This window comes from Lycorma delicatula, chromosome 6 (genome assembly GCF_047948215.1).
Source record: "Lycorma delicatula isolate Av1 chromosome 6, ASM4794821v1, whole genome shotgun sequence".
Classification (NCBI taxonomy): domain Eukaryota; kingdom Metazoa; phylum Arthropoda; class Insecta; order Hemiptera; family Fulgoridae; genus Lycorma; species Lycorma delicatula.
In genome coordinates this window covers 144,864,671-144,922,958 of record NC_134460.1, presented here as the reverse complement: position 1 = coordinate 144,922,958, position 58,288 = coordinate 144,864,671, and the positions used below count along the sequence as shown (strand labels likewise).

General features: G+C 28.6%; 1 protein-coding gene across 2 annotated transcripts; it reads left to right on the top strand.

Annotated features, from left to right (window-relative positions):
* The first annotated feature begins 5,980 nt into the window (after positions 1 to 5,980).
* Positions 5,981 to 57,600, top strand: Exo70 (exocyst complex component 7). 2 transcript variants are annotated; one of them, XM_075368748.1, is made up of 14 exons: positions 5,981 to 6,270; positions 12,096 to 12,234; positions 15,589 to 15,754; positions 18,530 to 18,723; positions 21,729 to 21,846; positions 24,055 to 24,287; positions 30,931 to 30,995; positions 39,066 to 39,169; positions 42,430 to 42,614; positions 45,865 to 46,306; positions 50,988 to 51,204; positions 53,014 to 53,116; positions 53,788 to 53,921; positions 54,884 to 57,600. In XM_075368748.1, exons 3-14 carry the CDS (start codon positions 15,652 to 15,654, stop codon positions 54,984 to 54,986), a joined length of 2,001 nt encoding a protein of 666 aa, XP_075224863.1. In that variant the 5' UTR covers positions 5,981 to 6,270; positions 12,096 to 12,234; positions 15,589 to 15,651; the 3' UTR covers positions 54,987 to 57,600. The 2 variants fall into 2 exon arrangements, with proteins under 2 accessions (XP_075224863.1, XP_075224862.1); XM_075368747.1 differs by lacking the exon at positions 12,096 to 12,234.
* Positions 57,601 to 58,288: the final 688 nt, after the last annotated feature.

Genomic DNA, 58,288 nt, shown 5'->3' with positions numbered 1-58,288 from the left:
AAAGTATCATAATATTCTATGTATTCAGAGTTCATATATATTCTACACATCTTAGGAAACCTACATTCCAGACATCCATTGTCCATGAGACATAAACTCCTATTGCATGTGTGCCAACTTCTGCTGGGTTCTCAGACATGTTAAGTATTTCTGGCAGTGAAAATAAGGATATTAGTGCTAAAGCAGTTTGTACTCAAGTAACATTTATATATAATATTGTTGCAGTTAATTTTATTGTCTTGTCTAAATGGCAGGATGATGGATAGTCATCATTGGCAGATATATAACATGGTCCTGTCATGGAATTACTTTCTATCCAACAAATATTACTTACAAATAAAATAAATTATTAAAAATGAAATAAATTTGTGAGAATTAATCTGAACTTGGAAATTAATGAAATTTTGTCATTAATTTTTAAAAATTTTTTATGTTAAAACATATTGCTATGTCATTTAAATAAATCTAACATAGCGTTTAGTGAGTTATAAAGATTTTTGAAAAAGAAATTCTGTGACAACATTGGTTTGATTTATACAGAATTTAGTTAAATGTTTAGACAACTGGGAAAAAAAAATTTTCAATGTTTTTTGATCTTAAGTGTTTGACTATGTAAACTTTGATAATAAGAGACAGTAGTTAAGAGCTGTTGGAATTACAAATTTGACATTTAATTGGTCTGAGGCTGACCTAAGTAGCAGAAACAATAAATTTAATATAAGGTTATAAAGTGAAATAGAATCCAAAGTTCAGTTTCTTAAAGTGGAACTGGTGTTCCACATATTTTATTGGCTTCAATTTATTCCTGACTTGCACAAATGAACTTTGGAGTGTTTAATTCAAGCACTGTTATCATAATGTATGCAGATGATCAGTTAAATGAATCATCTATTTTGATCTAAGTTTGTATTCCGACTCTGCAACTTGTCAGATAGATTTTTACCTGTCCAATGAATATTGTCTCTTATTTAAATAAAAAATATATATAATATATATAATAATGTAAATAAGGAAAAAACAATATTTTATTTATTTTCAAAATAAATTTAATGAACACAAACACTTATTAAACATGTATTCTCTAACGATCCATTTAATATTTATCACAGCTATTTTCAAAAGTGGCCTACGGTACCAAGTAAGTAGTGGTCACATACTGAATGATAGATTGTATTGAGGTAGAAAGAAGAAGCATTTAGTGAGCTTTATTCTTTATTGTTTTGTTTTTGAACAGTTATTTAAAAAGTACAGCACTTTTGAAAGCTGACAGTGAAAAATTAAATGGCCACCCCTTTGATTATAATCAATTATGGTTGTTATAGCCCAAAGTTTTTTACACCAATTTTTTTACTTTGGCTCTATAAAACGGTGTGTCAACCATTTACATTTAACATTTTTTAGTTCATTCCCTGTGTGCTTGAGATGGTGGTCTCGTACCAAAAAATATATAATTTCAAGGTTGCAGTAATTTCTAAATTTCATTTTTCTGTGTTTGGCTATTGAAAAATTGTTTAAGGATTGTCACACTTTCTTAATACTCTGTATACATTTATAAAATATAAAAATTTATAAAGCAACTTCTATGTATATACCTTAACAATAACTGCTAGATGAATGATAAAACATTAAATGTAGCCATTTATCTTGGTCACATATTAGATATGTAATTGTTTGTGAGGTATCTTTTCATGATCAGTTTCACAAAAACTTCTTATAATTAAAAAAACTGACAATACAACTCTCTTAAAAATGAAAACAATACAAGGTGGAACCCAAAAATAACATTGTGGTTGGGAAGGAAAGGTAGAGGAACATTGTGCTCCTGTAATGGAAGAGTCTAGATGGAACCCTTTATTGTCAGTACGCAGTGTGATGCCATCCTGAGAAGTATTACAAAGGCACAGAGGATTTTTAAAGCAGAGTTATTTCCCAATTTTGCCAAAATTGTGGTGCCTGAAAATCATAGCAATGTGCAGCCATCAAGTTTTGTTTCCTTTTGGGAAAAAGATGCAGTATTGACTCAGAAAGATACAAAGAATTTACAATGTGCAAAACTCATTTTTATAAATGGTTTTAAGCTTCAAACAAGGAAAGATGTTTATTGAAGATCATCAGCGATCTGGAAGTCCTACAAACATTCAAACCGCTGAAAATGTTGAAAAAATTTGTGACTTCATCAATGAAGATCGTCGACAAACCAACAATTTTACCTGGAAGTTTTCAAAAGATTGACTCTTTACAGTAAAAACAACTAGAATTGTGGCTTACAGTAACTGATTTTTTCATCACAACACCGCTCACGTTACGCTCACAGTGAGCAGTTTTAAACAAAATATGGAATGACTACTTTGCCCTGTAAATCACATTCTCTGATCTTTTTATTTCCAAGCATAAAACAGGACCTCAAGGGAAAACGATTTGGCACAGTATTGGAGGTGAAACAAAAAAAAACTGTGAAAGGCATAACAAATGAAGAGTTCAAAATTTGTTTTAAGCAACAGAAAAATGGTTTGGACAAGTGTGTTGGATGTAATGGAGAATACTTTGAAAGGTAATGAAATTTTCAAAATGTAAAAATAGATATTCAATTTAAAAAATAATTCCTGTTATTTTTGGGTATTCCCTAATAGTCATGTAGGTATTTTATATCTCTGCATCTACATATAGTTCCAAGTTTGTGTAGATGAAGCTGCTGCAAATATAAAATGTTTAGCCTTAAAAGGAAATGAAGATGTTCATTATCAAAGTTTCAAGGTGTAAGGATAGTTCTCAAATTAAAAAAAAACAACATAATTTTAAGTTATTTCAAAAGAACCCATCTCCCATCTTACCTACAGACTAAATTAATACAAATACTTAAAAGGAAAATATTTTAAGAGCTGAAAAATCATTCATTCAAAAGGTCATTAAGACATTTATCATTTATAATGAATTTTATTCAACTGAATTCCTTTCATCATGAAATTAGTTTTGCTATGTTAGAGTACATTATGTTTGGTATGATGTATATACTACATCTGATGCTTTTAGAATCTGATTAAAAAAAAAACATTGTCATTTACATATTCAATAGGCTTCATAACCATAAATAAAGATATGTGCTATTTTAATAGTTATCAGAAAGGAATTAGACAGTAACTGTGTAAATATATTTAGAAAGATATTTGTTCCTTAAAATTTTTTTATAAAATTAGCTACTCATCATACTGATTAATGAATATAAATTATATACTAGAGGGGTAAATGTAAACTGTAGTTCCAAAGATTACGGTGGTGAGACTTTTTTACTATCAGCAAGATAAAACATGAAAGTAGTTGTACTATTCTTAACATGTTTGAGTCAATTACAGTCATTTAAATAATTTAAAGAAAATATAAAAAGAATGAAACATAGTATTCAGTAGCAATTATTGTAATTAATAACTATGATTTCACATTTCTTAAATTTTTTAAATATTTTTAAAATATTAAGGTCATTTAGATCATATGTTTTGGATTTAAAGTGTGTACCATACATAAGTCTTGACATACTGGTTGATTGCTTATGAATATTTGCTACTTAAGTTAATATACTTGGTGTCCCAAACTTAATTCTGCACCTAAACAAAAGCATCTGAATCTCTATCAGTAAATAAAATTTAATTTGGGTTTTTTAATATTTTCAGCAGTGAAACTTTAACCCACCGGGTTGGTCTAGTGGTTAACGTGTCTTCCCAAACCAGCTGATTTGGAAGTCGAGAGTTACAGCGTTCCTAGTAAAGCCGGTTATTTTTACATGGATTTGAATACTAGATCGTGGATACCGGTGTTCTTTGGTGGTTGGGTTTCAATTAACCACACATCTCAGGAATGGTCGAACTGAGAATGTACATGACTACACTTCATTTACACTCATACATATCATCCTCATTCATCCTCTGAAGAATTATCTAAATGGTAGTTACCGGAGGCTAAACAGGAAAAAGGAGTTGGAGTTGTGAAACTAACAGCTGATTTCCATATTTCATTATTGACAAGACCTTTTATTTTGATAACTATTGAAGCTTTTGTTTACTCTAGTTTCCATTGGGATAATGGTTTGACTTAACTTGAAGTTTAAAATATGTTTCTTTGTGGTAGTAAGGACAAAAAACTCATGAAGGAAATATTTTATCAATGATCTCTAGATATTGATGTTCCACATTATTACAACACTATACAAAACTTTATCTATAAATTCTAAGAAACTGGATCTTAACAGATGTGTTAAACTGTATTAGATCATCTATTCTTACAGAGGAAAAGTTGAATAATATTTCTGATAGCATTCCTCAAAAACATTTATCAGAAAATTGGCACAAGCAGAAATATGGAGTATCACGCAGATATTGACTAAACCTTTAAAACTACACCTGTGCAAAATAACTGCAGTACACCAGTTAGTACTCATTTTCCTGAATGTTGCCGTTGTTTTTAGATTTTATGAAAAAATGAGAAAACATTCTGGATGCAACATTTTTTCAGAAAAAACATTCCATTTATCAGGCCATATCAACTGTAAAACAGTGAGTTAGCACGAATAATAATCCTCATATCTTAGAATAACCATCACTTGATGAAAAAATTGGGAATTGGGCGTCTTATGTTATATAAAAACAGAAAATTTGGTTTTCCTTACCACAGTAAACTCAAAATCAAAATGAAATCAATCTTCATTTGTCAACTAAATGAGCAAGAAATTACTGGTGTGCACTTCCAACTTGACAGAGCAACACACCACTGATGTTTAGAGGATAAGCTCATTTTCTTAAAGCACATCTGGCAATCAACTTACCCAGTTCTTACAACTACAAATTTTTATTTAAAACCCGATGTGATTCTGATATTCAAACTGTTTTTATGAAAAAAAAATATTTAGAAAAAATATATAACATATTGCTGATGTAGACTAAAAGCTCTTTCTACCACAATAAAATAACAGAACTTGTAGAGTTATTAAAGCTAAACTCATTTTATATTTTGCAAACAATTTTTTTTCTTTTTTTTTATTAAATTTCGTATTGTGTTAAATCGCTCCAAATTAATAAACTAACCTTTAACTACCAAAGTTTAAAGGTGGTTTAAAGTCTAAATTTAAATACATAGGAAAATACAAATTTAAATTTAAATACGAACACAGGTTTTAGTTTATTTTTTGAAATCAGCTTCTCTTTTCTAATTTAACTATCAAATTAAATAAATGCCTAGCCCGTACTACGGTACGACTGAACAAATAATGTAATTAGAAAAATAAACAAATGAAAATAAGAAGTGAAAAATTGTAAAAATAAAAATATTTTAAATATCAGTATATATTTTAATTTGTAGTTAGTTAATTCTTTCTTTTGAATCTTAATTATAATGACTTAAATTACAATGACTATTATTTTATAGTATTATATATGACTATTATAATCTTATTACTTTACTTTTACTTTGTGTTTTTTAAGATTGTAGACAATAGTTAGATTATGCGGTAAACGTATTATTCGGGGACGTTGAAAACACAAATCAGCAATTGCGACTCCTCCGGAAAAGGGGACGCATTGCTCCTCCATATAGTTAGTGCCCCGTTGTGGCGTATTCCTGCTAGCCTATAAGCGTTAGCACCGAAAGGACTTCAGTGGACGGTCTGAAGGGGAATTACGTAGGGAGGACAGGTTTCATAAGCCTAGCCTTCCGCGGTCGGCCCATAAAATGGGTTCGATAACGCTGGTTTAACAACGGATTGGAATGCAATTAAATCCGTCTTTAAAATACTAAATAATAATAAACAAAACTTGAAAAATTAGACCCGCCATTTAAAAATAAACCTTTTAAAAAAACACGCCCGATTAGAATCATCCAGCAGCAAGGGACTCTGTCCAGGTTCTGCGATTTGTAGGGAGAAATAAACTCCCGCCAACTTTGCATTTCATGCCATTCCGGACGTTGAAATTACGTTTTGTGACGTCACCAAGTCAATGTGTTGGTGCGACTAACCTGTTTACGTTAAAAATCCGTTAGTACTAATATTTTGTTAAAAATCATTCCGTTTAATAACACATTATGGTTATTCAATTTATGTTGTAACGTAAGCAACTAATTATTAGTGCTTTCTGTATTTTTCCGGTAAGAGCCGATGCGACAATACATAACCTAACGGTTGCTGTTTACTCGAAAAACCGATTGGGTTAACAGTTAAATATGACAGCTGACATTATTAATGACTCTAGTGAAAGAAAATTTGAAGTAGAAAGTAAATTACTGAAGGTAAGCTCAGTTAAAAATATCGTTAAATATTTAGATGACATAAAGAATATTAAGTGTTGTAATATAGTATTGTAATCTAATGGTTGCTTTTTCAAGTCTCATTTAGGTTAAAATCTGAAAATTTCTCATCCTGTGTATTTCTTGATTGGATGAAATCAATCAACTAAGCCATAATGGAGTCCTCATTAGTCCATAATGAGGAAGTTACTGGTTATCAAGTATTATTCTAATTGCAAAGTAATTTCCCATTTACTGTTGGCTGTAACATAAATAATGCTTATATATCTCTTTCGTGTGGCCCTCGACAAGCTTTTGATTCGAGTTAATGAGTTATCTAGTAAAATTTAAATTGTAAATTTTTGAGATACAATGGTTATAATTTTTTAACAAAATCAAAATGATATCGCAAATTGAAAAGTGATCATTATGGTATAAAAGTAAAACACTTGATATTCCTTAATTGTGAATCTACATTTCTGGTTTTATATATATTCTTTCGATTTCATTTGGTTTATGAATTTTATCATTTTGTTTTTGACACTAAGCGTCAAAGTTATAAAGACTATTAAACATAACCTATATGATACCTATAGCTTATGGCCTACATAGAACTAAACTGTAGCACATATGTAGTTGATATCTTGAAAAAATTCATCTGATCTTTATTTGTTTGAATAATCATTTTACTGTCATAATTATTTTCTGTCGGAAAAATTACCTTGTCTCTTTTATAGTACGTTGGTAGTGGTGCTAATAAAATTAATTTTATTGATAAAAACTTATTTGAAAACTACTTGTTCAAAAATGTTTCGTTAGGTATAAAATCAAATGTGGGTGTCTGTTTTTGATGAACATGATAAATAGTTTTAAACCCCTTTTTTGATAATTTAGCTAATTTTTCATCTTTCCTACAGCTAGCATGTATTCTGTACAGTGAAAAATATTTTTTTACCAACAGATCCTTTTTTTTCAGCAACAAAAGTTTGCTACAAGTTTTTGCTGTTGAATTTTTTTCAAGAGGCAGGGATGGCATACACAATTTGAATTATTTTTTAGGAATTTTTGAAAAGTAATTTTTTTTTAAATTCAAAATTTGGCTTCAAATAACTCAGATGGGGCTGGTGATAAAAATCTCAAATTTGCACAACTTGCAGTATTTTTGAAGATGTTATAAAAAATAAAAAGTTTCTTGTGTATTGTACTAATAAAAATTATGTAACCTCTAAAAAAACCTTAAAAACCTGTTAAAAGTGACCATTTTGACTCGCTAAATAAGTGCTCCTAGGGGGTTTCTTGTCTTTTTGACACTTTTAATATTTTTATACTTATTACTATAGTTGAAATAGACTTGTCTGAACCATTTAACTACAGTGTTAATGTTATAATAGGTGCTTGGATTCATTTCCAGTCATCAGGAAAATTCATGTTGCAACAAGTGCATTTATGCTTGTCACATCATTTAGCTTTGCACTTACAGACTGGTCAGCCTGACATTAGTCAGTGATCTGTTCACATCGTTACCAAGTTTCTCAAATTTCATCCCATCTTTGGAAGTGTTTCTTAAATAAATAAGTTTTACTTGATAATATTATAATTGCAAATTTTAAAATCAGTTAAATTTTCACATTATTTTCAAGTAATTTCACATAAAATAATAGAACAATGTTCCATAGGAATTAATGTGAATGAATAGAGTCATAAAACAGTGTATGGTACAGTTCCAAAAGAATTCATCAAAATTTGTGAATTTAGGAATGAAACCAAATATTTTTTTAACGTCTAGATTCAGATGTCACTAGTGTTTGTAAAAACATGAAAAACGTTTTTGTCAAAATTCAGTCACCTGTATGAACAGTTCTGTTGTGACCCTTTGAGAACTCATAAATTAACAAATTTTTTTTTATTTTTTAATGAACAAGACTTGTTTCTTCCGTATCTCAGATTACAGTTATCATTTAACGCCCTGGGCGGTTACTACGGTTACAATATTATCTGAATAGGAAAGCTGATAAAAATTAGGCCAATGAACAAGACCTGTTCTCCTCCGTATCTCAAATTACGGTTATCATGTAACGTCCTCACCGGTTACAACGGTATCAATATAATCAGAATGGGAAAGCCCATAAATATTAGAAATATGAATAAGATATTCCCTCTTCCGTATCTCAAATTAAGATATCATTTAACGCGCTTGCCTGTTACTATGGTAACAATATAATCAGAAGAGAATAGCTAATAAAAATTAAACCAATGAAGAAGACAATCCCATTTCCGTATCTCAGATTACAGTTATCATTTAACGCGTCTGCCTGTTACTACGGTAACAATATAATCTGAATATGAAAGCCGATAAATGTTAGTCAAATGATCAAGACTTTTTCTCTTCCGTATCTCAGATTACGGTTACCATGTAACGTTCTCACCAGTTACAACGGTATTAATATAATCAGAATAGGAAAGCCGACTTAAAATAGACCAATGAACAACATCTCAATTCCCCCCTGAGGGGAGAAGATCCCGCCTCGTAGCGTCGAATTTTCCCAATATGACAATGGTTGCATTTGAAAAAAATTTCCCATGATTAGCATACGATAAGCATCACCTTGTTAGAAGTCCAGCAACATTTTGAACATCACTTGCCGTATGGGCCGGTCATATCAAAAATTGTTTCAGACAAAAGTTATAGGTAATGTTTAGAGCACCTTTTTAATCTGATTAAATACTGTACCTATTAAAGGAGATATGATTATTTTGTCCTTTAAATCCCATTTTTCCAACCCCGTGGGCCAGTAGTTGGTGATATAAAAAAATTTTTACTTAGATAAGTTTTAGACCCTTATCCAAAGAATAGTAGGAACTTTAAACGAATTCGATATTTTACTTAATAAGAAAGTTATAGCGATATTTTTATTTTTTTTTTAAAAAGCCCCTACATTTTCTCCCCCATGGTTCGATTTTGGCCATTAGCAAACTGGACCAAAATTTTATGACGAGTTATTTTTAAAGAACAATTTGAAAGTGATTGGCACAAAAATTAAGGCAGTTATCATTTGTACAAGAAAGAGAGAAAAGATTATATATATATATATATATATATAAACATAAACATTTGAGCTGACAGTGGTTTTGGGATCTGGGGGATGTGAAATGCGAAGATATGTCTAAATTTTCCAGAAGTTGAATCATGGTACCCATTATAATAGGTAGCTTTCTTATGAAATCTTCCTACAGTTAAGAAAAACTTAAGAAAATTCATCACAGAATTAAGAAGAGATATCACAGTTGTTGGTTAACTACGCTAAATAATACATAATCTTTCATTGCTACAGAAACAGGCTATTTCATTGAAGAATAATTAAAATTTTGCTACAATTTGTTTTATCTTCTATAGTGTTTACAAAAATAAATCAATATAAAAATAAAAATTAATTCTTAAAAAAAGATGAAGGCTACTCATTGAAATCTTAGTTTGAGTAAGTTTTACAAGAAATTTTTAATCAAAATTGTATTAGGTTACTGATATTGGTAAGTTATCATTAAATTACGATCTGTCTGGTTCGAATAACTGTGCCTAAGTTCACCTTCCATTATTTATAACTTATGCTGTTGATTCATTAATAACTTTATAATAAAGTACTTGTTAGTGTGATCAATGTAAATTTTATTTATATTTAATTATAATACATTTAGATACACTTTCACGTATTTAAATATTATATTATTAATAACTTATCTCACACTGTTTAGTTTAAAAGTGGTGTACATGAACAATATTTATGTTTAAAGAATTAATTAATGTATTTATATTTAGTTGCACATTTTAAGTTAAACCTTTTACTGTTTGATTTACACTAACAATACTATTAAGAAGACAAAATATATAATATAAAATAGCTGTTGAACTCAACTAGATTAACAAATTTGTACGCTTTACATAACTAAGGAGAAAAGAGTTATAGTTTAACGTTCATTTGTAAGGAGGACATGAAACTGAACATAGCTACCCATCAAAAATCCCGAGGAGTTTTCTTTTAGAATACTGTAATGAAATATTACAAAAAATAACATGAAATCATATAAATAATCAAAACATGAAATAATATAAATAATCTGTGTTTGTAATGTCAATAAGTATAAAAATATAACTAAAAATATGTATTATACAAAGAAAGATAATCTAAGATGCTGTATAATAACATGATTATTGAAGAAAGTTACAGCTAATAATATAAAATAATAAATGATTATAAATGTATATTATATGTCAGAAAAAAAATAATCATACATATCGCTTATAGTTAAATTATTGAATCAATAGTTTCAAATTATGTTCACATCGGTTATACATAATACAATAATAAATAGTAATGAATAATAATAATAATAATAATCGTAGAGCTCGGATATATTATAAGTTGCTTTATCAGCAATATTTTCTTTGTAACAAGTAAGTGCATATATATCATAATAATTGTCTTTACTATTAAATCAGCACATGAGATTATAATATGAAATTACAATAGTAACATAAAGTATAAATATTAAATCAAATAATATTCCTTGAAAATAACATAATTTAAATTATCTAATTATTTATTTAAATAATACAATTTATGTTAATCTTTAAAAGTTGGTAAAAAACATAATTTATGTATAGGTCTCTTTAGTGAACTATTAGGTGTGTGTACATCCACAACTCTCAGAACCCGGATAAACTTGGGTTACCACACCATGCATCCAATGCATGGGTGAAGTATTTTTGTTTGTGATCAGAACTAGATCTCCAACTGAAGAGATCTCCACCTGTAAAGGGTGGGAAAACACCATTTGTTGCGTTGTTGAAGATAGTGCAGATAGTCCTTTGACCATCATTTCCAAATTGATTGTATAAATTTCTGGTGTAGTTGTCATCGACCTAATCATGTAATTTGAACTCTTTGATAATTGGGTTCAGGTAAAGATGTGAGAGGACATCCAATAAAAAATGTCCTGGTGAAAGTGGTACTGGGTCTCTGTGGTCTGTGGAAATAGCAAAAATAAGGTGAGAGTTAAGACAAGCCTTAATTTGTGTCAACACTGCATAAAATTCCTCAAAGTTGAGAATTGTTTTTCCTATTACACAATGTATATGATATTTGACACTTTTTATTGCAGTTTCCCATAAACCACCAAAGTGGAGAGATGAAGAAGGAATAAATTACCAAATAGTACCTTGTGATGTTGAAAAAGTTTGAATATTTGTTTTAAATTTGTCTGACTTTAAAAATGGTGCAAGTTCTATAAAATATTTCTAGCAAAATGAAAGTTAGCACGCTTATCAGAAAATATTTTAGCAGGTATAACTCTGCATGAAATGAATCTTTTGAAGGTGGAAATAAATGATAGTGAAGACCAATTAGAAACTAACTCTAAATGAATAGCCTTAGTGGCTAAACATATAAAAAGTGCTGTATAAGCTTTTCTGAATGTTTTAGATCTTTGCCTGCTATGGCAAATTATAATTCGGCCACTATAATCTACTGCACAAGAAGAGAATGTTTGGGAAGGAATCACCAACAGGTGGTAATTGACCAAGTTGTTGGGATTGAGTTTTGCATCAAACCTAAAGCGAGTTAAAACACTTATGAATGATTGACAAAATGATTTTTTTTTCGCTTTTATTATCCAGTATCTCTATTGCAACGAATGATTTGTTAATTGTACAGCAGAGTGTAAGAATCTTTAAATGTTCAGAGTTGATAATTAATTTTGTAATGTTTGCACTGGGGTGCAAAATGATAAGGTGTTTAATGTGATATTGATACATATGTTGTGTTCTTGTTTAGGTGGTATGGATAAATTATGATTAGACGAAGAAATTTTGTAATTATTAGAAAACCATGTGTGAAGTGAAAAACTATGCTGTTGTAATAATTTGGAGATATCGTCCTTTATTGAATAACTTTATTTAGGTTATTTGAACCGGTAATGAGATAGTCGACATAGAAATCATTTTTAATAGCTTTAGAAGCATGTGGAAAATTAATTCCGTTTTCAATTGATATTTGAATGAGACATCTTGTGGCTAAATATGGTACACAAGAGGAGGTTCCATAAGTTGTAGTTCATAGTCCATAATGTTTTATCATGTTTTGGAGAAATACGCCAGAAAATTCGTTGTAAATTAGAATCACTGGAATTAACTAGTACCTGTTGATACATCTTTTATACATAATTATGTATTCGGAATCTTAACAATATAAAAAATAAATCTTGTTGGACAACAGGTTCGACTTGTAGAGTATCATTGAAAGATAAACCATTAATGGTTTTAGATGAACCATCAAAGACCACTTGAAGTTTAGTAGTTAAACTGGTTGATTTAAATACCAGATGATGGGTAAATAACACACGTTTGATTTGTTTACTAACAAATCATCAGAGTTAAGTAATGACATGTTACCCAAGTATATTCTTGTACGAAAGTGGAATTGTTACATTTAAGATTGGGATCATTGTTTAACCTTCTTTTCAACGATAAAAATAGTTTCTTTGCATTTATGAAAGCATCGCCTAACCTTATGTTATTGGGTTTACGTGGTAATGTCATTACAAATCTGCCTTGATTGTTTTGAGTAAAATTAAGTTGAAAATGTTTTTCGCAAATAGAACTTTCCATTAAATGGATTATCAGTATTAATTTCTTCAATTTTCCAGAAGTTCTCAAGTGCAGTCAAAAGATTTGTAGAATCTTTTAGAGAATTAAAAGATGCAGTTGTACTATTGCTGTGAGAGTTAATAGGGAAGCAGTCGCCCAGAATATATCCCAATTTGGTTTCTTGGAGAACAGGATATTTAAAGTTTCGAATAATTTCCTAGGTAAAATAAAATTCAAGTAAAACTGTGCTCCAGTAAGGATGTCAGTTTTATTTGTTATGTTAAATTCAAGATCTGCAAAAAACAGATTATGAGGCAAATTAAAGTGCGAAATATCATCAAAGGTACATGTCTGTAGGCTATCTGTTATTTCTGTTAAAATATCACATTGCAATTGGAATGAAAAGTTCATATATAAAGAATGTAATGTCAATACAACACTATATTCAGAATGAGAAAGTGCATTAATTATTCCTAAAATAGGAATATCATTTTTTTATAAATGGGAGTTCTAACCTTCGTGCAAATTTATAAGTACAAAAATTCGCTTGACTGCCAGAGTCTAGTAAAATTCAACATGTATGAGTATTACAATGTAAATCATTGGTAACACATAATGCGGTAGATAGAATTATGTTTTTGTTTGATTGCAATTTAAATGACAAATGATTATTATTTTCAGACTTATCCCAAAACTATAACTGTTTGAAAAATATCTTTTAAAAGAGAACTGTGTAATACAAAGATATATTAAATAAGAATTTTATTGTAACAAACCAAGTTAATTGGTTAGTCAATGAATAAGTAGTGACTTTTTATGGGGGATTGATTGTATTTGAATTTTAATGATATTTTCCATCATATTTACTCAAAAATTTACTCGTTACTTCATTACTGGTACTTTACATTCTGCTCAACATTCTGAATAAAATGTCAATTCAGAATCACTTTCTTCTAGGATAATCTTCAAAAATTAGTTAAAAAAAAAAGCTAAGCTCCCATTCCTTTTCGATTATCTCTAGATCTATTAGATCATCTGGAGAAGAATCGCTATTCTTTTCCAGCCTTTCCTTTTTTTCACCTTCTATTGATCGTTGTAGCACTGTTTTAATCAATCCCACACTCATAAGGTGGTTCTTCAACGCCATCTTACTAAATGCACATAAATATCTCATAATAAATATTGCATAATAAATGTTTATTTCTGTTAAAATGCTTCTTTAGCCATTGATATTCATATTTTTACTTCATTTCTACTTTTTCAATCTTCTGTTTACATGTTATTGAAGGATCTGTGCTATTTTATTTCTTCCTTTTTTCATGTAGACATTCATTATTTTCTTATCCTCATGTACATTTTCTATATTCTGTCGCAATGTTTACTAATTTTATAATTCTTTGTTGAGTATCATTTCTTCCTCTAAAAAAAACCATACCATCTGTGAAAGTTATGCAGTTTATTTTCCTTCCTCCTTCCTGGATTCTATTACCTTTTTCAAGAGAATTTTTGATCACATCTTCAACGTACAGATTAAACAAAACTGGTAGGTTGGCAGCATCCTTACATTACTACTCTTCTGAGGTCAGACCATTCTCAGTTTCAGTGGCAGTTCTTAAATCACAACTCTCTTTCCAATCTCTTCTTTGACTTTTAATATTTTCATTAGTTCAGGTCATTTGACACAATTGAATTCTTTTCCCATGTTTATAAAACATAAAATGCATTTCTTTAAATCTTCTAAATACCTCTCACCAATAGTTTTTTTATTAAAACAACTGCATCTCTTGCCCCTTCTTGTTGGATTCATATTGTTCTTCTGTATCCACATACTTTTTTTTTTCAGTTTCTCTTCAGACTTTACAGATGAATCTTAGCTCAATGTGAAATTAAATTAATTATCCTATATTCTTGACACTTAACTGCACCATGTGCTTTAAAGGTTTTTTTAAGGAAGTCTTTTGGAAGCATCCTCCCACTATTGTAAATTGCATTATTTAGTTTCACTATTTCATGTAATCCTTTTTCATCATGAATCTAATCATTTATATTGGCATTTTCATTTATTCCTATGCTCTCCATTCTCCATATCTTTGACTGTTAGTATAATTTAAGATTGCTGCTCCTGCTTTGCTATATTCCATTCCAATCTGATCTTCTATAGGAAGATCATTATGGTTTTCTATTAGATTGGTAAATATCTTCTGTGTCTTCCTTTTTTATTTTAAATTATATCATCCTGTTTGTAAAAATAGTACTACATGTAATGATAAAAGTATTTTTTTAGTACATATAATATCATGACATTTCATTAGAAAAACTAAACAAAAACGATATCATTGTTGCTGGAAGCATGCCTTATTTAGTATTATAAAGGTAGATACATGGAACTCTGCTTTCTATTTCACCATAGCTATCTCTTTTTACAATTAAATAGTATCATGTTTCTTGTTTTACCAATTCTTGCTCTCTAATTATTTAGTTTCAGTTTAAGAAAACCAATGTATTAAAATGTTTTTCATCTAAAATGAATCAACAATTTTCATTAGTTTAAATAATATCAAGCAATTTTAGGGAGGTAAATTTATTTTTACATTGCTTAATTGTAGCTTATATAAAGTTCATTCAAACTATTGTTTTTAGGAAAATTGTAGAATTATATTATGAATTTTTTTTTTTTACAGGAAATCAATAATTTGAAAATATTAAAGGATCATGTTGATCGTAGTAGTCAGCTAACCAAAGGGATGGTTAGCATATTGTCTTCTTTTGAACACAGACTTGCAAGATTAGAGGAAACAATATTGCCTGTTTATAATGAGACTGGAAATCTTCAGAGATGTCAGCAGAGTATCCTTTTATTATTGTTTTTATTGTTATTATTGTTATGTATAGACTTAGCTTTTGTTCATGTTATTTAAAATTCACTGTTAATGAGAATCGTTAATTTTCATTTAAATTAGGACTTTTAAAATTAAAAGATCTTTGGCTTCGGTTGGATTTACACTCAGCTTCTAATGATTCAGCAGCTCCATACAGTTCCTTACAGATGCACTCAGCTCCTGTTGGCATTACTCAACTCTTTACATTTCACTCAGCTTCTTTCGGATGCACTTGGCTCCTAATGATTCAGCGGTTCTGTACAGTTCACACAGCTCCTTTCAGATGCACTTGGCTTCGGTCAGCATCACTCGGCTCTTTACAGTTCACACAGCTCCTTTCAGATGCACTAGGCTCCTGATGATTCAGCAGCTCCATACACAGTGTATAGTGAATCAAATAAAAAAAAAAAATTACAATAAAGAAAGAAAACTTGTATTATAAACACAATGTTTTTATAATTACATTTGGAAAAATAAAACATTACGTAAACATAATATTACTAAAAAATAAGATAAATTACATTATGTAAAGAAAACATACTGTAAACACAATGTTTTTATAACAAAAATTACGAAAACGTAAGTGTAAACTGAATAACAACATTGAATGACATGGCGGAAATCAGAATGACGGCAGCGTGGTAGGAGGAGTAGGCTATAGTAAAGGAATGTTCAAATCATCTGTTTCTCTTGGAAATTGTTACAGAAATTAGGCCTATGAGTAACATTTTATAGCCTAATTATACTATTACCCTATATTACTAAATAAATTGAGTGTAAGTCATTTTACACAGCAGCGGCTGATAGCAATACATGAAGCTTACTATTACAGCAAAATGCTGTGGGACTCACTTTTCACTGCCATAATTTAATGGCAAAATGCATCTAAAGGTTAATAATTGAGTTGTTAATATTTATTGCAGTTATAAAAATTCATTTTTATTAAATATTATAAAACTGTGTTGTAGATTTATACTTTACAACTTGTACATGTACAATGTATTTGAAAATTGAAAAAAAAAACAATATAGTTTCCTGGCTTTGCTGAAAACTATTCTGGAGCATTATTTACGTGGAAAATTATTAATTAAGAAGTCCCTAGTTTTAATAACTTTGTCAGTTTGCTTTCACATACTTTCAATTAATTTTATTACATCAAAATTTTTAAAGTTTTTGCTTTTAGAATCCCAAAAGCAAATTACTTAGTAATTTTTTTACAAAGAATGTTAATCAGTGTTGGTGCCAATCTTGGGGTACAGGATGCATGGTGACTGTTGTACCCCTTGCTCCTTTGATCCATTGAAACCAAAATTAAATGGATAAACGAACCATATTGAGAAGTGATCATACAAAATTTCATAAAGATCAGTTTAACCAGTCTGAAGATATCAAGCAAAATGATAATTGGAAAAAAGACCAGAAAAATTAGGTTTATTCCTCACCTTTGAATGAATTTCTAAAATATATGTTACCAAAGTAACAGTAATGAAATTGAATAATCAACTTAATACAAGAATGTGACTTTTATTCATAAACAGGAAAAATGGTGGGGGCACCACTACCTAAGTGGCACCTAACTAAGTGGTAACCTTACCTATCTAAGTGGCATTAAATAATGTGAAAAAATCCACCAACTCTTTGATAAAAATTTTGATATGGGATCCATGAGGTTTCTATCTTCCTGCCTCCTTGACTAAGTATGACCAAAATTGAATGGCATCATTTCTTCATACACAGAAATCATTGTACCATCAGTTTGTCCAGTTTGGAGATATCAAGCAATAAACAGGTCAACATACATATATCTCTGAGACCACATTTTCAATTTTTTAGAACAATTTAATTTGATGGAGAGAACAGAAAACAGAGCTAAATGTTTGCAAGGCAAAACTTGCCAATGAACCATTTTCTGACCTATGTATATAAACTTTTTTTGTATTTTTGGTTACACAATCATCTCCTGAGAGATTGCTGTACAATATGGAATCACTTATATATACAAGGTGTGATAAAATGTATGAAATATATATGTAAATTTGTGAGGTGTGATTTTTCACACCTTGCTATTATTTGTATATATATATCATTAGTTGTAGCATGTAGCATTATGTAGTGACTTCAAAAATTGTTTTCTTCATTCTCTGTTTTGATTCATACAAGATTGGAAGAATATAATTTTTAGATTATAAAGCATTTATGATCAACAATTGTTCAAAAAAAGTACAATATTATGAAGGGATGAAGAGAGAATTCTCTTAACATTGTTCATACTGTATGAAACAGATTGTTCTTTATATTAGTAGATGAATTTTTCAAGGTGAAATTTGTTAACATTTTTTATTCTATTTTTATATCTTATGTTACTGAAAACATCAGTCTAAATAAGCCTTAAAACATGTTTAACTCATTTTAGGATAAAAAAATATATATAAGTGAATAAACAATTACTCAAATGGGAGGTGTAATCAAATGCATGTGGAATTGTATCTAGAATAGGTTGCTTGCGCCTGTTCCCTAATGATTAATTAAAAAAATACTTATTTATGATATGAATGTGAATAGTTATTTATTCATTTATGAATTGTTTAAAATGTAGGCTTAGAAGTTAATTTGGTATAGATTTGTATTAAAATAGAAATCTAAAAATATAAAATTTTAATTTCAATTTATACCATATTATAAAGTGTTTTAAAATCAGTATCACAGTTATTTTCCTTAACCATTAATACTTTTTTCAAATCAGATATTGAAAAGACATTAAGTGCATTGGATCATGTGATTGCCTATTATAGTGTTGCACAAGAAGTAGAGAGCATTGTAAGAGGTGGCCCTTCTGTCTCTGGACTTGATGAGTTTCTTGCTGCTATTTTAAAGCTACAAAATGCTTTAAATTATTTTGAAAAAAACAATCCTCAGAGTGTAGAGTTGGAAAATGTTGTAAGTATGTAAAAGCATTTTTTTAAATATTTTCTATTTATTTCTCTCTCTTATATAAAACTCTCCTCTCTATTCATGTTTACTATGTTGCATCATCTCATTTTTATCTGCATTTTTTTATTGTTTATAATAACTTATTTTAAAAGCGTTTATATATATTATATACGTTTATATATATATTCATAGCTCAAAGGAAGTGGAATTGCTAACAACAAATTGAAAAAACTGAAAAGCAATTCAAATTTCAGTTAGTGGATTTAGAAACTGATGAAAAGATAACATGATTGGGACTTGGGTCCCTCCTTTCTATATTCCATCCTTTTTATATTCCATCATTATATTATTAAAATCTTTTTTTTCGGAGTAAGGACTCTATAATCATCAAGCAAATAATGTAATAAATAGCAAGTGATAATTAAGTAATAAAAAATGAAAAGTTTATCAATTCTTTTGTTTGTAAGCAAATAAAAGGTTCTGTTTGACCCTTTTTTGTCAGACTAATCTTAATGTTGAATTGTGATTTATTTTTATGTTGATATGGAATTTCTTTTTCTTTAGTACTAAATTTGTAGCCTTAAAATTGTGTCTTCATTTTGTCTAGAATCAGATTAAATTTTTCCTTATTGTCTTCAAATTTTTGTCATCTCCCTCTATGCTTTAATATAATATGAAATTCCAAGAATTTTTTGCTAAATAATCTTTCATGAAAAAGTCCAGGAGGTGATCATTGAACAGGATGTTACTCTGCATTGAAATAAATATTGTTAGTTAGATTTGGGCCATACTAAAGCAATAGTTTTTTAAAATCTATAACAATGAAATATGTCAGTGATATTCTTTAGATCTACAAATTTAGTCTAACAATCATGTAATTATTTTTGGTCCTTTGAAATCTAATGCAGACTCATTGTCAGTAGACATTCCGACAATTATCTTCATTTCATGTGCTCTGGTTTTGACTTGATATTTGCCATCTGGCATTAATTCAGGTTGCAGCTTTTATTTCTGAATTAGCATCTACTTTTGGCCACTACACTTAAATGTAACTATCCTCATTACTAAAATGTTTCAACTAATTGTCTAAAAGAAATATAACCTAGTAATAATTTTAATTCATTTCTTTGTTTGATATTATTCAGCTGTTGAGTACTACCCAATGTCATTGCCGTAATGCCATCTTTCATTCTGTAATATATGAGGATTGTTTAATCATTAAAGGGACAAAAAACAACAGCAGGAAAACTATTTAATATAATAAACTGAAACTGCCTGTTGTAAAGAATGTCAGCTGTTCAAAAATAATTTCCATCATTATAATCTTTTTTTTTTTTAAATGTATTCTGCTTGAAATGTGTTCAGTGGAAGAACAGTGTGCTATGATAAGATTTTTATTTTCTAAAGATGTAAAACTGGCTGAAATTTACTTGCGAATATTAAAACTATATGTTAATTGTATTAACCAAGCAAATTTTTATAAGTGGGTTGAAGAGTTTAATTTGGGCAGAACAAGTGTCACCAATTTTTATCAAAATGGAAGACCATTGGAAGTTTCAACTGACGCTTTGCAAAATTGCATTATTTGCAAGGACAGATGCATAAAAATTTGGGAAATTGCTGAAATTTTTAATGTTAGTACTGCTTCTATCCATTCCATTATCAATTATAAGCTAAATTACTGTAAAACATGTTCAAGGTGACTTCTAAGACAGTTTGGTCAAAATTACAAAGAAACCCAAATTCATATTTGTACAGAACTTAAATGATGGCTGTTAGTGAAAAGTAATGCTTTTTTAGATCGCATAACAGTTCATGAAGAAATTTTGATTCATCATTTTGAATTGGAATCCAAATGTTAAAGTATTGAATACAAACATCCAGTTCACCCACCAGGAAAAAGTTGAAAACTTACTGTGTCAGCCGGTAAAGTGATGCTGATGATGTTTTGGGGCTATAAAGGCCCAATTTATTAAGATTATTTGGCAGAAAAGTGTACAACAAATAGTGATTATTATTGTGATATGACAGAAAATAAAGTGAAATTTGCAGTGTGGAGGCTACATCATGATTCTCTCCCCAAGTGCATAATTCTCCATGACCTGTTGTCTCCATACTTGCACAATACCGCTCAAAATATAGAAACTATTCAAAAGTTGGTTCATGAGGTATTGCCGCATCCACCTTTTAGTCCTGATCTCACCCCATCTGATCACCCCATATTTTTGTTTGGTTCTCTCAAGAGTTTGTACATTGCACAGAGTTTAGCAACATTGAGTTCGTCAAGATTGGAGCAAAAGAATGGCTCAGAAACCGAGATGAACAATTCTTAACGTAGCCAGAATTATGTTGAAAAGTAACATTAATTGTCATTGAATTAATAATTTTTCTACAGTTATTTGCTCTTTAATTCCTGAGTGATCTTTATACATTCTAAAAGAATTTTTGTACAACCATTACATCTAGGATTTTCATTTAATTTAACCCGATCACTTGCAAAGATTTTACAGTAATTCAATAATCTAACTATTCTACATGTTTCTAAAAATAAGAAAATTTATGTCAGAAGTTTGTATTGAAACTACATTTAAAACTATTTTGTTCAAATGATACTTTTTGAAGGTTTATGTTACACACTTATTTGTAGGTTGAATGATGAATTTGTATTCATTAAATGATATTTATTACTTTATTATTTTGATAAATAATGTACAATGATATTTTCATTGAATTGTTTAATTTAGTATTAAGTTTGGAAAAGGTCAAACAGATGTTATAATAATTAACCTAAAAAAACATATTAATTTCAAACATTGTTAAATTCAAACTTTGCAAAATTGCTTTTGATGTAGAATGAATAAATTGCTTGACAAAAGAGAACAGTGGAAGGAACATTCAAGGATACAGCTATAAAATATCAACTATATCTAAATTTAATATTGTATGAAGCCATCATTTTGTAAAATATTTTCTGGTTTCATTAATATTTTTTTGCTTTCTTTTTTTTTCAGTCATCATTGTTTAGTGCCGGTGGTGATGCATTAAACAGAGAATTTAAAGAGTTGCTGCTAAAACATAGTCGTCCTATACCACCTATAACATTGTTGGATTTGGTTGCCAGTGATGAGGGTAATGTAATTACTATTATTTAATTTATATTATAATAATATTATTATATAATATTGTTGCATGATCACAGTTGGACAAGAATATTGAGAGACTAGCAAATTTCTTATAATACAATTTATTACTCTAGAGACATATAAAGAAAATAAATAATAATAATAATACTTGAATGAGTATTATAGTACTAGTACTAATACAAATATGTATATGTAACATACAAAAGAGTAATTCAAATAAAAAGGACAAGATTTGTTTAATGACAGTAAAATTAATAAATTCCAAAATACCCTTCACTTTCCTAAAAATGTTATAATGACCGCCGCTAGAAATTAATATTGCATTAACAACAAGATAACACCAGTCTAAAGTTTGTACAGTCTACTTTCTGCAAGTATTATTACTTTTACCATTTGCAATATAACTACCCTACACTTTATGAGTGATAGAATACTCCCACTTGCACTACTGTTTACCAATAACTCGCCAAACAACTTCCTGCATTCAACACTGTCCACACTGGAATACTTTTGGCATACTCTTCACTTGTTGTTACCACACGCTTAACTGAACACAATCACCGAACACAGCCTCACTACTACTTTTTTATCATGAATGTACTGAACATGGCCTCGTTGAACTCTTCTGACTCTCCACTAGTTCCTCACCAAATTACTGACTTCCGCTAGTTCCATTATTCATTTTCCCTGGTCTGTAGAAGTAATACACCTGCCTCATCCCTTTAATTGTTGAAATATGATAATTTTCATCGTCCGTACCCTTACGTTTTTTTTATAAATTCTTATTCTGGTCCGGTAACCTTTCTGGTCAAACAGCAGCCTTTGGAGGAATCATCAACTGTGTTACAAAGATCATATTGTTAATTGGACCCGTTAGTCTAAGAAAATGATCCCTTTTAGTTCCTTCTGGATTCTTCTTTTCATTAATATTTTCTTTTTCTTCTTAATTAGAAGAAATCTGTCACTCTGATCCATTACACTGGTCCTGTTGCTGTGTATATATATATTGTATATGTAACTCAACTTGATCTACCAAAGTACATAATTAAATAAAGTAAAATGACAGTCATCTTACTTTTCCATAATGTCTACAATAGTACTTTTGTAGCAACCCACATCCTCAGTTCTAATTCTTTATAAATTGTTTGTTACCAAATTATACACCTAACTCAAAATGATAATTCAAATATATAATATTAAGATTAAAAATTTAAAAATTATCAAATTTATATATTTTTTAAAAAGGAATAAAAAATGTTAAAAATTAATATTAATTAAAATTATTGAAATTAAAAGTTACGTATATAAAAACTTGACATCAATTATAATAAAATAAAATTAAATTAAATAGGATAAAAACAAAATGTACTACTTGTTTGGACAGCCAATACTATAATTCTTATTATAAATGTAATAATAACATTTCAGTAATTAGGCATAATGTACTGACAAATTTGAATAAATAAATGAAATAGATGTAAATAAGAAGAAATAAATGAAATAGACAGTATTGGCTGGCCAAGCAAGTAGCATATTTTGTTTTTGTCCTATTTAATTTTATTTTATTTTACTTGAAATCATATTTTTATATATTACTTTTAATTTCAGTAATTTTAATTAATATTAATTTTTAAAATTTTTATATTTCTTTTTTAAAAAAAAATTATAAATTTGATAATTTTTAAATTTTATATATTATATATTTGAATTGTCACTTTTAGTTTAATTTGTAATTTGGTAAAAAACAATTTATAAAGAAGAATTAGAACTGTGGATGTGGGTTGCCACAAAATTACTATGGTAGACATTATGAAAAAGTAAGGTGAATGTCAGTTTACTTTATTTAATTATGTACTTGGGTGTGTCAATTTGAGTTATATATTCAATAATTATTAATTCAGAGGTGATATGGGTCTTTAAAAGATAGATTTAAAAAAATTATTAATAATATATTATATTTTTTCATAAATTATAGAATTATTATGTTAATGTATTTGGATAATAAGATATATAACATTTTCACATTATTAAGCATTAGATATATTTTTTGTTACTCTTCTTATTGTTTAAATTTCTTTAAATTTTCTTTCTTAATAAAAAAAGAAAACAGTTACACATTGTTTTTATACACATTTTAATATATTTTATTGTTTATAAAATTATTATAAAATTATAATGTTTTTGTTATTTTTAGAGTTGGTGACAGATGATTCTTCTGTCAGTTCATATACACAGTTCCCAGAATCGGTTGGTGGCCAGTTGACTGCAATGGCTGATTGGTTGATAGCCCAATCAAGAGATGAATTTATGAATGTTTATGCTAGAATTCGGGCTACTGTTATGTTAAAGTCATTACAGTTATTAAAAGAGCAACAAAGAACTGGAAGTGGTGGCAGTGTCCAAGGAATGGCTTCTTCTCCAGTCACTGTCAGTACAATTCATATACTTCATATCAATTTCATTTATTTATTCACATTTGTCAGTACATTGTAATGCCTAATTACTGAAATTTTATTATTACATTTAATTTTTCATCAGAGAATTAATCAGGCTTTATTTTAGTTAGTGGTATTGTATACAGTATGTAACAAAAACATTTACCTGGCTATTCATTTTCAGATTATATATGTCAAAATGAGCAAAACATGTTTTTGAAAAGAAATAGTGGTTTCCATTTAATTTTCCTTCTGTCCACCATTTTATGTTCTGTAAAGAAAATTTTTTTCAAGATGCATCAAGGAATCTTAATAATAAACATGTTTATCATTGATTTTCTCATTTGGAAACACATCACAAATATTAAAATGGCAATCAGTTTCATAATCTTTTATATTTTGGTAATCAAAATACCTTTTTATTAACGAAAATGATAAATTTTCATTGTAAATAACATTGCTGCTTATTTTTGAAAATCTGTTGACTAACAACTGAGTTATTGCTAAAAACTGATAATATAATTTTCATCAGATTTCACTTCTTGGACTAAAATTAATTAATTTGATCTTGCTGATTTTTAATTCTTTTAATGATAAAATTAAGCTTGCTGTAATTAATCAAACTTGTGAAAAATTATTTATGTTTTGAGAAGATCTGAGCAGGTTTGGGATTAGGAAACATTACGAAGGAAAAAATAATAAAACACATCATCATTCAACTGGCGATACAAAGTTGTATACATTTTAACACTACACAGTTTTATGTTCAAACAAATAATACTAATAAACAATTCAAAATTGCAATCCAGTTTAGATTCATGTAAATGCAGTATAATCGTTGAAAATAATATTGAAGAAAGGCTGTTACCAGTCAATGACGAAAAGAGATAGTCCACAAAAAAAATAAATATGAAAAAGATTAAGAGATAATAACACCATAAACAATTTAACATCATTATAGCTGAGCACTATTTGCGATAAACAATATAAGAGCCACAACTGGAAGATAAAAACGTGTTCTTTGAAAAACAATCCAGATAACCTTGCCAATACAATAAATAAACATTAACAGTTCCAATTCAGTTTTTACATTTGTCTAAAACAAAAACATCAGCTGATACCAATCACTAAAAACAAAGATTTAATAGGCCTTGATTTTCAAACCAAAAACTGAATAGTTCACATTCCAAAATTCTTTTTATTTATTTAAAAGAAATTGAATAAATAACTATTAATAATGAACAATTTTCAGACATTTTTGCAGATCTCCCTTAACATTGGCTTATGTGAAGATTATATTTATCATTGTAGGAAAACAGTAGAATTTAATCAACTCTGTACAGTTACAAGCAGGCAGGAAATTAATTTAATTTTAACCAGAATTTAAATAGCATAACTATTAAACAGACGTAGATAATTGCATAAAATTTTTACTCAGTTTCCCTGTAGCAAATCTTTGAAGTGGCTTCCATTAAGTGCAATACACTGCAATAGTGGACAATGTAATGATTATTTTACTCATTCAAAAATCTGATGTAGCTTTGATACATTGAAAATCATCATTTCTCTTCACAACAACTAAGAGCAGTGAAATATTGTAAACCGTACTTTTTAAATGTTCCCAAAGATAAAAATCTACCTTCAGTTCACCTGGTCTCCAAAAGTATATGATTGGTTTATAAAATAAGGTGTCATTTTGTTTATAATGGAAAGATTAAATTTTATCCAGTAGAAAGTATTTTGATAAAATTAACAATTACTGAATTATAAAAGTTAAAAAAATTGATATGGTCATCATTTTGAAATTTGTTAACGTGTAATTTTTTATTATTATAAAAATTTTATGAAGATGGCTAAGTATGTTAATTTCTCAATTAGCTTTTGAGATATAAATTAAAATATAAATAAATAAAATGGCTAGTAGTAGGAAAATAAAGGGGAAATCACCATTTTGATACAAAAAATTTTCTGTAGGAAATTTTTTCACTCACTGAAGTAAACTTGATCCAGAATTTCAATACTGTTGTCATCAACAAGAGAACGAAACCAACAATACTGTAAACATTTTTCGCAGTCTACTTCTTTCAGTCTTGAACAACACCAATGCGATAAGCATACAACTGTAATTTTTTAGTAGCCTTGAAAGCTGTAGATAGTGAAAGCCCCACCTGAGAAGATAACTCTGTGAGTGATTTTCTGGACAAGAGAGTCAAATGTTCTTTTAACATCCATCAGAACTTCTGCTGTTAACAGTGACAGTTGACTTGTAATTTTACAATCATGTCCACTCCCAGTCTCACAAAATTTATTAATCAAGTGCGATATTGCCAACTTATTAAGAACTGAAGAATTGGGAAATTTTATATGAAAGTCGTCTTTTACTCGTTCATAAGATTTATACGCACAATAAGTCTCAATACTAAACGCACATTTGTCCTTGGAAAATGATTTGGTTAACACAATAGAGATGAATTTATACTGGTATAGCACTAATGCGCAAGAAGGTCATTTAAACTGTTACAAGCTGCTAACCATGAGTATAGTATTGCCAACTGAAATGTTGGGAGAAAAATAAAATGTACGTATGTGTGACTTCTACCTTCTTAATTTTAGGGTTGCATTCTTTTTGAAACACCCATTATTAATTACTTATTAACATGAAAGTGCTTCCATTATCTTAAACAAAATAAGTACACATTCTTTTATGATGAACTCAGATATCCTTTTGCATATGTTTTAATTAGGAAGATACAGTGGATGAAATAATGTAAAAAAAAAAAATAGATTTTCCAGAAACTGAACCAGTAAACTAGATTTTAGTGAATATAGAGTTTAGCATGATAATTACTACTTACACACTGTGGACTATATACTGTTGTGGAGGATTATGCAAAACTAATATACAGAACATTGGCTAAAGACCAATAATTTCTTATTATATGTATTAAAAAAGGATATAGTATAATGGGATTTTTTCAATTACTTAATTGGCACTGAATTTGGTTATGGTTATGTAGAACTAAAGAGTTCTGTAATTTATGTACATATATATTTTTTTTTATAGACTGCAGGATTTTGTAGGCCTTTTTTCCAGTTTGTGTTGTAACAGTTTTAAAAACTAATGAATCTTATGCATTATCCAGTTTTAAAGTTGTACAATCTATAACACAGTTATCTATTTTCATATACTATCGAACTCAAAGTTGTATAACGTATAAAACAATTTACCTGCTGCTGTAGTATAAAGTAAGTTAACTATGGATTATATTTGTGCTGTAAAAATGTATTAACTGTAGAAACAAGGTGTATGTTAATTGCTTAATATTTCTGTTATGTTTTAATAAAGATTATTTCTTTTAGTCAATTCAGGTGGCTGAACATGTTATGTAGAAATAATATATTGGTTAGCATGTTCTATACAGTTACTTAATAGTTAATAATTTGAATTTTGTGTTATGTTTAAATAAGTAAAATAGTATTTGAGGTTTGATAAAAAAATATATAGAATTTTTAAATTCCCCATGCTGTATAAGTCCATACAATAAGTCCACACAATTTTTTTTATTGTGATGATGCACTTGTCCCTAATGTATATTAACGTTGGTAGCCATATTGAATGCATAGTTTATTGTTGGCTTTCAAAAAGGCTACATGTGATTTTATATGGTTAGTGATTTTTAACTTGTTGAAAAAATTAAACCGAGAATTTGCAGTAAATTTTTTTTTAAGAATGGACTAAAGTGCAGCACTGAATTGGAAATGTTGAATTTGTTTTTGGTGATAATTCTATGAATAAAACAAGCATTTACAAGTGGTAAAACATTTCCAAGAGGGCCGTGAAAATATTGAAGATGTTGAGCACCCTGGATGTCCCAGCACATTAACAATTGATGACAACGTCAAAAAAGTGAAGAAAATGATTATGGACAATCACCGAGTCACGTCAGGGAGGTTGCTGATGATATTGGCATCATCAGTTTTTTTTTTGATGTTTTAGACGTGAAATGTGTGAAGCAAAATTTGTTCCAAAATTGTTGAATTTAAACCAAAAGCACTACAAATGAACATTGCTCAGGAGTTGTTGAATGAAGTGAACGATAATCCACAACTGCTCAAACAGGTCATAACTAGTGATGAAACATGGATGTACGGGTATGACATCAAAACTAAACCCCAATTATCCCAGTGGAAGCTTCCTGAAGGATCAAGACTGAAAAAAACTTGTCTAGTTCAATCAAATGTGAAGGTTCTGATCACTGTGTATCCTTCGACTTACAGCTTAGTATATCATAAATTCTTGCCACCTGATGTTTGGTCAGTAAGGAGTTCTACCTGGAAGTTCTATGCCATTTGAGTAAATCATTCCAAAGAAAAGGCCCAGATTTATGGCAAAACAATTCATTGCAACTGCACCACGATAATTGCACCTGCTCCCACTTCATTGCTTGTTTGTGAATTATTGGCCAAAAACATTACCGTTATGAGCTTCAACCTCTGTATTTGCCAGATATGGCTTTCTGTGACTTCTTTCTATTTCCCAAGCTGAAAATAATCGTGAAAGGATGATGTTTTGCCAATATTGAAGAGAGAGATAAAGGCGAATTGCTGAACAAGCTAAATGCTATACCGAAAATTGCATTCCAGAAGTGCTTCGAAGCACTGGCACAAATTTATTATATCTGAAGGGGAGTACATTAACTGTGACAAACTCAATATTGATTGATAAACAAAAATATTTTGAGAACTAAAATTCCACATATTTTTTATCAAACCTTGTATAAAAAAAAATGAGAAGAGCATATTCCAAAATATAATTCTAATTGGGTTTTGAAAATAAAAACCAGTTTCTCTTGTAACATGGTGCATGTACAGTACTTGAAAGTAATTTACAGCCTTAGCTTACCTGTAATCTACAATCTTGCATATCTGTTGCCTATTTTGTTCATTGCTTGTAAAGCAATGGTTGATAAAGTATGGAGTCTGTTGTTAACTGTCAGCGACATGGTATGATTGAATTTTTTTGTAAGTGAAAGGATGTATTCCTGCTGTAATCCACTAATGTTTGTATTTATGATAATATTGTTATGAGTGACAGCATTGTAAATGACTGGCCCAAAAGCCCAAAAAATTCAAGAATGTACTTTCAAATTGAAAATCATGATTTGTGTTTTGGGATCATAAAGGAATTCTCTTGACAGATTTCACAAAATCTGTAACTATGATAACATCAGAACCTCATATAAAACGTTGTTACAAGGATTGCATTACATTGTTACCAAATGACTCATTCTTTTCTTAAGTAAAGAGCTGGCTGACACTCAGAATTTTGAAACCGATGCATTTCAAATTTCACGTTTGTTATACCAGATGGAAACTTTGTTGGCAGAGTTCTTTGACATGCAATGTACAAAGCAAAATCGTGTGGTAGTAAGGTAAGTACCTGAGTATAGTAGTTAGCTAGATGGAGAAATATTATGGTTATGTAGGAAATTTATGTGTACAATAAATTTTTTTCTGTATGCAAGGGTAATCAGATATAAATTGGATTTTTATTTTTGACAATTAGTAGTACAGAATAAAAATTCAAAACATCTTTTTGCTTTTCTGTATATTTTTTCTGAAATTACACATTTTTCTGACCTTGTCAGGAGCTTGTGGATTCCTTCTTCATAAAGTTTGAGGATGTATCATGAGCAAGTTGCACGTGACCTCCTCTCTTCTTTGTCACTCTGGAATCAATGTCTTCCTACTGCCTCTATGGTCCAAACAAAAATAAATCACGGGGGGGTAAATCTCGAGTGTAAGGCAGATATCCTAGGGTTCACTATACATTTTGTCCAGTTTATCTTGAGATCTAATGTCTGTATGAGGACTGACATTGTTGTGAAGGAGAATCACATCTCTGATTGGCTGACTGTGCATTTGTTTCTGTAGGTGCTTTCACTTCTCCAAGAGCTGGCAGAAGTATGCAGCATTCACAGGGCAATTTTGAGAGAAAATTGACAGAAATTTGCCTTTCTAGTTTCAAAAGATGGTTTTGAGGACTTTTTCAGCTGGCAGGTGCATGTGTCTTACAGAGCTAGGCTCTATCCCTACACCACTTCATACTTGTTGATTTCAACTTGGAAACGTATTGATGGGATCATGTCTCATCACATGAAACTGCTTGATACAAAAAAGTTTTTCCGTCTGTCTGAAATTGATTCAAGAACTTTTGGCAGATTTTCTCGGCCTGTTTCTGATTTTGAATCAAAAGTCTTGGAACCCATCTCACACAGACTTTGTGAAACCCATGTTTGTTTGTGATATTGGACTGGATACTCCCATGACTGATACCTACTTTCTAAGCAGTTTCACCAGCCTGAAGGTACTGATCATCTTCATCTTCAATAAGATCATGAATCATTGGAATTTAGTCATCTGTCAATGACCCTCATATGTGTATTCCCACACCAATAATTTGGATGTTACTTTTGGATGAACCATTACATTATATCTAATGACAATTGATATTTTGTCTGTAAGTTTGGTATATTTTTTCTTGTTTGCTAATTGCATTACAAGAATCAGCATTGCTGATTAGGTTTAAAAGAAAAAGGTTAATATTTTGTTGATTATGTAAATGTTTGTTTTAGAGAACAAAGTTCCAGCACAAACATGAAACTCCTGGAAGACGGGCATCAAAGCGACTACAACAAGCGTAATTAACTTTTATGTTTATTTTTTATTATTCAATTGTTAATTTTTATATCTGTGGTTTTTTTATATTAATTTTATCAAAGACAAAAGTATGAAACATTTTACCACCAAGAATACAGAGTTCAATAATGCTTCTTACCTTATGCTTATAGTTATTTCATAAAAGCGCTTTCGAGGGTTTCCCTCATCATCAGTTAATAATTTTTTTTCTTTTGAAAAATAACATATTAAACTTAAAACATTAAAATTTTAACTTATAAAAATATGTAGTCATAAGAATTAATTTTTTTTATATGGCTAGGCCACACATACAGTACTGTACTGAAATAATTTGAATTTATTTAAATTATATAAATGTGCTGTTATGTATGGAGGTTTTGATAAGAAAGTCATTATCAGATTCTGTCTGTACATTAATCAAATTAAACCTTTGATCTGTTTTTTTATGCCGAAAATGAATATGAACTCAGAATCTTTCTATCACCCACCATTTTTGAAAAATTTTTAAATTTTAATTAAAGGATTTTTTCATTTTTCAATGTATAGTTAGCATTTTAAGCTCCTATATTGTATTTTATTAGCTCATTTTTTATTGTTTAACTTTGTTAGCATAATTTGTAAGCTATATAAATAAATAATACTAAACAAAGAATTACATCATATCTTAGTCGCATATTATGACATCATATTTAATACTGAAGGTGAGCCTTTATGGACAAGATTAATAATGTCTTTGCAGGTTAAAACATGCAGCTGAAAACACAACTGTGTTGTTTGTATTAAGCACTGGATTTAGGAATGAATTAATTTTGTTAAGTGTCATTGCTGTCTTAAGTTGGTTTACAGTGCAGTGTTATAATGCCTCAAAATTGTGTAAACGATGTGGATGCCTTTTGTTATGTATGTAGTGATTTTACCGTAAAATCAGATAAAAATAACATTACATCTCTAATTAAAAAAAACATATCATTTGTACTTTCAGTGTAAAATTGGTGATCATATAGTATGCTCCAGTTGTTCTGAATATTTAAGAGGATGGCTGAAAAGTACACGGAAGACTTTGCCATTTGGTGTACCTATGGTTTGGCATGAACCAAAGGATCATGTAATCGATTATTACTTTTGTTTAACAAAGGCATCTGGAATCTCTAAAAAATCTAAACCTACTACAGAATATTCTTCATTGCAATCTGCAATTAGGCCTGTACCTCACAGTGAAATTATTTCAGTCCCTGAACCACCTGTGAATGTGTGTTTCAAAAGCAGTGATGAAGAATCAGGCAGTACTGAAGAAGACAACAATGATTTTGATTTTGAATTATCTTCCTATAAGCCACATCTTATATCACAAGGTGAATTAAATGACTTTGTTAGAGATTTAAATTTATCAAAAACTCAAGCTGAACTGTTAGGATCAAGACTGCAAGGTTGGAGTTTACTTCATAAAAATACAAAAATTTTGGGCTTTCAAAGCTGACAAAAAGAACTTTCTCAGTACTTTATTGATAAAAATAATTTAGTTTATTGCACAAATATTGGTAAGCTTATGTTGCATTTAGGACAAGTTCATAAACCTGAGGACTGGCACCTTTTCATAGATTAGTCCAAGTATAGTTTAAAAGTGGTTCTACTACACAACGATAATAAATATTCTTTGATACCAATCACTTATGGTATTAATTTGAAAAAGTCATACAATGTGATGAAAGATGTTCTTGAAAAAATAAATTATAAAAACATAGCTGGAACATATGGGTGATTTGAAAGTTATAGCTATTTTGTTAGACATGCAGTTAGGCTATACTAAGTACATGTGTTTTCTTTGCAAATGGGACAGCAGAGCTAGGGATAAACATTATGTTACCAAAGAGTGGAAGAAACAAAGCAAATTAACTCCAAATGGGAAAAATATTATTCATGAGCCCTTAGTTGAACCCAAAATAATATTTTTACCCTTTCTCCATATCAAGCTAGGATAATGAAAAATTCTGTAAAAGCAATGAAGAAGGATAGTCCCAGATTTTTGTACAACAGGCAAAAATTTCCGAATGTAACTGAAGGAAAAATTAAACAAGGAATATTTGTTGGTCCTCAAATAAGAGAGTTGGTCAAAGATAATGTATTTAGCTCAATGTTAAATGTAGAAAGTAAAGCGTGGGCTTAATTTAAAGACGTTTGCAAAAATTTTCTCAGAAAACAAAAATCCGACAATTACACAATATTGTTAATCAACTTCTTACTTCATACAGAGCTATAAGATATAATATATCTTTGAAAATACATTTCCTCCACTCACATGTGGACTTCTTCCCGGACAACCTTGGAGACGTAAGTGACGAACATGGTGAAAGTTTCCACCAAGACATTTTGGTGATGGAAAGTTACTATAAAGGGAAATGGAATATTAACATGCTATCCGATTACTGTTGAACATTAATTCGGGATGTGCCTGAGGCTATTTGTAAAAGAAAAGCATCAGCAAAATCATTCCAACACAGGTATGGCCATGCAAAATTATAAATTTTACAGACTTAATATATTTTCCTGTAATTTTTTTTGAAGCGTAATTTGTTTAAAACTAAGTGTGATAGAAAAATTGTATTTACCGATTTGTAATGCATGTAAAAAAGCAGTTCAAGAAATGATATCACACTTAGAGAAACCTAATTTGTTTTTATAAGATCTAAAATGTTCTGCAAACCTTACCCTAAATGATCTACTAGTTTTTCCAATATAAATTTTGTTACAATCATTGCATGTTGTTTTATAGATACCATACAAATTATTAGGATCATTATCATTATTATGGATTTTTAAATGTTTTATTACATGATTGTATGATCTATAAGCTATTTTATATTTTTTATCATTGCACTGCACACATTATAATGTTGTTAGTATAGGAATATTTTATATAAATATTTTCATCTACACTTATTATTTATAGGCATCAACATTGTTTCATTATTAGATTTTATTTTCTGTTTTTTTTTGTTTTTTTTTTTTTTTTATTTTTTTTTAAATATCAATTAATGCCATATTATATCCATTTTTTACTGCAGTAGATTTTGTAATATCTATTTCTGAATCTAGTTTTTTTTTTATGTGTGTAATGTATTGCTCTATTTAACTTGTTTGTAAATATATTAATTTTGTGTGCCCAAGGATGATTCAAACTTTGTTTTAATTTTATTACTTTTATTAATTTCTACATCAACATGTAAAAAATTTATTTTTCTATTTGTCAGTTTCAAAAGTAGATTTTAAATTATTATGATAGGAATTAATATTTTTTAAAATTATTAAGTGTTAATTATTTATAACAGGTTCGTAGACTACCAAAATATCATAAATGTATCGAACCCATAATTGAATTTTATAAATGTTGTAATACCGTATACTATTCTATTCTCAAATTCCCTATATAAATTTTGGACATAACAGCTGATAATCGAAATCCCAGGGTAAATCTTGTGTGTAAAATTCATTGTTAAACTCAAAATAATTTTGTTGACATATATAGTTTTGTCATAACTTATTATTTTAATATTTTTGTTTACTATTAAACTATTTAATTTGTTAAATAGATTGTACCCACTTTTTATAATATGCTTATTAGTTAAATTGATTTTTGATCTGAGTATTTTATCTGTTATTTTATTTTATCACACAAGATAATACTTTACGCAGTACAGTACTGTATGTGTGGTTAGCCGCATAAAAAAAAATCTTTATGACTACACATTTTTATATGTTTACAATTTTAATGTTTTAAGTTTAATGTGTGATTTTATAAAAAGAAAAAGTTTTATTAACTGATGATGAGGGGAAACCCTCAAAAGTGCTTTTATGAAATAATAATAAGCATCTGGTAAAAAGTATTATTTAATTCTGTACTCTTGGTGGTAAACTGTTTTATACTTTTGTCTTTGACATAAGTAGTACAGAGAAGAATATGGACAAATACAATTACAAAAAAAGAATTGATTCTGCTACGTTAATTAAGTTTATATCTTACTTAATTAATAATTTACATTACTGTAACATTTTTAAATTGCCAATTCATGAAACGGTATGTTTGAAAGTATTAATAAAAAAAAACCTTTTTATTTTTATTTGACATGTATTGCTAATGACTTTTACCAAAGCTAATTTTAAAGGTCTTTTCAAGTACTTTGAAAAATATCCTACAAGTTTTCCTTGAAAAATTTTTCGTTATTTAACGTTGAAAGGTTAGATTTCCGTTTTCAGTAAACAAAATATTACATTCAACGAGGCATAACTTGGTTCATATTGCATCTACAGAAATAAAAAAAACCAATATCTTTGTTAATTATAAGCTTCATTTTTTCTAATAATAATTTTTTTGATAAAACAAGGTATTTGAGTTATTCGTGAAAAATCATTCAGTGGTTGGATGAAAAATTAACATTGTCAATCACGAATAACTCAAAAAGTATTGACTACAAAAAATTTCTATAGAACATTTTTTTGCTTAGAATTTATTCCTCCATCAATTTCTGCAGTTGTTTTGTATGTAATAATTTTCACCCCTGAGAAGGTGTGGCATCCACCCCCAGGATAAAAGCAACTATAACTTTTGTTCCTTGAGCTATTTCCTAATTACTATCCAAATTTCATGTCAGTTGGTTTTGTCCATAAGAATTCTGAGCGAAAAACCGTAAAAAACTGGACTATTAATTCAGTTCAGTTCTAATTCAGTAAATCAAGCTAAATTTTTTAATTTAGTTTTTGGAATTTCTGTTCATCATTTTGGTTTAAAACACTAGCTCTGTTAACTTATACCTGTTTCTTTAATACCTTCAATCTGCCTTTTAAAGCATTAGCATTAGGATTGTCTTGAGCTATCCTTCTTGTAGCTAGTTTGCGTTTTAATCATTTAGTATTGTGTGTAGGGGAACAACTCAATAATATGATGTTAGATTTATCAAAAGAAAATGCTTATTCATGTCATAGATATTCATTGACTTAAAGGTTCTTTTCCCGCATAAAGGTACAGGGATGAGATGAGTAGGAAAGACTCATATTCTACATCAATTGTACACAATTGTTGTTTGATTTGGCCGGACCCATACCCAACTGCCTTTTAATTTCTGTATGAAAAATCTATTACAGATGGGTTGGTTGATAAGTGTTCCATTAATTTCACAGATGTTTAGCATTTATGCAAAGTTGAACTCTTTACTGCATATTTTTATTGGTCACTAATCTGGTTTTCTAATTAATCTCTGTGTAAAGTATTACATTACCGTAGTAAGTGATTAAATTAAAAATACTTCTTTTATGTTTTTCAAAAGAAGACAAAGTTTAGATTTATGAAAACCATTTTTATGTAACAAGATATATTATTAAAAAAATTGTAATAGCAGTACTAACTTTTGTTACATTTTCATTAGCTTAAAATCTATTGTTCCACTAATAATGTTGCTGAAATTCATTATTACTCTTTTTTATTCAATTTTTTTTATGAAAAGAATAGTAAAAAAAGAATTCTACTTCAATGGTTGGTTTAATCACTAAAGGATTATTCAAATTTACAAAAAAATATTCATTCCTTTGGTGAAGCACTCAGAAAAAAATAATTTTTTAAAGCATTTTAAAAGTTATCCTGAACCTCTGTACAAAGTTTTAAAACTTTGTCTTTGATAGTAGATGTGAAAAGTCGCCAAAGTTGGCTCATGTGTTTAAAAAAAAACTTCATTTGATAGGTTGAAAGAATGCATGTTATATAATTCTTATTTTTAATCGTGGGGAGTTTATCCTCTGAACTTCTTATCATATTTAAAAATTTTACATTTTTGATTTTTCCAGATGATTTAAGATTAATTTCTATTAATGTCCATTATTGTTTTTAATAAATGTTGTGTTTCTTTAAGTGCCACAAGTGTTTTTTAATGATTTTTGTAAAGGTTGGTAATCCTGCATTATTTGGATTTTGCTTCCATGAGCCAATTAGGATGGTGATCTTTAGAAGTTAAGTGTATCTGTTACTTTGTTGTTCATTGTGTATTCATCACCTTTGGACAACTGAAAATAGGTGTTTCCATATGCGCTCAGAACAGTGTTAATTTTAGAACTGTGATTATTTCTTGTTGAATACATCTCTAAGCACGGTGAATATTCACAGATAGTGAAAGACCAATTTTCTCTTAGATTTCCAGGTACACCAGTTTCTAATTGACATTGTGTAAGAACAGTAATTGAAAAATTTAGGGAGACAGTATCTTTAAAGAACTCTAAACAAAGTGGTAGACCATTAGTACTGAATAGAGAAAAATTGCAAGACATATTATCTGCGTTGCAACATAGTCCCAACAAGTCCATGTGCAGGTCATCCAAACAGAAAAACATTGGTGTTGCAACTTTACTCAAGACAGTTTGCAAGTTAAGTTTGATTCCATATAAAGTGAAAGCAGTTCAAACGTTATAAGCCACAGACTGTGGAAAGTGAATTTAATTTTGTGAATGGTTTCAACAGTTTCTACTGGACAGTTCTGACAATATTTTAGACTAGTTTTTGTAATGGCATGGTTCCATTTATCAAGATGTGTGCATGCACAGAACTCATGTTTATGATTTGCCGACAACTCACATGCCATACATGAAATTCCTCCACGTAACAAGATCAAGTCTGGATTACAGTATCCAGGAAAAAAATAATCAACCTGAAATTCTTTGCGGAAAGAATAAATTCAGCTCATTATTTTGAAATCATTCATTAGTTCATGGGAGAACTAACTGAAAATCAAATTAATAATGCTCAGATTCAACAAGACCACACATACAGCCAGCCAGTCCATGAAGTTAGAGTGAGTTAGTTTCAGAGTTCAAATCATTTCTAAGGGCTTTTGTAACCACCTTATTCTTCAGATTTAAGCCCACCAATTGTTACTTCTAGTGTTATGTAAAAAGTAATGTTTATCAAGGAAACCCCATACGCCTCCAGGAACTTGAAACTTTTATTCGTGATTTCTTCAACACATTCACATGAACAATTTGTAAGAGTCTTCAGGAACAAGAAGAAACACGTACTGATAGGTCTGGATGTTCAAGGGGACCATTTTTAATAACTACTGTAAGATAACTTATTGTTATCTTATCTATTGTTAACATATATTATGTGCTGTTGTAGTAATGCATGATAAATGTGTAGTTACTTTTCAAACACTGCATATATGTGTATCTATATATTTAGAAAATCAATTTTTTCCAATTCTTATTTTATATCCTGCTTAGTTTGAGTTTGAAACTGTTGGTATTGCATAGTTTTATACCTATCTTTAGCCATTTTATTGTTTTATATTATCACTTACCTGTTCCACTCATGATTTAATATCAATTGCTTGATAATTATTTTTTTAAAATAAGTGTCACTGTCTTGGAGTTACTAGGATATAAATGTACAGCTCAAATCCATTACTCTCCTCTTTCGATTGTCAGATAAAGAAGTGTGTTCATGTTTTAAAAAATGTTCTAACTAATCTTGCTCTCAGTTAAACAATTTTAACCACAAAGAGATTAGATAATATTCAGAATTGTAGCAATAAAACAGATTTCTGAAGTAGATGAAATGTGAGGTTAATATATTTAGTGAAAATGAGTATAATTTACACTTATTTTGAAAAGATTTATGTAGGTATGATTTTAAGCATTTCATTTAAATGTAAATAATAATAAATTAACATTTTTTACTTTAATTTTTTATATTGTAAAGTATTTATTTTATATTTAATGTATCTAGTAAACAGTGTTTATCTTGTAAAGAAATATTTACATTTTAATCATAGATTCTACCAACTCAGAATTAAGAATTGACAAATTGTATAGGTGAAATTAAATTGAAAGTTAAAAGTTTAAAAAAGTTTTAACTAAATTATTCACCCATGATATTAAACCTTTACTATGATAATAACGAATTATTATTTTGCATAACTGTTGCTATGTAGAAAGCAATTAAACAGCTGTAGTGAGGGAACACAGCTATAAAGTTTAATGGCAAGTATGTGGTGGTCTTTATAATTTATTACTTATATCAATTTACTTTTTGTAGGTTTGAAAAAAAGGCAAATAAAATGCTGTTGAAAGCATCACAGACGTTTGAACAGTCGACTGGTCTTACTTTGGGTGGTCGTCGTGCTGCTACTCTTCACCTCGGTAATTATTTTATATATATATATATATAAAATTATATAATTTTAAATAAATTTTACTATGTAAATTTATTTATGTATATATGTTATTTTCTGTTGCGGTCACCATTGTCATGGATTGGAGTATGATTGTTGTGTCAACCTGTCTAAATCAATCTCTCAGTGGTTGACCAGTTTCTGTGTCTGATGAGAAGGTGGATGAATTGATTCAAAATGACAGTCAATGCATCATCACCCAAAATGAATGTATAATGCATGTTAATGCACAATGTGGTTACCTGTTTGAGGTAGATGCCATGCAGACTCACAGAAAAGGACAAATAGCAATGAAAGGAATGTTGGGGACAGTTTTTAGATGTTATTTTGATGAAGAAATTGACTTCCTTTTCAATATTGTGATAAACCAAACATGGGTGTATCATTTTTACTTGGAAGAAAAACAGCAGAGGGTGGGGTACCAGCACTAAAAAAATTCAAAACATTCCTATGCAAAAAGAACTCTTGACAGTTTTCTAGGATTCCAAACACATTTAGGTATGGCTATCTGGAAGCTCGGTTTACTAAAAATTATATGCAGTACATAGAGGTGTTAAAACACCTTATGAGATGTGTCTGTCATGTTTGACAATCCATGAAACCATTAATTCTGCAACAGTAATGCTCAGTCACACACATCAGATGCAACCACTCTTGTGAAATTAAAATTTAACCTACTTCATACCCTCCATACTGAACCACCCTTGGTGGCCTGCAATTTTCACTTCTTTCAACAGTTAAAGAGGCATGTTAAGGATATAAACATGAATAATGAGCTGAAAGATGCAATGGAGTTATTAATAAAAGAAAGACTGTCAGTATTCCTCATTGACAGAATGAATAACTGTACGCATCAGAGAGAAATGTGTAAATGTAAATGATTTCTGTGGAAATGTAAGTTTTTGTAAAAAAATATATTTTTATGTCATATTTACTTTATTTGATTATCTCTTCATTTGCAACTTATCATTTATGAGCAGCTGTATGTTACATTTCATATATTCCTTGTACATTAACCCTTATTTTAATTAAGTTACTATATTTTATTTAATTAGTACTTGTATAAGGTCTGTTCACTGTAGTTCCTGCAGGTGAGCATTATTACTAATAAATTATAAGAACCAGTTGCTAACTTGTGTCTGTTAATTAGCTTGAATTCATGAAAACTGTTCATGATTAAGAGAAGAATACTGGTCAAGATTTTGACTGATAAGTACATATTAATTTTTATGTTGTAACGAGAAAATCTGTGAATTCAAAAAATGATCTTTCATTATTAAAGTTCTTGACATAAATGTCAAGCATTTCACATAGTACAGTTTACTTACTGTTATTGTGAAGGAAGGCTATTGTAAACTGTGTACAGGATAGGTTCTGAAATTTTGATATACAAATACCAAAAAATTGCATCATACTAAAAACTTTAATTAGTTATTCTGCCTCATAAGATAAGATCACATCAGTTCTCAAAGAATTTGTTTAAAATAAAAAAAAAAGATATAAAATAATATTTTAGCTGAGGTTAGTTTTCTTTAAAAATATGTGTGAGTTTCTCATTTTTAATTGAGTTAAGAATTTCTATAAATATTGTTTTATAATATGTTTTGGTAATGAACAAAGAGCTGTACTGACATTCTAATCTTTCATCATTTTTATCTTGTGTATAATTATGTCCCACTTGGACACTTTAGTAAATACATAATACAGAAGGCTCAAAGATAAAATAAAAGACTGGGAGACAATGTCATATTTTTCTGAATGGTTCTCAATATGAAAGATTGTCTTTTTGAAAATTATGCATGTACTTCCTGAACTCAAAATGATAGATAGAACCAGATTCATCTCGTAAAAAAAGTCCATACAAGATGAATTTCATAGGATAGCCGCCATACTTTCTGTTTACTTAAAAAGTGAAATATAGCATTATTCTTGATTATAAAATGTTTACCATTTACTCAGTCTGATAAGTCTTGGAAGCAAACTATGGCTAACAAAGAATGTCTTTCAAGACTTATCAGACTGAGTAAATGGTAAACATTTTATAATCAAGAATAATGCTATATTTCACTTTTTAAGTAAACAGAAAATATGGCTGTCCTATGAAATTCAGCATCAAGTGTCCTACCAAGAAAGTTAGATTTTTCTACAAGGGTTTGATTCCCTCAGTGTACAAAGAAGGTCAAAGCATGAAAAGTAACTGAATCACTGTGTATTGTGAGTTGCTTTCAAAAGTGAGGCATAATATTCAGAAGTGGTAGGTTGAGAAGCTCATGATATTGTATACACTCACACTACTGCCTGCACTGTTCAAATGATCAAGCAGTTCTGATAGAAATTTTTATCATTTTTCTTACATCCCAGATTTTTTATCTGTTGATTTTTGCATGTCTTCTTACATTAATTGGAGAGAGTAAGAAGTTGAAAATGGTGAACTGGCTGAAATTCAGATAGAAAATATAATATAAAAATAATATGGCACATATAAGAACAGTTAAACCATCTGAATACAATAATGATATTTAAAGAAATAAGTAAATACATACAAATACTGCTAAACTTTTCTTAAAATTAGTTATTTAATCTTTATTTTCTTATTATTTTAATTGAGATTGACAGTTAACTTTATTAATTTCGTAAAAATATATTCTTAATCTATTTTTCTTTAATTTACAGTTGACTCTTACTTTTGATTTACACCTTATAATTTTCACCTACTCCCCAAGTGTGTTTAATTAACATTGGCACGCTTATTGATATCATTGCATTTAATATTTTTTTGTTTAAAAATTGTCTTATTTTCTTATTAATTCTTGTGACAGTTTTTTTTCTGGTTGCCCTATAGTTTTGTATTATTTTGACTTCCAGCGTGTTGCTTCATTTATGCTTAAGCTAAAGCACTGTTAATTATGTCAATAAGTCTTAGTTTGATGTAACTGAAAGTAATTTTATGAGAGCTTAATATTTCTGAACAGAGTTTGTATGCAGTTGTGTAGTAAAACCTCGTCAGTGCTACCAACTTTATTTAATTTCTAAAGAAACTACCATCCACTAAAATAACTTTCACTTAAAAACAAATGTATACTTAATAAACCTATATTTAAGTAATAACACATTACTTGAATTATCTACAAGGTTTTTCAAATGTTTAATTAATACTAAGGTTTCTTTAACGTTTTGAATTCATATTTTCATGTCCTTTATAACATTTTAATTTTTTTTTTGTAACAGAAAATAGAGAAGACATTGTGGATGAACAAGAAATGGAAAATTATTTGGTCTGTGTTATGGCATTGCAAAGGTTAATGCAAAGTGAACGTAATCTGATGGCTGGTATCATACCATTAGCTCATCAGCATCAAGTATTTCAAATAATTATACAAGAATCAATGGATAGTATTGTGCAAGATGGTGAGGTGAGTCCGACTTTATTTTTACTCCATCAACACCTGAAAAAAAATTTTAACCATGTATATTAAGTCTCTAATCATTAATTGTTATACTTATTGTATTGTAATGTAAGGAAATTTATTTTAAAAGATTTTTATTAATAAATCTTAAATATTTTCTCTGTTGCTTTCTTCACTGAGCCAAATATATTGTGTATCATGCCAAACCCATAAAAAAAAAAAGGTTGTATTGAACCTTACAGGAGGTTCTGTTCGCCATAGACAGTTACTGGCTATCTATTAATGTTCATTAGAACATTATTACTCTCAGAAAAAGCAACTCTGACTGGTGCCTATTGTAACTCATCTGCTATATATGTGCATAGCAATAATAAAAATTGGTGTAAAGAAAGAAACTGATGTATTCTTTTCTTTGTGAAACATTGTATTATTACTTGTATACCCATTATTGTCAGTTGCCAATTCACTGGTATCGAACTGTTATATTGGGGAACTTTATATTTTTTTAGCCTACTATTATATTAGCACATTCATAACATTATTTTCAAAGTTATTTTTATTTCATTATTATTCAAAATTTACAAAAAAAGCTGCAGATTGAGAGTCCAATATCTTTTACAAAAATAATTACAGTTTTTACTTTTTTTTTGTTAGAAAAAGCTGGCAACGAGTTGAACTGCCTAGTTTTGCCATTGATCGATTTTTATTTCAAATATGCTGTAGGGTTTTTAAATATTCTACACACTATTTGGAGTACAATTGTGAAAAAGATAAAAATGCTCATAAAAATTTAGTTGATTTATACCATCTTGTTCAAATGGTTTTTTCAATTTAAAAACCATGCAGTATTAAAAGTCTAATTGATAAAAAAAATAAAATTACTAGTAAAATATTTTGAGTTTCAGTTGACCCCCTTGACCAAATACTTTATACGTGTATTCTGTTCCACTTATCAAAATAATAATAATGTGGGTCTGGAAATACTTTGTTTTTGAGGTATTACTAGTAAAACATCTAACCCAGATTTGTGTGCCCAAGGTAAAATGATGGTATACTAGAAACTCTGACATAAATTATCAAGCAAAATTAGTGGTTTTATTTGAAAAAAATGGGTTCCAGAACTGTATCTTTATTAGTCTCAAAAAATTGTAAAACCCTAAAAAATTATTAGTTAGAAAGCACACTTTTTTTTAGGCTTAGGGTAAAGTTACTTTATGTTTAAATTTTTACTTAGAAGTTTTATTTGATTATAAAAACTGAATAAGAGTTTAAAAATCCACTTCTGTTGTGAATTGAACATATAATAATTCTCAAAATTTTGCACCACAGTCTTCTCTCAAAATAATTACAAGGGTCATTGAATTATAAACCAGAATTTGTTTATATAGCCTTATTGACATTAGATAAGATCACAAATAAATTACCTCAGTTTTCTAAATAGTTTCCTTCAACAGAAATACATTTTCTCCATTGGATTTGTAGCATTCTGATCCCCTGATCAAAAAAACAATATAGTTGCCCCAACAACCAATTGTACATATAATGCTTGACTGTTGCATCATCTTAAATCTTTCCCCTTTTAAAGCTTCTTTCTGCAAACCAAACATGGAGAAATCACATATGACCAGTGTCAATACGGTGGGTATTCAATTAATTTTAGCAAGCTTATCACAAGCCTGAGCTGCTGTATGTGGCCATGTGTTGTCTTCGAGAAGGCAGACATTGCAAATTTTTGCAATAAGCAGCTCTGACAACTGGCAACAGTATGGCACATTTACTATCCATTGATCATGCAGGAAATCCATCAGCAGGACTCCTTTTGAGCCCAAAAAAAAGTTGCCAGAACTTTCCCCACCGACAAATGTTTCTTGGCCTTGATTGATGCCCCCTTCCCCACTTATCCATCACAACATACTTGTTCTCTTGCTTTCTAGGGTGTATTGGTGTATCCATGTTTCATCGCAGGTCACATTACAATCCAAAAATTTAAGATATAACTAAAATGTCAGAATAGTATTTTCATAAAAATTTGAAATTTGGTAAGGTGCCTTCCATTTTCACCAAATGTTTATGAAACATTGACAACACTAGGTTATAAGAATACAGTTTTCTTATCTGTTCATAACTTCTTCAATTCAAGTAGTAACAGGAAAAAAATTAAAATTGCCCTTTTTACCAAAACCATCAAATATGTGGATTTCAACCGATGTTAGTTTTCATTAATATATACTAGTTATATTGAGATTTAATATCTGATTATTAGTGCATAATATATTAAGTGGTAAAGGCAGGAATCCTTTAAATTTCTTTATATGAAAACCAATGAAAGCATTAGGTATGCTCAAGGATCCCACAATGAAACTCAACTTTTATAAAGAACCATGTTTGTAAACCAAGAAATAAAAAATAGCCCAAGAATGATGGAGAAGGCAAGTCATGCCCATAAATAGTTGTACTTAGATCTACATTGACACTGGAGGTGGACATTCTTTAATTAATTTTCATCTGAGGATCTAAGAGCGTAACAAGCTCTGATTACATTCACTGTAATAAACTGGCCAACGTATTCAACTATTTCTTGAATATTAGATAAAATATTATTAATATTGATTGATAGTTTTTTTGTTCTGGTCTCTTGACAAAATCTATAATTGTTCTTTATTTCTTGATTCCTCTCTTTTCTTCACTTCTTTTCTCACAATTCTGAACCATATTTGCCTTTTTTACCTGTTAACTGCGCTGCTAATCTCTTAATGTTGAAAGATTGTTTTTGAAGTTCATAATTCACTCATTCTTTTCTGTGTCCAAACTTATTGTTTTCTGTGTCCTGGTTTCTAATACTTTGGATGGTCTGTTTTTTATATGCGAAGTTAGAAAGAATAACAGATTTTAGAATTTCAAAAGGGTAAAATGTTCCCAGAGTTTGACTAATTTAATATGAATTAATGAAATTCCCTTTAAATTTTCAATGCATCAAGTCCATGCGCAAGTCCATCAAGTCCATTGTCCCATATAAAAAACAGACCATCCAAAGTATTAAATGCTGAACTTGTTCTATATGTAAATATAATTGAATGGAATTATGGAAATCCATTACAGAAATTTTTCTTCCCTCTTTATTTAAAAAAATTATGTTTCTTGTCAAATTTCAAATTTATTTTCTTTATCTCTTTTAATTGATTTATTTATACTATTTCTATATTTCCCCACTTAATATCACTGGTAAATTTAAATGTTTTTTTTCTTTTTGTTTTAGAACATTGCCACAAGAGCAAAACGTTGTATAAGCCGCCATGATTTTGGAGCTGTGTTAGTAGTTTTTCCTATTTTGAAACATTTACTCAACATGAAACCAGAATTTGAACGTACTGTTGAAGGATGTGATTATAATGTGCGATCGCAGTTTACATCTATATTGAATACATTACATGCAACTGGAGCTAAAGCTTTAGAAGATTTTATTGAAAGCGTAAGATCTGATTCCAATTCAGGTCTTCCTAAGGATGGTACCGTCCATGAATTGACAAGCAATGTGCTAGTGTTCACGGAACAGCTATTAGATTATTCTGATATGATATCAAGAGTTTTAATCCAGGATCCGGCTTATAGTAGTGCACTCAATATGTTGCCCAGTGCAAATAAAATTGATAAAAATAAGGCAGTTGATAAAAATAAGGCGCTTCTTGGTATCTACATAAGTATGTTTTTTCTTTCTATATGTATTTTATATACAAAATACTTGTTTTGTGTATTCATGCCAGTTGCTTTATTGCCAATGTTTGAAAAAGATTATTCTAAACAAAATTACTAAATACGTGGGAATTTACTTTGTGTATTTTAGAGCTTTTCTTCATTTATTTTGCGAATAGTATTAAAAGTAATGTTGATGACAGTTTTATTTTTTTACAATGGCTCCTTTATGTATGAGATCAAATACCAAACTGATTTGAACATAAGCTATGTTTATATTAAAAAAAACACAATTTCAAAACTTAAAATACAACTTATGTTTTCAATCGTGTAAGAAAAATCAAAATGATGTGTTGGAGCATCACAAACCTCTGATATATTTTCTTAGAATTTGTTATGTTTAATTTATTGGGGTTTTAATGGATCAATTGAATAGAATAACAATTTTAATTGAAATGAAATTTTAATTTTAAAAGGGATTTGAGTGGATCAACAAATAATACAGTGAATCAATTAATAAAATTCAAATGTTCAGATTATCATTAGTTAACTTTGATCATAATTGTTGACTAGTTTTGGTTTTTTGTGTGTTCCTTCTTAAACTGTGAAGTGAAATTTAGAATATCTCATACACAGAATTTGTGTCCAACTTACACTTCAAGAAGAAACAATTTGGATAATTAGCACAGATTATTAAACAATACTGACACATTTTAAAAGATATAACTGACCTCATTCTAAAGAAGGTTCTAACTACTAAAAAAATAAATGCTGAAATCAGGAGCAGGATGAAAACATTAGTAATTCTTTTGGAAGCATTTATTCACATATTTAGAAATTCATATCTGATTAGGTGAAAAAATAATTTTTTTCAAAATTTAAACCAAATTTCATATAGCACCTGTGTATATTTAATTATTTGCAAAATATTTCTTTATCTTAATTTCTAAATTTTAAACTCATTGTTCGGTAAACTAGTGCTCACATATATTGTGGTTGGAGTAATTTAAAAGTTATTGATAATTTTGGTTTATTATCAAGAACATACTTGAGATTACTCCTTTTCATCAATCTAATCAATTACCAATTCAGGTAAAACAATTATAAACTTTTAAGTTTTCAATAAAATTTTTTGTGATTTAATATGATAAATCAAATAAGTCGTAACTTCACAGTAAGACGGGCAGTATTGAAATGAATACTGTTATACTGTACTTACAATTTTATGATTTACCTTTTGATAAATTTAGTATATATATCCTGCTGTAAAATTACTGTCTGAAATAATGACTTATTTGCTCATAATTTAGTATTGTTCTAATTGCTCTTGTATTATTTTAATTTACTTCCAAAATGTATAAATTACCTTCTTTACTTGTGTTGCAATCATTTTTGCATCATTTTCTGCTTCAGGATATACTTTCATGTTTATTTTTATCAAAATGTTTTCATATATAATTCTATTATTATTTAAAACATTTCATTATTTATTTTTGATAATTTTTGAAATTTTTTCCTTTTAATTTTTGTTGTTATTGTAGTAAAGAAGTCACTTTAAACGTAGTGATATTAAAAAACAGTTTTTATTTAGTAAATAAACAATTTGATAAATTTTGTAGTGCAGCTTTGATTGCATTATATTTTCATGTTTTTAGTGTTTTCTAAGTTTTTCATTTTTGGTGCACTACTTGTGAAAAATATAAATGCAAATTTTGCTTTAAGGATGGATTAAAGTACAGCATTGCATTGAAAATGTTGAATGTTGCTTTTGGTGATTCCTCTAGGAATAAATAAGTGTTTTACAAGCGGTACAAACATTTCCAAGAGGGCCATGAAGACATTGGTATGATGAAGGCTCTGGACATCCCAGCTGATGACAACATTGAAAAAGTGAAGAAAATGATTATGGACAATCACTGAATCGCTATCAGAGTCAATAAGGATTATTACCTGCAAGTTCTATGCCATTTGAATTTCGACCAAAAGCATTGCCGAATGAAGTGAACGATGATCCAGAACTGCTCAGACATAACTAGTGATAACTAGTCATAACTATTAATGAAACATGGGTGTGTGGGTATGACTTCAAAACTGAGCCCCGGTCCCAATGGAAGCTAACTGAAGAACCAAGACTGAAAACAGCTTGTTTAGTTTGATCAAATGTAAAGGTAAAGATTTCATTGTGTTCTTCGATTTCAACAGCTTAGTATATTATAAATTCTTGCCACCAGGTCATATGATCAATAACGAGTTCTATCTGGAAGTTCTATGTTGTTTGTGTTAAACAATCCGAAGAAAAGGTCCAGATTTGCAGCAAAACAATTCATGGCAATTACACTACGATAATACTGCTCACACTGCACTGTTGAGTGTTTGCCCAACAGCAACACCATTATGATGCTTCAGTCTCCATATTCACCAGACTTGGGTATCTGTGACTTCTTATTGCTCAAGCTGAAAAGAACCATGAAAGATTATGTTCTGCCAACATTGAAGAGATAAAGACAGAATCCCCGAAGAAGCTAAATAAATGCTATACCGAAAATTGCATTCTAGAAGTATTTCAAGGACTGAAAAAGTGCTGGCACAAATGTATTATATCTGAAGGGGAGTACTTTGAAGGTGAAAAAATCAATATTGATGAAAAATTTTTGAGTAAAACTAAAATTCCACGTATTTTTTTATCAAACCTTGTACAGAAAGATTTCAAGTGTTTTGGGAGCTCGTTATTTACATTTCTGCATGAGTTGATGATAACATCTTTCTTTGGGAAGGATGAGTTGATCATGTTTCTTATAACTTGACCATATTTTTTTTTTTAGGCATAAGTAGGTATCATTTGGAATTGAAGTAGCCCTAAAAAGGTCTTTAGGAATACTTAATAATAATGATAAATCATTTGACAGATCTGATATGTGATGAAATATTTATGTTGTTCTACATTTATAAATTTGTTAAATTAATTTAAAAATCTTCAGCAAGTGTAAATATTTATACAAATTTTTAGTAGTATTGCTTGCAGTATTTTTCCCTACTTCGAATTTGACATTAGACATAGATATATTATAATTATTTAGTTCTCAAGAAGATTAAAATTATTTTGAAAACTCCAGGAATTAGTTCATTAGTTGAAATTATAATTATCAACTATAATTATAGTAGATATTACAGACACTATGCTGTATTGTTTGAGACATGATAGCAGTTGAATTTTTATTGAGTCAAATTCCTATTTAAGAGTCAAATTCCTATTTAACATTTGGCAGACTCAGATAATATGAGGCTTATTTTTAAAGTAAGGTCTATTTTTGGAGTAGAAAAAAAACAACTTTATTATTTATGCATAAAAACTACATTTAATTACTGCTTTTCTAAATAGTTGCCTTCAGCTTCAATACATTTTTCATAGCTTCACTAACTTCTCCATTCTCGCTTCAAAAAAGTCTATCACCAGTAACTTAGATCATGCAATTATGCCATTTTTCAATTCATCATTATTGTGAAACCTTTGCGATAAAAGCCACTCTTTAAGGTGAAGAAAAGTAAAATAATCGTTGGGAGCAAAGTCAGAGCTACAGGGTGAATAATTGAAGATTTTCCAATAAAATATTTCTGTTAGCTTCATCATCTGATAAACCCAATCCCATAGGATAGCAACTTATGTTTGTTTTTTTTAGCTCTTCTAAGATTTTTTAATGTTATACAGTAGGTATCAGCAATCACAGTAGTTCTGCAATAATTAAATTCGACAAGCTAGATGCCTTTTTGTTCCAAAAAATGTTAGCCATAAGCTTTTTTACCTCACATTCTTGTTTGAACTTCTTCGACCTAGAGATGATTAATGCCACTATTGCATCAACTGCTGCTTTGTCTTGACATTCCAATAGAAAATCGAGGTTTCATCATAGTAGTAATGTGATCAAATAATTTATCACTTTCATTTTCGTAATGCTGCAAAAATTCATGCACTGCAGCAAGACATCTTTTCTTATATGTCAGTTGAGATCTTTAGCATCTATTAAGCACACAATTTTTTATAGCCCAGTTTTTCAGTGAAAACTTCATAAATCAAAGATCATGAAATATCAAAGACAACTGTGACACATTAAAGCACTTAATGTTTTCTCGAATTGTTTCATCAACTTTTGTAATCAAATTATCCATTTTCATTGACAGCCAACCAGTACATTCATCTGGCCTTCTTGAAATCAGTGGCACCAGCATCTTACTTTGGTTACTCATAATATTTCACCTCTAAATGTCCCAAACTTGCTTATGAATTTCAAAGAGAATTGTTTTTTCCATCAAAAATCTGATTACTCCTTGTACTTCTTGGGGGTCATAAATTGTAGCACTCACTATAAGTGGATGAATATAAACAACCAAATTACAAAATAACTAAACTATTGTTGCTAACAGCTGACTATTTAGCTTTGCAACCACACATCTATCTGCTTACGTCATGCATACAGGCAGCAGATTTAAATCAGACCTTACTTTAAAAACAACCTCATGTGTAGAGAGTTAGGTGCAAAGAAAAAAAATTATAGGAGCAGAATCTACAGTATAAGGATTACAAATTATATAATGTTTTATTTAATATAAAATTATTGTATATTAATAATGATTTTTTTTTAAAATAAGTATGAATTATTATTTATATTTTTTTTTTTTTGTTCTATTAAACAGAAAAAGTAGTGTCTCAATTAAATTGTGCTTTAGTTAGTAAAAGTGAAGCATATACAGAACCTGGTGTTAAGGCATTATTTCGCCTTAACAATAGCAATTATGTACTGAAAACATTACAAAGATCTGCACTACTGGAGTATGTTCGTCTCTCTGAACCAGATTGTGAAGAATCTTATCACCAAATGATTCAGACACATAAGAAAGCTTATGAACAGAGGTTTGTATGACAAAAAGTTAAATTTTTTATGTTGTTAATTTATAATATTGCAGTTGTTATTTATAATTGCTGACCTTCAGGTGGAGTATAGTAGTGTCTCTCTTTCTTTCATCTGGAAGTTTCTGGTTTCAAATCTTGGTCAGGTTTTGATATTTTTTCACACGCTATAAAATTCATTTTTTATCATTCAATAAAATAAATTTGTAATAAACTAGCACATTTTTCTTAAATATTAAATTTATCTTCCACACCAGAAATAAAAAACTGAAGAGAATGTTCATTTTTAACACTATGATTTCTATATGCTTTAACTTTGATCTATATAAATGTTTGGATAGGATGCAATATGATCAAATATACATAAAACAATTTTTAAAGAAGTATTTTTGAAAAAATGTAAAATATTGACATTGTTATATAAGTTCCAGCCAGCAGTACAGGCACCCCACCTGTAGCTGTAGCTTTAAAGTATCCTGAAGTATGCTATTTAGTATTAATTTTACAATGTTCTGTTGTAACTATTAACACTTATCCCCAGTAAAATACAGGCATAAGTCTAAAACTTGTTTCTAAGAAAACCAGGTATTTAAAAACCATCTATAGTAATATAATCCCTCTATAGTTAATTATAATTACTATTTTACTTACATCTGAATTTATTAAAAATTACTTTTGAGTTTAATTCATTAACATTTTTTTTTATCTATTTGAATAAAACTTGATATTGACATTATTTACTTAGGAGAAATAAATATTGTTTGTGCCCTTCAAGAACAATCTATTACTATTAAATTGTTATAACATTTTTCTTTTTTTTATTATTTACCTATTTTGTAATAAATAAAAGTCAACAAGAAATGTAATTAAAAATCTTTTAAAACAATTTTTTTTTTAATTTTACTTGCAAATTATTTAATTATCATTACAAAAGATAATATAAAAATAGTAAGTACTTATTGTCCCCAGGAAATTATTATTTAACAAAAATAATTATTTAAAAGACATTCAACAAAAAATAAGAAAAAATCTTACACTATTTTATTGGCAATGCAGTATGTAGATAAAACATTATTTGTTGCCGTTGAAATAAAGAACATCTGTATTTATAATCATTGATGCTGAAATGTCATACTCCCATGTAGAGTCAAGATCCAAAACATCTTTGGATAAATTTTTTCACATGAAGACATTTTTTTTTTCATAGAAAGTACAATTATTTAAAATCAATTTATTATTTTACCTTTTAATTGAATAATCATCATTGTCCATTTTTAATCAGTATTACTCTGTTGATGAATTTTTAAACAATACAAATTTTAAAAAAACAACTCATTTTTCTGTAGCCTGTTTTTCTATAATGTTTGCTTAAATATGTGCTCGAAATAATTTTCATTACCAATTTCTGAATTGTGAATAATTTGGTGTAATTTTTTGTAATTTATTTAGAGTAACATTTTTCTGTTTATATTTAAATAATTGATATGAACTTCATACCTACTTGATCACATCTATTTTTTATCATATAATTAATGCTTTTATATTTATATTTTATCTTATAATGATGTGATCTATGCAATGTATTTTTATGTGCCAGTCAAATAAAAAATTTATTTATTTATAAATGTCATTTGGTAAATCTTTTCTTCATTCACATTTAGTTAATGTTTTTAATGCTTAGAAAGTTATCTTTGATCATTAACTAAGATGATACTCAGATAAATCAGTATGTTAAATCACAAATTGTAAAACAAATTTTATTTATTTTATCTAATGATCATGTTTGGAAATTAATTTTTTTTTTTTTTTTAGTTGGTCTCGAGTTTTAAGTTATATAACATTGAATGATGATTTATCATTAGCTGGTGGCAAACTAAGAGATAAAGATAGAAGTGTTATCAAAGAGAAATTTGCTGTGAGTATTTAATTTTTTTACTTCAGAAAGAGTAATCTTTATTCTAACAAATTTATGAGCACCACCTCTACTAATAAATTTTAATTTTCAATTCATATACTTCAAACATGTTAACATTTGATAAATGATACTTTGCCAGATTTTTGTGGTTAGGTCTTTTGATTAGATAACTGTCTACTTTCAGTAAAATATCACATCATTTGCTCTTGCTAGATCAACTGTATGCGTTAAACTCTGTACAGACCAGACAATAAGCACCAGAATCATGTATCTCACAGTTCGGATAGCATTTTATGAATCTACAATGACTTGTATTCACACACCTGGCAACACTGATAGTGAAAGTTTTAGCTCAGTCTGTTACTCAAAACTGCTTGTGACTTGTACAGTCTCTCTTACCACACCTCCAAAACTATATGCAAGAAGCAGTATTTGTTTTTTAGCCACCTGCAATATAAGAGATCATCTCCTTATATCTTTATTCCACAAAACAGTTACTTGCAATTTGTAATGATTCGATAAAGTGCAAGACCATCATTAAACAGTTTTGTGCCACAAATGTATTACTATTAATATTTTACTTGTAATTTAATTATATAATAAATGATTATGCAATATAATATATGATATGTATATAAAATTATTTGTGATTATTATTATTCTGTTTATAGGGTTTTAATAAAGAAATGGAAGAAATAGCAAGAGTGCAAAGAGGTTATTCAATTCCTGATGTTGAATTAAGAGAAAGTCTAAAAAGAGATAACAAAGAATATATTCTTCCTAAATACAATGCGTTCTATGATAAGTATGTTTTTCTTGTTGAACTGTTATTATGACAGCATTATCATTGAAGTGTCCGTTAACATATTACCCCCACAAAACCCATTTTACGTCTATTATGAACGAATTCTATTAACATCCACTGTCAGTGATTTGCTCAACTACAAATGTAATCCTCTTTACATGTGATACATCCACTTTAATTACAGTCACTACAATTTTTGTAACTTTTAAATGAATAGACATTTGTAACTCTGATTAGGCATAAAGATTACAAGTAATATTAATTTTTAAATAAACTCTTTTAAAAACACACCATTGAAATGGATTAAATAATTTATATACACGTTTAAAGTGGAATCAATTATACTTGAAACACTGCATATTGTAATTGACAGAGTTTCAATGAAAGAGTTTGGTTATGCTGAAAGAGTTTCTTAAAGGTTGATACTTTGATCTCAGAGACTTTGGGTCTCAATAGCCCTGCAAATAATTATTGTAATGAGAATATCTAAAATAATTACTCATTATAAATATAATTTATAAATTATTACATTTTATGTGCTTTTTTATAACTATAATTATTATTTATTAATCAATTTTTATTTATGTAGATTTATTTATTTAATTAATTTAAGTAAATGTAAATTACAGATTGAATGAATTACTTCATTAATTTCTTGGAGGTGAAATTTAACTTTTATTAAAAACTTAAACTATTCCTTTTTTTGTAGACTATTTTCTGGCTCTTTAGCTTATAATAATTACAGTATATATACAAGGGAACATATACTAATCAGATCAAATTTTTCATGTCAGGATTTTTGCTGATCTTGATGTTTACCCTTCTCCTAATCATAAAATACAATTTTAGCATTGAAAAATTACAGGATCTATGTATTTTATAACTTTCCCAGCTTCACTGAGAAAAGTTTTACATAATTATTTATAGATTTTTTAAAAATATTCTTATATTTTCTTTTGCAGGTACTCAAATTTACCATTTACCAAAAATCCAGAAAAATATGTACGGTATACACCAGAGCAGGTCGCAGCATTGATTGACAGATTTTTTGATGTGGCAGCTTGATGATATACTCCTCCTAATTGGAGAAAACGATTTTTCCAAACACTGTATAATAAATTACAGAGCAAATTTAAACTTTAATAAAATTATTAACAAACATTAATTAATAACAGTTTTTTAGTGGATAGTGTAAGTACTCTGTATGCAATTTACAGTGTTGTAAGCTGTTTGAATAGTTAGTTGGCTACATTAATCATTTTAAATGTGTTTTTCTTTTCATTTTTTTGTCAATAAGTAATGCATTGAGGTATAAGAAGCTGGTTATTCAACAAGAAGAAAATATTTTTTATTTTATTTATTTTTATTATAAAACAACATAAACTGTATTACCATATTTGTAATATCTAATGATTCCTCAATTAGAAGTTAAAACTGAATTATTTAGTTTTAACTTTCTACTGTAATTATTAACTGGCTTTAGCTTATATATATATATATATATATATTTCTTTGTGTGTGTGTGAATTTATATTATTTTTATTTTTCATATTCAACTGTATAAACTCTGTTCAGTGCTTAAAAATTCTTAAGGGCTATAAAAAAATTTACCCAGAGTACATACAGATCAGTTATATTTTCTTAGTTCTTGTTGATTTTATGCCTACTGTTTTAGATAATTATTGTTAAAGATAAAATTACATTTTTAATGATAAACAAGCTAATTTAGAAATATATTTATATTTTACCATTTGGAAAATACATTAAATATTACTGTATATTGTGTAAAATTAAGATATATTAATTTTTTATTTCTTCTTAAACTCTGTGAACAAGGCGTACAGATATGGCAGTGATATTCATTTGCCTCTTTCCAGATAAGTTTCTAACTTAAAATTTTTTTCTTTGTAACAACTTTCATTATTATACATGGCTGTTTTTCCAATATCTGCTTTTTAACTTATATTTTTCACTCCATTGTTAACTTGTGATTTTGCAAACTTTTCTATTAATTTTTTTATATTTATTATTGATGTTTTTCTTGCTTGGTTTTTCTACTTTAATTTTTTTTCTTGTACATTCGTTCTTAATGAAATTGTTTTTAGTTTTCTCTTATACATTTATAAAAAAGATTTCACCTGCATTGCTTGAAGGTGTAAATTCTGGTGTTTTTTTTCTTCAATAGCCCATATATTCTTTTTGCTATGTGTAAATAAAAATAATTACTTGATATTTTATTTATTATTCAAATGCTTATACTTTTATTCTATTTGTTTTTATTGTGTTGTAACCAATGCATATGTAGTATGTTCTTTTTAGAATGAAATTTATGTAAATTGAAGCCTTTAATTTTTGATTTGGTATCGAAATTCAACATTAAAAGTTAATAAATTCATTCATTATTAATACTTAAAACTTACATATTGCCCTTTATTAAATTAATTTTCAGTAAATAAAAACTGTGGAAAATTGTTTAATATGAAATGATGGGACCCATAAATTTTTCATACAATCAAATTTTATGTTCAACTGAATTGAGATGACACTAAGAATGATATAAAATGAGAAAGAAAATGTGTGTGAGACAAATAGACCATTAATAAATTATACTCTATAGAAAAAAAAGTCAATAAGTAATATGCATTTTGTAAATCTGCTTCTATTGGGTGTACCACAAAGTTCTCCCGAACCTTTCATAACCTTTTCTATTCATAAAAATAAGGGAAAAAAATTCATAGAAACTTACGTCCTAAAATGCTTCATTTGCAAGTTATGGCTAGTGAAAGATTTCATTATCTCATTTCAATGAGATAACTGAAATTTTAGGGCGCTAATCAAGAGGCAGAAAATTAGTGATTTCTTATGGTTTTTGAAATAATTGAATAAAATAGATCCCAGAAACATATCTGCAGTAGAATGATTTAAACACTAGTACAGTATTGTGCATTGTTGATCATCTGTTGTTATTTTATTGCCAACCTTGAAATAATAATTTTTTAAATAATTTATTGTATTTCTGTCATTAATAAAATAAAAAAAAAGGTTATCTAGGTAATTTTTATTTTACAATTGTGTGATTTACAGTATTTTTAACAGTAAATTTTGTTTTTACAAATTTAATAATGCACTGTTTCTAAATTAAATAAAATGTTTATTTATCCTTTTGTCTTAATAATATATTTACTCATATAGTTAATGTTCCCTGAAACATATTTAAAACATTTGTTTCTCTTTACAAAGCAGCTTTTAATACTGCTGCCACTCTGCATTTCCTTCTGGAGTTAAAAGTCACATTACTGGTCATATATTGTTACATACTGATTAATTTTTGTTTCATTGTACTATTCACTTGCATTTATTCAATTGTAAATTACTTATATATGTATGTATATTTAATTGAAAGGTAATGAATAAAATTTTAGTTTGATCTATTTTTATAAAATGTAATAATCTCTTTTTACTTTACTTTTTAAAAAACTGCTACTTTACTTTTTTCTTTAAATAACTATTTTAAATAGAAAAAAAATCAAGATTTCATGGCAAAGTGAAAATTCAAAAAAATTATATTTTATTTAATATTAAATATACTAAATTTAATATTAAAATTATATTAATTGTGTAATATATGTATAAAATTTGTAAATGCTTTAATAAATGAAAATGTTATTTTTGAATATAATTTTTAATATTTTAACTTACACTTTTTTTTCATATAAGACACACACACACACACATGTGTGCGAGCGCGTGCATACACATACTCATACTCATGCAAGAAAAATTGTTTTTGATTTTCATTTATATATATATATATATATATATATATATAAATCTAATTTTTGTTTATGTAGTATCAGTTTTGTTTAATTATGCATTTAATTTGCATTTCCACTTTTAACCAACTTTTAGATTATTTTTAATTTAATATTTAGGATGTAGGATTACATTTTACCAGTTTATCTGTTAAGAAATTTTGCTCTTTTTTAATTTCTTAAATCATGAATGTCAGCATATGGAATTGTTGAATTTTTGAAACAGAAGTTTGTTGTTAGAGGATGTCAAGAATAAACGAGTTTGAATTTGCAGTTATTATTTTCTGAAATGTTAATATATTTATGATTTCATGGTAACTAGTTTCCATAGTTTGTCAGATGGTAGTGAGAAAGCTGCTATAATATAGCATACATTAAAATTTTGATACATAATATAATTTAATTTTTTGGGTATAAGTTAAAACAAATTAATATTAATTTAGATGAACTGTTAATTTTTATGTGCACAGACAAAACGTATGTTAAAACCACAGTTAAGTTCTAAAATTGTAAGCAGTTTTCTTTTTTAAAAGGGAAGAGTTTTCTAAAGTTTTA

Excerpts from the sequence above, each read along its gene's own strand:
- Exo70 (XM_075368747.1), top strand. The coding sequence starts at position 6,205 with ATGACAGCTGACATTATTAATGACTCTAGTGAAAGAAAATTTGAAGTA. Across the intron at positions 15,755-18,529 it reads TCTTCAGAGATGTCAGCAGA|ATATTGAAAAGACATTAAGT; the intron begins GTATCCTTTTAT and ends TTTTCAAATCAG. Across the intron at positions 39,170-42,429 it reads TGCTGCTACTCTTCACCTCG|AAAATAGAGAAGACATTGTG; the intron begins GTAATTATTTTA and ends TTTTTGTAACAG.